Source organism: Salvia splendens, chromosome 14 (assembly GCF_004379255.2).
Source record: "Salvia splendens isolate huo1 chromosome 14, SspV2, whole genome shotgun sequence".
Taxonomy (NCBI): Eukaryota; Viridiplantae; Streptophyta; class Magnoliopsida; order Lamiales; family Lamiaceae; genus Salvia; species Salvia splendens.
The window spans coordinates 24,288,782-24,360,870 of NC_056045.1; the positions used below are offsets into that span (position 1 = coordinate 24,288,782).

At 37.6% G+C, this 72,089-nt stretch overlaps 7 protein-coding genes, 1 long non-coding RNA gene and 1 pseudogene across 9 annotated transcripts; 5 read left to right on the forward strand and 4 right to left on the reverse strand.

Annotated features, from left to right (window-relative positions):
- The first annotated feature begins 1,237 nt into the window (after window positions 1-1,237).
- On the forward strand, window positions 1,238-2,154 carry LOC121764723. The gene is made up of 2 exons (XR_006042615.1): window positions 1,238-1,508; window positions 1,581-2,154. It is a non-coding gene; the product is annotated as an uncharacterized LOC121764723 (long non-coding RNA).
- A 4,903-nt stretch (window positions 2,155-7,057) lies between these two features.
- LOC121766154 (ubiquitin-conjugating enzyme E2 variant 1C-like) lies at window positions 7,058-9,491 on the forward strand. Its single transcript, XM_042162505.1, has 4 exons — window positions 7,058-7,185; window positions 8,062-8,201; window positions 8,719-8,844; window positions 9,151-9,491. The coding sequence occupies exons 1-4, from the start codon at window positions 7,152-7,154 to the stop codon at window positions 9,289-9,291; spliced, it is 441 nt and encodes a 146-aa protein (XP_042018439.1). The 5' UTR covers window positions 7,058-7,151; the 3' UTR covers window positions 9,292-9,491.
- Window positions 9,492-11,002: 1,511 nt separating this feature from the next.
- On the forward strand, window positions 11,003-11,739 carry LOC121764859 (transcription repressor OFP15-like). The gene has a single exon (XM_042160883.1). It carries the CDS (start codon window positions 11,073-11,075, stop codon window positions 11,673-11,675), a length of 603 nt encoding a protein of 200 aa, XP_042016817.1. The 5' UTR covers window positions 11,003-11,072; the 3' UTR covers window positions 11,676-11,739.
- A 13,677-nt stretch (window positions 11,740-25,416) lies between these two features.
- LOC121764390 lies at window positions 25,417-26,888 on the reverse strand. The gene is made up of 4 exons (XM_042160422.1): window positions 26,505-26,888; window positions 26,259-26,394; window positions 26,033-26,160; window positions 25,417-25,806 (listed from the first exon to the last, which is right to left on the reverse strand). Exons 1-4 carry the CDS (start codon window positions 26,886-26,888, stop codon window positions 25,417-25,419), a joined length of 1,038 nt encoding a protein of 345 aa, XP_042016356.1.
- Window positions 26,889-27,464: 576 nt separating this feature from the next.
- Window positions 27,465-29,705, forward strand: LOC121765853. Its single transcript, XM_042162118.1, has one exon. It carries the CDS (start codon window positions 27,746-27,748, stop codon window positions 28,211-28,213), a length of 468 nt encoding a protein of 155 aa, XP_042018052.1. The 5' UTR covers window positions 27,465-27,745; the 3' UTR covers window positions 28,214-29,705.
- Window positions 29,706-36,824: 7,119 nt separating this feature from the next.
- LOC121763717 (putative HVA22-like protein g) lies at window positions 36,825-39,880 on the forward strand. Of its 2 annotated transcripts, none has more exons than XM_042159780.1 (7): window positions 36,825-36,918; window positions 37,029-37,102; window positions 37,185-37,283; window positions 37,391-37,447; window positions 37,523-37,586; window positions 37,698-37,916; window positions 38,846-39,880. In XM_042159780.1, exons 2-7 carry the CDS (start codon window positions 37,071-37,073, stop codon window positions 39,068-39,070), a joined length of 696 nt encoding a protein of 231 aa, XP_042015714.1. In that variant the 5' UTR covers window positions 36,825-36,918; window positions 37,029-37,070; the 3' UTR covers window positions 39,071-39,880. The 2 variants fall into 2 exon arrangements, with proteins under 2 accessions (XP_042015714.1, XP_042015715.1); XM_042159781.1 differs by having other exon boundaries at window positions 36,834-36,918; window positions 37,041-37,102.
- On the reverse strand, window positions 39,280-39,765 carry LOC121764391. Its single transcript, XM_042160423.1, has one exon. The coding sequence runs from the start codon at window positions 39,763-39,765 to the stop codon at window positions 39,280-39,282; it is 486 nt and encodes a 161-aa protein (XP_042016357.1).
- A 1,182-nt stretch (window positions 39,881-41,062) lies between the features above and the next one.
- LOC121763987 (E3 ubiquitin-protein ligase PUB23-like) lies at window positions 41,063-42,570 on the reverse strand. Its single transcript, XM_042160077.1, has one exon. The coding sequence runs from the start codon at window positions 42,445-42,447 to the stop codon at window positions 41,269-41,271; it is 1,179 nt and encodes a 392-aa protein (XP_042016011.1). The 5' UTR covers window positions 42,448-42,570; the 3' UTR covers window positions 41,063-41,268.
- A 3,888-nt stretch (window positions 42,571-46,458) lies between these two features.
- Window positions 46,459-68,639, reverse strand: LOC121764747 (annotated as a pseudogene).
- Between the last annotated feature and the right edge of the window lie 3,450 nt (window positions 68,640-72,089).

Below are 72,089 nucleotides of genomic sequence, written 5' to 3' on the forward strand. Positions count from 1 at the left end.
GATAAGAGATAAAGAGAAAACCATCATCGACTTGGGCCCGCTCTGATACCATATTAGGAAATATAATGCGGAAAATAAAAGATTATTGCGGAAAATAAAAGACGGGGAGAACTTTAAAGACTACATTGTGAATGACTTGAATTCTATTCTCTCCATGGTTATACAACTATATATAGACTCTAATTCTAGCTAAACATGGAAAATATATTCTAATTATACTAATATCCTTTGTATTTGATTTTTCATAATCTTCATTGATTTCCTTCTTTATTCTTGCCATATCTTCATCTCTTGCCTTCTTGTTCTCCAATTAATTAATTTTCTTATTCCAACAGAGATTCTTTGAATTGGGTCATCTCTTTTTTATTTTTGAATTTAGACATTTAATTCGAGTACATCAACTTAACTTTAAATTTTCCATTTTCTTCAATTTGGTCCGTGAATATTTATGAAATTAGGTTGTTGCCATTTAAATTCACGATTGACTCCATGTTGGTTTCGTTTCTTTTAATTGATACACTCATTTCCGAATATTTAAGTTCATATGCTGGGCAAGAATATACTAAATATTGTCACTAGTAATATAGTATAAAGAAATACGATTATCAAAGAGAAGTATTTTGTACATAGAAACATTATTAACTCCGTCCATAAAAATTAGTTCTGTTTTTTTCATTTTTAGTTGTACATATTTCTATTCATAATTAGGTAGGTGAATGTCATTTTCTACCTATAATACTTCAATTAATTTTTTCTTATTTTTCTCTTTACCATTTTTACATTAAAACTTAAGTCATTCACTATCAATATTATTTTTTGTTGAGGAAGACAATAAAAGAGAAGTAGTTTTTTGGTATCGGATGAGTCTTAGTCTTGAGCATAACGGGGATGGTTTTTGATATATTAAAGTTGGAAATGAAAGCATAGAAATCCAATTCAAAGAAATTGTTTAAAGTATATTCACTGACCATTTTCCCTATTAGTACCTACCTAATCACAAATAATCGAGTAAGAGAAATTAAGTGGTGCTTTGATGGGGATAAGAACAAAATCTCAACATTGAAGCCGTCCAACACATGCAATAACTTCAATACCAAAACTAATAATGGATTGGTGTGATTGGATTCGTTAGAAATTACGTGTTGCTTTGATGGATTTGTTACACCGTACGTATGTGTATTGTATATTCACACACCGACTCCTCAGGCAATGAATGAGAGCAGTGTGGTGTGTAATTGCAATATTTACTACAAATTTCCCATTCCTGCTCTTGGGATTTTTTCAATCAATTAATACTCCATCTCTTCTTCCACCTTTCCCCTTGCAATTCAACTCAACCACACCCTTTCTCATCTTTCTATCTCTCTTCATCCACCTCTCACCTTAATTTATTGAGCATTAAAGCAATCCCTCTCTCTCTCTCTCTCTCTATATATATATATATATATATATATATATATATATGATGCTGCTGATTCTACTCCTAAGACAACTCTTTAAGGCTTAAGGTAATCCAGTTACACACAAAGTAACTAACTCAATTCAACTATTTCATGCTCATGATTTTGTGTCTTAATTAGGTAGCTAAGCTAGCAGTTGAAAGGGAGTAGTAAAAAGGATGAATGTGAATGGAGCAAAGCTGGAGCTGAAGCTGAACTTGTCTCCACCGAGGAGTTCGCAGATGACGAGCTCATGCGCCTCGGTGAACCAGCAGGATGAGCAGCTCTGCTACTCAACTAGCCCGACAGCGAAGATGATGATGCTGGTGGGATGCCCTCGGTGTCTAATGTATGTGATGCTGTCGGAGGAGGATCCCAGGTGCCTCAAATGCAAGAGCTCTGTTTTGCTCGACATCATGCACAGCTCTGCCCCAAAAACCAACAGGAGTTGATAACTAGTGACCTTAGCACTAGTGGAGGCTTAATAGTGCTGCTTTTTTTTTTGTTTTGTTTAGTTTTCATCCATTTCCAGTAAGTCATGGCTATGCATTAAAAGAATGAGTCTAGAGCTCTCTTGTAACAAATTTAAGTAATTTCTTGCCTGCATCTTCACTCATCTTTATGTGTGTGTGTGTGTGTGTCAATTCATCTTGTAAGAAGCTGCTCTGTGTTGATGAATGGAACAGTGAGATAGTCTGGGAGGTTTTGCAGTTTACAAGTAGTAATAACAGTCGTACATAAAGAGGTTAAGTTTTGATTTTTTGAACCCAACAAAGTAAGTGCAGACTCCGGATTAAAATATCCTAAAATAATTAGAATGTTTTAACTACAAGAATGGAAGCTACAGTTAATTGTGTTCCAATCAACTAAATTTCGAAATATCATATCAACAGTACATTACAACTACAAAGTCTAGATCTTAGTTTGAAGCAGTAGTACATGGAGTATTAATTTGATACTCCAGTATACTTTTCCAGTGAAGAGAAGGGCATGAACTATTAACATCAAGTGGTTTACCAAACAACATAGTATATTAAATTAATGCATTTATTAGCTCCAACAGCTTGACTGGACAAATCAATGACAATAACTAGTTACGAAAAAAATGTGTGGACTAAGAAGCACTTATCTTAATATTATGTGCCTGGGAGTTAGCTACAAGGATTTGTAAGAGGAGGAGGTAATTAGCAAAAATAAGGATACCTGAATAAGAGATGTCAGAGGATGATACTTACTCTCTCGTCCCACAATAATTGTCACTTTTTTTCATTTCGATCCATCTCACTATCAGTGGCGTATGCATGTGGGAACAAAGGGGTACAACTGTACCCCAAAAATCATGGTATTAATAATATATTTAGTGGTAACTAACGTAAAATTTTTGTGCTCTAATGGTAACTCGCTGGTAATACCTCTCCACTACCAAGAGTTCGAACCTCCGCTGGCGCTCAAATCTCTATATTTTCATTCTCCTTCTCTCCTTTTTTTTAATTATGTTTGAATACAGTACTTTTTTATTTCTATACTCAAATGTTCATTTTTGTTATGCATTCTCCTTTTCATTGTTTTTAATTATGTTTATGTTTGAATACTTTTTTTCTTTTATGTACTAACATTTTCGTTTTTGTTATGTAGTAGTAGTAATTAGTTTTTTTAATTAAGTAAAAATTTGCACTCCTATTTTATTTTCTAGACATTAGGATTGTTTACTATGCTTTAATTATTTTGATTGTCCTATTATGTTTGTTATTTATTTTCATTGTTTTATTTATTATATTATACTTTTTTATTTTATTTTTTTTATCATTTTAAGTAATGTAACTCCGTACTTTAAATTAAAAAATTCTTAGTTTTTTTAATGCTTTTATTTTTGTAATATGAAATTATTTTTTAAACATTTTATGTAATACTCCCTCCGTCCCTCAATAAAAGTCACACTTTGTTATTTTGGTTTGTCCCACAATAAGAGTCACACTTCATTTATACCATAAATGGTAAGTGGTCTCACATTCCTCTAACCCACTTCACTCACATTTTATTATAAAATCAATATAAAAAAGCGAGTCACATATTGCACCAACTTTTTTAACCCACTATTCTTTACATTTCTTAAAACCTATGCCTACAATAAGAGTGACTCCTATTGTGAGACGGAGGGAGTATATTTTTAGTAAATTCATACTTCATATAAAAAAGTTCTTACTATTTAAATATTTTTGTAGTTAATATTATTTTATTTATATAACGATTATTTGTCGTATAATTCGTACCCCCAAATTAAAAACTCTGGATACGCCACTGCCCACTATAATTGTCACACTTCATTTTTACCATAAATGGTAAGTAGGTTTCACATTCCACTAACTCACTTCACTCACATTTTATTATAAAACCAATATAAAAAAAGTGGATCATACATTCCACTAACTTTTCCAACCAACTTTTTATTACATTTCTTAAAACTCGTGCCCATAATAAGAGTGACAATTATTGTGGGACGGGGGAGTATATTAGAGAAGACTCCATTTGGTCCAACTCAACTTCCCATTTAGACGTCACCACGGTTCGGGAACCGGCGGTTCACGATTCAAGAAAATCTTGAACCTGAACCGTCGACTTCATGCCTTCGATTCCTCCTCGCCGGCGAGTTCTACGGTCCCTGCAAGTGCTTTGGCATCCACCCGACGATCCTTGGGTGAAGCTGAACACCGACGGGGCCTTTACTAGCTCGACGGGACAGGCACGCCCCTCGTAGCTAGGTCGGCCTTCGAGGCGGAGCTCTTAGCTCTTCTTCACGGGCTGACTTTGGCTATGCAGTTCTCATCGCATGTTTGGGTCGAGATGGATGAGACAGCAGTGGTCGCGGTGTTCACTTCAGGACGCGAAGGAGCAGCGGATGTGAGACATCACATGGCTCGCATTCGCACTTTGCTCGCACAGACGCAGTTTATGTTCTCTCACATCTATCGAGAGGGCAACCGGCCAGCCGATTTTTTGGCAGGTAAGGGGGTCCAGACCCCTGCCATCACCTTCTTTGATGCGGATTCAGCGCCTCGGTATTTGAAGTGGCTCGTCAGGATGGACCAGTTGGGCTATCCGAACTTCAGATTCAGATATCGAGATGGATGACTACTTCACATGGTTCGTGGTTTTTATTTATGGTTTTTTGTTTTCCTTTGGAGTTGGCCAGCTTTTGGCCATCATCCTTGTTGTTATTTTGGTGTATAGCTTTGTTATGTTTGTTTTCTCGTTACTTAGATGGTTAGTACCCGGTTTGTGGGGATACCATAGTAGCTTTGTTAGCTCTTGTGATTTGTATCTTTCGTGCGGACCGAGTCACTTTTGGGCTTGGATGATGTATGTTCTTTTGGTGAATTTTGATATTGACAGGTTGGGGGTCCGCCTTAACCCCTCGCCGTGATGGTGTTTGAGGGAAAAAAAAACCGGCCCGTCCTAGGTTCGACGGTTCCGGTTCCTGAACCGTGAACCGGCAGTTCATCTCAACCGCCGAAACCGCCGGTTCCTATCTGGTTCAGGGCTGGTTCGACGGTTCATGGATTTTTTTATTAACATTGTAATTCAAGTAAAAAATGTAAATATACTTGCATAAATAAAATTAGAATAATGCGATGTACAAATGCAATTTTATTGATACAAATTACAACTTTAAAATTACAAATTACAACTTCAAATTTACAAATTACAACTTAAAATTTACAAATTACAACTTAAAAATTATAAATTACAAAAGATTTAAAGTCTTGATTACAATTTACAAATTACATATTCGAAACAAATGGGAGAAAAAAGAAATAAAAGAAAAGGACTTGAGCTCAACTTAAATTTAAAATTTAAGTTGAGATGCCTACGTATCCTCAATGCTCAATTGCATTTTGGAATCAAAGTCCAATAGTTCTCTTACCTTGCTTACCTATTTGGCTTGATCGGAGGAATTGGCCTACTCTTCTTCGTCGGGGAAGTAGTCTTGGTCGGGTTGTACTACTTGATTGTCTCAATCCGGTTCTTGGTCTCTAATTTCGGCGGAGCACCAATCATCAAGTAACATGGTGGCTTCCATGTTTTGCCCGGTGAGTTTACTTCTTTTGTCGTCCAAGACGTTGCCTCCAACACTAAAGCCGGGTATTTATAGGGGAAAAATGTGATTAAATAAAAAAAAATTCAAAATTTAAAATTTTCAAAATTTTGAAAATCCGCCGGTTTTTCGGCCGAAACTGCCGGTTTCGTCAACGGTTTCTGACAAAAACCGGCGGTTCCTGACCCGGTTTCTGAAAAGGCTAGGAGTAGGTCGGAAATAGGCCTGAAAATTACGGTTCGAATGAAATTGAAACCTGAACTGGCCCGGTGGAACCGGCGGTTCCGGTCACGGTTCGAACCTCCGCCGGCGGTTCCGGTTCCGGTTCCGTTTCGGAACCGCCGGTGATGATTCCGGGCCGGTTCGGTTCGGTTTGGTTTGGGGACGTCTATTCCCATTTCACAAATATGACACCTAAAGAAGACTATTCGCGAGAGTGGTCTTAGTTACACCATTTCATGACCTACGCTGGAACCACCCTCCTAAACTAAGTCATTTGGCCTCCCAAATTGAGCTAGTACTACTGCTTAAAAACTTGTGTCCATCCCTAAAATCTCTATTTCTAGACTACGAAAGTGAGGGTATTTATTAAGGATAAATGATTGATTTTGTCATATTATTTTAGACATTTATCTAAAAATCTCCCACCATTTAGGTGATCATGTTTTAGGGCCCATCGTTTAATTTTGGGAATTTAATGTCATGCAAAACATATCTATAAATCGAAATATTGACATGACAACCGGAATTACGTGACCGTTGAATAATCAATGTGTAATTTTGTAAAAAAAATACTTTTTTCTGGCATTTTATCCTCTCTTATATTTTATTCTTTGTTCATCTCTCCATTTTATTTCTTTCTTTTGAATTATTCTTTATTTATCTCTCAATTTTATAATTTCTATTTTATTCTCTCTCCTAACTTACCAAACATTATTTTCTTAAATCTTGTATCTAAAAGAATGTATCTCTTTTAATACTTTATACTCCATCAGTATTGTCCACTAAAAATAGACCAATTTCTAAATATGAAAATTTTAACTCCAAAATCCATCAACACTATTTCTATCATTAGTTCCTCTTCTTTTTTACTTTATCAATTGCATATTAAAATCCGTGTCATTTATAACTTGGTCCATTTTTTTAAAACATTACTTATAATAAAATAAACCATTTTACCCAGAGTAGTGATATAGGGTAATCACTACTTAAATGCATAACTAGAGAATATGAATTTAGTTCACTACAGGAATGAATGAACCAAAACACCTTTACAGTGAACTAAATCATTCACGAAGTAAATACTTCATGATGTCTTGGTTCACTCATTCATGTAGTAAACTTAAATCACTCTTATAGTAAACTATATCGCACATATAGTGAATTAGATCATTTTAATCTTATAGCGGGAATTTATTTTATAGTTATACACTTAATATAGTTATACTTTGATCTGTCTCATATTTTACCCATTTATCATTACTTTATTTAAAGAGGGATCGGTGTATTTAAAGAAAATAATTGTTTTAGAATTTTGACGTCGCGTTTCTTCTCAGATTCCACCTCTCATCTCGCGTTCTCTCCTTCGATCAGGAAACCCAAATTCCCAATACTACACCATGACTCTTGGCTCTGGAGAATCCAGCGTCGTGGGTAAACACCTCCTCTTCGATATTTCTTATATACTATTAATTTCATTTTTTAATTGATTTTCATGTTTCTCATAGTCAATCTGCAAATGAATGTGTGGGTTTCATGGGTTTAGGCCTTTCAATTTTCCGAAAGGAAGATTGCCTGAGTTTTTAGCTGCGGATCTACGCTAGGAAATTGCTCTTAATTTTTATTGTCCATACATATACTACAGGGGTTTTGATCCCACCGAATTTTATTTCTCAATCCGTTGATTTTTTGGGGAATCATTCATCGAATTGAATTTCCTACTTAAGTAAAAAGACATGAAAGATTTCGTAAGGCTCTGGTCACTCAATCAAATTGAATGTCAAGTGAATATGAATGTTTTTATGCGGTGCCTCTGCATTTGATATTTCAATTTTCTGATTCTCCCTGTTATCAACAGATTGAAGGCATGAACTATACCTAATTATACATGTAAAGAGTTGTATCGATAAATGTTCAGTATTGGGATAATCATGAAGTTTTGAGGTTGTGGACTGCACAGTGCTTCTACTTGCTGATTTTATTGTCTATATGTTTGACATTTCCAACCTTATAAAGACTTCTCAATTTAGTTTCTTACTCAATCGTATCCCAACTAGGGCCAGTAATTTTCACGATTCTGTTTTCTAAGTGGTGTGGCCAATTAAATGGTTAACGATTTTTTACGAAGACTGTCTTCTTATCTGATGCTGCACTTAGGTATCACAGCCTCACAGGTCAGGTGTAAATGGCTGAAAAATGGATCTCCCCTTATCATTCCTGTGCACTTTATGCTTGTTGTTGTAGTCTTGTAGGTGACTATTAACTGGATCATAAAAGGGAACTGCATTCTAATTAATCCACATTTTGCAGTTCCTAGAAATTTCAGATTGTTGGAGGAACTTGAGCGTGGAGAAAAGGGAATTGGTGATGGTACTGTAAGCTATGGAATGGATGACGGAGATGATATCTATATGCGCTCATGGACCGGCACCATTATAGGTCCCCACAATGTGAGAGCATCTCCTTTCATTGACCTTGATGGTCAGATAGGTTTATAATATGATGTCTTGTTTATATGTTCTTAAATGTGATTCGGCATGAAGGTAGCAGTTTGAAATTCTCATATGTGGATCTTCCTCATGTAATAAACAAACTTTTCCGCTAGTTTATATAGTTAGTTACTATCAATATGCATGGTTGATTTTATTTCTTGATCTACTTAAGGTGATTGTTTCCTTAGATTCCTCTTTCTTTAAATCAGAAATTTGTTTCTATCTCAACAGCCATATTTCTAAACCGAATTTATAATAGATTAGAACTATTCTGGCCATTACTTCTGCAGTAGTTCAGGTCTAGACATCAATTACAACAAGTTATGTACATTCTGGAACATTTTTCTTATCTTTATCATCTGCCATTTTGACTTTTAAAGCTGGTTCCTATGCTGCTAGTTTGTAAATTTTGATGAAAATTAATGTTGGAGGGTGCTAATTTGTTCATTTATTAATTATTATCTTTTGCTGTCAGTCTGTGCATGACGCACGCATATATCAGCTGAAGTTATTTTGTGACAAAGATTATCCAGAGAAGCCTCCCAGTGTCCGCTTCCATTCCCGGATTAACTTGACTTGTGTGAACCATGATACTGGAGTGGTACAGATACAATAAACTCAAGGCTAAGTTGACACTTAATTTTTTCTCAAGGCAGAGTAATTATAGCAGTATTTAGTTATTGAATGTATGATAACACTACCCCCCCCCCCCACACCACACACACATACACGCACCACCTACCCACCTTAATCGCCATAATTTCTGAAGGTGCATGGTAATTCAGCTTTTATCTTTTTGGTAAGGATTGTGTACATTACTTCATTTTGGGTGAATGTGAATGCGATGTATTGGATGCTTTTAACCATAAAAGGCATATGCTTATGATCTATGACATTCATGGTCCAGGTGGAACCAAAAAAGTTTGGGCTTCTAGCAAATTGGCAGAGGGAGTACACAATGGAAGACATATTGACACAGCTGAAGAAAGAGATGGCTGCTCCACACAACCGTAAGCTCGTTCAGCCTCCCGAAGGAACCTATTTCTAGTGTAAGATATGAAGGTCCTATTTGACCATATTCTAATTGATAGTTATCCCATTGTCTTAAGATGGAAGTTGTATGGGGCAATGCCTGAAAATCCATCTCACATCTACTCTCCTGGATTCGTCGAATATTTTACCCTACTTTATTCTCTTTGTGAACATGTTGAGATAGTGAGTAATGGGACTTTTTTTTCTGTGTGAAAATCGAACATCATAATATCATAATTATTGTGTTCTTGAATGCTTTCATCTGCCGCCGCTACAGATTCTAGTTTTTGAATTAACTTCAATACTTAGGCAAACTGTAGAGCTTCTATTTTATTTCATGTTAAATGCCGTATGCTTTCATTTATTTTCCCTATGATTTAATTTACCAATAATGTAGGTTGATCAATTTATGATAACGTTGTATATATGCCACATTCATAATTCATAACTGTTATAAAACCAATCTCTTATTGGCCATAAAAAAATCAAAGCTTCATCAGTTTCAAATTTGATTTCTCATGAATGTATACTATTTATACCATTTATTAGTGGCATCTAACAAATTGATACTGACAAGGCATCGAGATTACCGGAATTATAGGGGAAGAGAAGTAGAGAATAGAGTTTAGATTATTGCTATTGCGTAAAAAAGGAAAGACTCATCTATTAACAAAGTTGCTAAACCTTTGCTGTTCAACTCAATTCAGGAAAAAATCGCTAAAGAAAACCCGAAAAGTAACAACATAAAATAAAAATAACAAATATTTGCATGTTTGCGTTTCTGGTGTTGAGGTCGGCTTTGAGATGATATCTTAATCCTTATATTCTATGATTCTATCTGCATGTTCTTAGGATTAGATATAATATTCTGATCTTCTATCTGAAATTGAATGTGGTAGGATTAGATATCCTATCACAAATATTAGTGAAGTCTGAATGCCAAATAGTAGTATAATTTAAGCCGAAATTTTCAAACTGCAAAGTAAATGTATTGGTTGGAAGTGAAGGTATTAATGTATATCCAATGAAAGACCTCCTTAATTCTAAAACTTAAAACTAAATTGCCAAATTATGACCTAATTAAAACTATCGATCCTATATTCTTTAATTAACTCACAACACACTTGTTTCGTTTTGTTCTGTCTCAGTAATCTAATGGTTTTATTTTGTTTTGTTTTAATTATTCTTTAATTAACTCACAACACACTTATTTATCAGTAAACTACAAACTTTCAAATCGAAGGGACCAAAAATTATTTCCAAAATTTGAATGAATTGAACATTAATCTGACACTTCTGGACCAATTTCGTCATGAGACGATCAACAAGTAGCTATTGGACGTCCATATTCCTCAAACATTTTTTTTATTTAAGGTGAATATACACACTGAAATTCTAGCATACAACCTTGCAATAAAATATTTTTTTACCGATCTCTATGTAATCATCGACATTATTCAAATCGACAGGTGTCCCAAAGTTTGGAAATTATCCTAATTGATAAATAATCGTAGAGGAACTAATGATGAAAATCACTCACGTATAAATTAATCAACTACTAATTTCTTTGCTTCAGAATGACAATATATACTTTTAAAAATTTGAATTCAATACTAGTATACATATCCATGATATTTATTGAAAATTGAAAAAAATTAGAAAGATGACAAATAATGGGAATTTGAATGTGTAGACCCCACGAGAACTACTCCAAAATCCATCTTATTAAAGCTCATAGTCATAGACATAGTAATACACACCAAGAAACAAGGCAGCATTTCAAACTCCCCCACAAACATGAAGTTTCCATTTTCCTTCAAATCCAACGAAGTTACATCTTCGCCGCCGTCGTCATGGCCGTGGCCTAGCTGCTCCACCACCCCCAGGACAATCTCTTTCCGAGCCGACGACCAATTTGCTACCGCCACTCCACACGAATCACTTTCCCCCGACCAAGAATCCGTCATTATTAGCGGGATGAGATCGGAGCGGCTCTTCTTCGAGCCTGGCGCGATGAGTTCCATACTGGCGGAAGCAAAAACAATCGACGACGGAGAAACAGATGAATCAGAGAGCGTGGCGGTGGTGGTGATGGATTCGATGAATCCGTTTGTCGATTTCAGGGCTTCGATGGCGGAGATGGTGGAGGCCTGCGGCTGCGGGGTCAGAGATTGGGATTTTTTGGAGGAGCTGCTGGGTTGGTATCTCAGTGTTAACGATGACAGCAACCATGGCTATATAGTTGGAGCTTTTGTGGACTTGCTCATTGATGAAGACACTTCTTCTTCTTCTCTTTCTTCTTCTTCTTCTTTAGCTGCTGCCAATTATTCTTTCACTTCTCCTCTCTCGTTTACTTCGTATTCCACTGAGGAAGACATCAATATTATTGTCCACAAATAGTAGTAGTATGATTTTCTTTTTATCTTCAGTTTTTTTTTGGAAATGACAGTTAGTTATGGTTGGCCAACTCCGTCTTCTAGATTAATCTAATTTTCGGTAGTGGTTGATGAAGATGACAGTTGATTCCTTGTTTTTACTGTCTGAAAATGAGAATTACTAACTAAACTTTTATCCTTCTGGGTATTTTGCTTTTATATATATTTAATAAAAAGGAAATAGAAAATTAATATTCATATACACTGATACGAGGCTAATCACCTTGTAGAATATCATACTAATAAAATTAATAATCACCCCATCTCATAGAAATAGACTCAATTTCCTTTTTCGTCCATTCTTTAAAAATAATTCATATCCATTTGCGAAATTCTTTTTTTTTTACTTTATCATTTATGAGTCTCACCATTCACTATTATTTCAAATATTTTTTCTCATTCTCTCTGACTAGTCCAATTAAATATTAAAACTCATGGCATCTCCAAATGACATGTTTTTATAAGGCGAAGAGAGTATTATACACATTTATTACTTTCTCAATCTCTTATTCTGTCACTTATTTTGCTCTCTCTTCATTTTAACAACTAGTAATTATCATTTTTTTTAAAACGAGTGCAGAAAATGAAATGATTCAACTACTGCATAACGAAAGGAGTAACTTATTTCGATAGATTCCCCGGATTCACAAACACTACTTTTGCACATAAATCTGTTTTATTCGCGATGCCAAGGATATTATAGTAAAAGACATATTTTTTTAATATTATTTTGGCCACTTTTTAAATATACTACTTATATCGAATTACTATGGAGTAGCATTTTAATCATGTTTTCATCAATGGATTTTATCTAGTGGAAATACATAAAAGCACTCCATACCCACTTTTTGGAAACCTGCAAAGCTAAAGAATATGCATGACCTCTAACTGAGTTTATTCCTTTTTGGTAATGTAATAAACATAGGAAAATCCTATAAATAAGAGGCAGGTAGTTTTTTTGATAAAAGTTGATGCTAAAATGACATAGGTTTAGAATTCAAATTGCACAGTAACTATCATTTGACAGCAACAGTACAAGTGATGGAATCATTAGGAGGTGTCCTCTTCTCCTCTCTGCATCAATTATCTTAAACCATAGAAAATACCAAATCTCTAAAGTATCCTTCCTTGCACAAGACAAACAAGTAGAATCAATACTCCATGCTAAATGTGTATATCTTTATGTATTTACCAAAATGAAATTAAGAATAATATCCAGGGGTAATCCTAGATATTTTAAATATGAAAAAGAGAAATGGAGCAAACAAAAAAAAAAGCTACATTCCCTAATTTCCAGTCATATGCATGTGTCTGACTGTTTATGTTAGGAAGTTATGAAATGAAATGAAAAGACAGGAGCTACATATATTATGATCAAATATGTATATTTAATCAATTATTAAGGGTGAAAAGCTCCTTTTTCCTCTGCGATATCCTTTTTCCCCACATAAAAACAGAACAAGAGTTTTTGAAGGTACATTATCTTTATCAGGCTGAAGCCATTTCAGTCATTTTCTGTCTTTGAGAGATGCAAGAAAACAAGTGAAAGGAAATTATTCTGTGAGATTGTTGCTGGAATTCATTTAATTTTTGGTGGTCCATTCATTCACGGTTTAGTTTGAACCTGCATATGTTTAACTTTTTTTTTTTATCTCCATTCTGTGAAACTGAGAATGGAGTTTGATAACTCCAGCTAAATGATGTGTTCAGTGTTTGCACTTTTATATATTTTCGAGTTTTAATTTTTTTTCAGGTTGTTGGATTCATTATTATATTTTTTGTAAAAATATGTAAGTTTGACAATAAATTACTACAGTGTATATATGGCCAGCCACATAAATGAATGATGAACCATTAATTATTGTTTAATAAAGAATCTTGTATTGTGCTACATAGTTATAATTATGCATTATGCATTATCACCGTACCAATTGAAAGAAAATACTAGTAGAATGACCATTCTTAGGGGATGAGTTCTGGCAGGCGATTTCAAAAAAATACTACTCATTTTTCTAATTTTTTTAAAGCTAATAATAACTCAGGTGTCACAAGTGTTCTGTTTTTTCGGTAGAAATGGAACTGTTGGTTTTGGATTTTCTAGACTTATAAGTTTGAAAATGAGAATTTATTTATATAGTTCATTTTTTTTTCATTTTATGTTGGGAGACAGAGAGAGATTTTTCATACTTGGACTTCAAATTTGTTTTTTTTAACTGAAATGAATGTTCATCAATAAGAGCATCCACAATAACGGACGTCCGGGCGGGCAAGTAATTGGCTAGCCGCTCGTCCGTCGCGGACGTCCACTATTGGAGCCAGCGACCTCTAGACGAACGAGCGCGACGGACAAGAGGTTGTCCGTGGTGGGAGGCGCTCGTCCGTCCGCTCATCCGCTATTGTGGGCAGGCGACGGACGAGAGCATTTTTTGATTTTTTTTAAAAACTCTATATATATGGCTCGTTGAACTTCATTTCATTTTTTGAATTTTTTTTGAACTATGTATTTTTTTATTATTGAACTATGTATGTTTTTTTTATGGAATAAAATGGTTGCATTTTCTCCGTATTCGTGTCAAAATTTTAATTTCGTATTTGTGAATTTGTTATTATTGTGCTAGGCTATTGAGATGTCCTAGTGCTAGGCTATTATTGTGCAGTGGAATGTCCTAGTGATGTGGCAGTGCAGTGAGATGTCCTAGTGACGTGGCAGGAGGTGTTTTTGGGATGTCCTAATGCTAGGTTATTGGGATGTCCGTCCTACTGTGGATGTTCTAACCACATAGGATAACCAAAGTGAGTAGCAACAAAATTAGCTAATTATAACTCGGTGTGCAATTGACGACTAACGTTTATCTACTCTATTTTAGGTTTTGCAATACTATTGAAGATACTATCGGACTCAAAACTAGTCCAAAACGATTGTGAGACATTGAGAATCTCATTCATCCAGAAACTCATGCTATACCTCTAATTCTAACAAAGCATGTGTTGTAAAATGATGCCATTCAATACTCTTATAACGCCCCCATAGTTTAACCAATAGAACGAAAAGAAAACATGTTATTATCAATGTCTCTTCAAAAATACTTGTATTAGTTACTCATATTTAGGAAAGAATTTTACTATGATAAACTCACTTAAAATAGTCGGGCCCTACCTTGTTGGATTCAATGTTGGAAGGCCCATTAATATTACCATTCCATTTTGATTTACGTCACCTTGAGTTGATTTAAGGTCCACTATAAGGCCCTATTTGATGATGATAGTTAGTACGTATTATATTAAGCCATGTTAGTATTAGGTAAGAAATAGTAAGTACAAATTTTCTATCTTAAAATCAACTTTAATAAAGAGAGTAACTCATAAACTTAGATATATTGGTTCCAATTATCACTTTTACACGTGGAATTTTTTTTAGTGTATTTATCAATTTTCCAAAACTATGTAGTAGAGTACCATCATTTTCGAGAAAAAGGAATAAATCATCTTAGGCCATCCGCAATGGGCGGACGATGGCACGCCCGATGGCGCGCATCGTCCGCGCCATTCATCGTCCGCCCCCACTGTGGGTGTGCGGCATAGGCCGCGGACGATAGTCGCGGCCTCTGCTTCGGGCGCGACTTAAACCGCGGACGATAGCCATCGTCCGCGCCATCGTCCGCTCCATTGCGAACGTCGCGGACGATGGCCATCGTCCGCCCCATTGTGAAGGCCGCGGACGATGGCACGCGGTTTCGTTTTTTTATATAAATCTCGTTTCTCATTCAGTTGTGCATACGAACATATCGACTATCTCTCAACATATTCTCTCTCAACATCCAACGAAAATGAATCCCGGCGAATACACCAATAGTTCTAGTTCGTCTGATTCCGGTCGTTCGATTGACGAAGCATTAGATGCAGCCGTTGAAGAGGCCATGGCGGCATGCTATTCGCAAATGCAGTGCGAGAAGGCAGCGGCTGCAGCGGCAGCTGAGCAAGTCCATCGTCCTATTCGACATAGGACGTATGTCCGACGCAACCACGAGGAAGCTCACAGGCGTCTGGTTGAAGACTATTTTGCCGATCAACCACGTTGGGGCCCGACTGTGTTCCGCCGCCGGTTTCGAATGTCGAGGTACCTTTTTCTCTGCATTGTTCGTACATTGTGTTCACGTGAAGAATACTTCACGTTTTGGGAGGACGGCATCGGGAAACCCGGCCTTACACCATTGCAAAAGTGCACGACTGCTATTCGTCAGTTGGCATACGGCACCACGGCGGACCTTTTTGACGAGTACCTCCACTGTGGGGAGACTACAGGCCGCGAGTGCCTGAAGTACTTTTGTCGGGAGATAGTAGAGGCCTATGGCGACACATATTTGCGCAAGCCGACAGCCACTGATTGCCAGGGTCTGATGCAGATGCACGAGAGGGCGCACGGGTTTCCTGGGATGCTCGGGAGCATCGACTGTATGCACTGGCAGTGGAAGAACTGTCCGACGGCGTGGAGAGGCCAATTCACATGTGGATACAAGGGCAGCCACCCGACGATGATCCTCGAAGCCGTCGCTGACTATCGGCTTTGGATCTGGCATGCTTACTTCGGCGTAGCCGGGTCGAACAACGACATCAACGTCCTCAACTCGTCCACCCTCTTCACCGACCAATGTAACGGCAACGGCCCGGCCATAGAGTTCACTGCCAACAGACGCCAATACCATATGAGGTACTACTTGGCCGACGGCATCTACTCACGGTGGCCAGTTTTCTTAAAGACGGTCAGCTGCCCGATTGGTGAGAAGAGGGTTTTATTTGCGCAAAAGCAAGAGGCGGCGCGGAAGGATGTAGAGCGGGCATTTGGGGTGCTCCAATCACGGTGGGCAATTGTGAAAGGGCCGGCTCGTTTCTGGTACAAGGAAGTCATCGCCGATGTCATATATGCGTGCATAATCATGCACAACATGATAGTCGAGAGTGAAGGCGGAAGCATCACCGATTGGAATGACGACGACCGTGCATCTAGCTCTACCGGCACATCAACCGAGACACCCGATAGAGGGTTACCGTTAGGTTTCGATGAGGTTTTATCTAGGCAGGCCTCTATGCACAACCAACAGGAGCATGCGCAGCTCATGAGCGACATGATTGAAGAAGTGTGGGCTCGTAACCGCCGTCGCTGAGTTTGCGTTTTTTATTATTTCGCATTGTAATGTATTAATTTTTATTAAATGAATGAAATTTTTAAAATTCGTATTTTAAATGTATTTTAGTTTTTTTTTATAATTCGTATGTATTTTGTAAATATTACAAAATTGATGATGTGGCGCGCCTTAGGGCGCCCCACTGCAGGTGGAGAAGGAGGAGGATAAAAATGCTGACGTGGCGCGCCAAAGGGCGCCCCACTGCTGATGGTCTTATGTCGAGAAATGTTTGCTTAATTTAATAAATGTCGCTTCTTCTAAAGACGGTAAAGTTAAAGAAAAATGTTTTGGAGACATAATGTCTAAGACATAATGAGGTTAAAGTAGTCATTTTAGATTGTTTTATATTTTTATTTAAATAAATATTTTGTACATATACCATACTACCCTTGTGTATATAAAACATTTTTTTTATATTTAAGAATTACTTGCTTAGGAAAGTTGTGTGTATTTATATGGATGGCTTGATTTAAGCAAATTATACTCAAATTGTATGAAGTGTATTAAATACTCCAATGATTCTAAGTCACGATTTTTTTAAAAAATATAATTTTAAATAATGAATTTAAACTTTATTTAAATAATACATTATAAAATTATATTTTTTAAATTCTAAACTTATAGGTACTAAATAGATTTAACACTCAATCTTAATTTTATCATTACAAAACATTATTGAATCTATAATTTATATGTATAAAATTAATAAATCAATTTAATTGCTTGAGTTCTTAGAGCATCAAAATTAAGATTTGAAATTTATACATGTTTTAATTTATTAATGGACAAAATGTTAGGGAACAACAATTTAAATTTGTATACTAGAATTAAATTGTTAGATAGTGTCAAAATAATTTAATTAAGTAATAATTTCTATAGCTAAAATAATTTAGCTATAGAAATTTAATAGTCATATTTCACAATTAAAAATTTTCATTTTTCATGCACAACCCTTTCTTTCATGAGATCATAACAAGTAAAAAATTAAGTATCTATACATACATCTACTTACTACTAGTATTTTAAAATTTAGAATTTTAAACATTATTAATAACAAAAAAAAAATAATTGGACGTGAATGACTATTACTATTTCGTTGGACGATAACACTAAGAAACTAAGTATATATGCATGTAGTCATTTTTATGATTCAGAATTTAAATAATAATTTAATGCTAATAAAATAATTTGATGAGAATGACTATTACTATTTCGTTATACTAGTCTTTTACAATATAGAACTTTAACTATTATTTAATAACAAAATACTTGGATGCGAATGAATATTCCTATTTCGCTGGGTAATAACACTAAGAAATTTAGTATATATACACATGTAGTCGTTTTATGACTTCAAAGTTTAATAATTACTAATAAAACAATTTGATGCAAATGACTATTATCGTTTCACTAGATGATAACAAGTAGAAATTAAGTATATAACATATTTATACTACTACTACTATTTTAAAATTTAGAATTTTACACATTATTTATAGAAAAAAAATAATTATATGTGAATGACTATTATTATTTCGTTGGACGACAACACTAAGAAATTAAGTATGTATATGCATGTAATCATTTTTATGATTCAGAATTTTAATAATTATTTAATACTAATAAAATAATTTGATGAGAATGACTATTACTATTTCGATGGATGATAACAATTAGAAATTAAGTGCATATACACATGTAATTATTTTTATGACTTAGAATTTTAATAATTATTTAATACTAATAAAATAATTTGATGCGAATGACGATTACTATTTCGTTGGATGATAACACTAAGAAATTAAGTATGTATACGCATGTAGTCATTTTAATGACTTAGAATTTTAAAAATTATTTAATATTACTAATAAAATAATTTGATGAGAATGACGATTACTATTTCGTTGGACGATAACACTAACAAATTAAGTATGTATATGCATGTAGTCATTTTTATGACTTAGAATTTTAACAATTATTTAATATTACTAATAAAATAATTTGATGAGAATGACTATTACTATTTCCTTGGACGATAACACTAAGAAACTAAGTATGTATATGCATGTAGTCATTTTTATGACTTAGAATTTTAACAATTATTTAATACTAATAAAATAATTTGATGCAAATGACTATTACTACTATTTAGTTGGACGATAACACTAAGAAATTGAGTATCTATATGCATGTACTCATTTTTATAACTTTAAATTTTAATAATTATTTAATACTACTAATAACATAATTTGATGTGAATACTATTACCGTTTCATTGGATGATAACACTTAGAAATTAAGTATATATATACATGTAGCCGTTTTTATGACTTATAATTTTAATAATTTTTTAATACTAATAAATAATTTTTTAAAAAATGCAAGAATTTTTAATTTTTGAAACGTTATAAAGTTAATTTTCTAAGCATAATTTTATAGAGTCGAAGTCTAACTAGTAGTTGTCAATCAAAATATAAAAAAAATATTACATGTGATAAAAGCTAAGAAAATTAATACAAAAATACAAAAGATAACGCAAACAAATGATTCATCATAATAACTACTACTATTATTTAATCATACAATTCAAATTTGAATAAGAAATTTAACAAAAAAAATAATAAAACCGGCTGTGAAAGTATAACATAAAAAAAAGAAAATAACTCATAATTAAATTATCAACTGATTAGATAAAAATTTATTTGTAAAAATAATAATATATGAAGTTATCAAATTATTTTATTATTAAATAGTACTCCCTCCGTCCCGGGCTATTCGCCCCTTTCCTTTTCGGCACGGAGATTAAGGAATGAGTGTATAGGAAAGTCAAAAATTACGGCTGTAGGTGAAAATTTTTACTAAAAATGGAAAGAGTGCAAGTAACTTGGGACGCCCAAAAAGAAAATAAGTGCGAGTAGTGCGGGACGGAGGGAGTAATAATTTAGTATGCATTTTGATAATTAATACTATAGTAGCTAATTTATAATCTAAATTCATGATTTTTAAATAAATAATATAGTATAAAATTAACATGAAAAAATGATATGTAAACATATAAAAAGTTTCGAGGTTTATCTCTAATCATATCAATAAATATGCATTTAGATAAAGATATTTAATTTGATTTAATATTCCTTAATAGATTTGTATCCATTTAATATGATATTGGGTAAACTAGTCATAATAAAAAATATTATCTATGTCAAAATGCCATAAGGGTATTATGGCTTGGAGACATTATGTCTCTAAATCACTACCTAAAGTTAAATTAATACAGTTCCGTCTATTCTAACATAATTAAATTAAACTAGAATTAATAGAACTCAGTTAATTAAATTTAAACGATTATAATATCTAGGAAAAACTAAAAAAGAGGTAGTGTTCATTACGCTCTGCGTCAAAGTGTAACCTAGGTAACCTAGCTTAAACCAAATTAAATTAGTTCGGACCACACTAATTTAATTTGTATTTGAAATTGTTACTTTTATGATTATCCATCTTTATCACCACTACTTTTAACAACTACTATCAGTCTCATCACTTTTTCAACTGCAAGTTTTAATCGTCCAAATTGTCAATTTTATAATTGTAATAATACTCTTATTTTTATTTAACTAATCCTATCACTTTTATTCATAATACTACCAGTTACTAAGACGGTTGTCATCGGAGTATCACTTTTTACTAATTTAAACAACCTTTAATCCTAAAACATAGTTTACACTATTTAAACGCCCCCACAATTTAATCATAGTGCTTTTATTTTCATCTCTGAAACATTGATCATTCACTTAAAACGAATGTGAAACAACAAAACCATCATCAACAACAACAACAATAATAATAATAATAATAATAATAATAATAATAATAATAATAATAATAATAATTCGAAATGGTGTTAGAGTAATTATTACTGCGTGATCTTATTACCCAATTCACAATGAAACTTCATTTTCCAAATAAATGCTGTACTTTATTGTGTTTGACTTTACCTTATTTCTTACGAAAACGTACCCTTTATTTTGGTGACTAATTAATTCTTTCCGTATTACGTTTAATAATATACTAATAGGTAGGACACTTTTAGTCCCTATAATAGGTAGGACACTTTTAGTCCCTATATGGATTAGGAGTATAATTTATTACCACTCACAAATCAATATTCCTTTTCTTTTGAACTCACAAATCACCTTCAAATGGAGTATCAAATTTAATTTCGTCTTTTTCCCACTATACTGAACTTGATAATGTGTTTAGTTTATGAGATTTAATCACCTTCAAATGGAGTATCAAATGGAGTATCAAATCACCTTCAAGCAGTTTAGTTTGAAAGATTTTATATCGAGATTAAATATATAATGTGTTTAGTTTATGAGATTTAATCTCAACTATATTTTAGATTGATAATCACTTGATAATTAGTCATAAACTCCTTCAATTAAAATAATCTTACAACAAAATCCTAAACTATCTTGATCTAGCTTCTTGTGTAGCAAACCGAATACCTAGTTGATAATTCTGATAATTAGAAATGAATCATACTGACAAGAAAGAAAATCATTGCCAGTTATAGAAAAAAAAAACTACTACTAAAATACTAAATAGTTACTGCAGTTAATCTCAGAAAATACAATCATTATTTTCTTTGAATGCCCAAAAAAGAAAAATGGAAAAAAACCCTGCCAAGAACATTAACTGCTCAATAATACATTGGCAGAGATAACCCCAAAACCCCACAATTCAAGCCGTTAAAAATGGAGTAGTAATAAAGAACAATCACCAGTACAGATTGTGCAACTCAAATTATATGAGAGAGAAATTAGGTCATATATTTGTGAAATAGTAGTAAAATTTAATTCATTCAATTTCGATCCAGACAAATTTTAGATTTTCTATATCATTTTGATTCCATTAGGCCATTTTATTTTTAATGTTTGAATAACATAAAAAAATTAATTTTAGATTTTCTATACCTACTTTGAATAAGCAACCGGAACAATTAATTATTAACTTAAAAAGTAAAATTAAAAGTAATTATTTATCCTAACACACAAACTAATTGCACAGCTTATAGTATTGAAAATGTTTTCACTCAAGATTCTGAATCGTAAATCGAAAAAACTCCATAAATAAACCTCAATAAAAATGGATATGCTATTGGAAAGTGAAAATGGTAATGATTTTGAAGATACAATAGGGAGTTATTGAACTGATGAAATGATCACAGAGCACTCGATTTCCGAAGCACAAAATATATGTTGACGTGAGAGGGAATAGATTTAATAGTCTGAAATTTGGATATTGTTGTTTTTTCTCTATGATTAAATATGATGAGTAAAATAAATGAGCAACTCTTCATTTTCGTTGTTAATGCATATGTACTGAGGCAGATATACATCACATCATCTCTAATTCTAACTCTCTAGCTATTTCCTTCTCAACCATATATATAAATCTATTACTACTACTAGTATTTTGTAGTATGGTATTAAGATGATCCGGTAGATAGAAATAAGTGTGTGACAATATTAATTAAGTATTAAATTAAAAATATAAGGATAAATTTATACGTAATTTATGCGATTTGTGCATAATCAATTTATCTTTCTTAATTTATGTTTGTCATTTTCCATTGAGAATCTAAGAATCACACTTTTTCCATTGTCGTCGATTATCGTTAAAATGTTGATTATTTGTGACTATGTCCAAGAAACGAATTGTGTAATATATCATGTGCTAGTATATTATGAATAAGTTGATAGATTTAGGAATTAATTAACTACCATAAAAAGAAGATCACAATCTCACCCTTTCTAAAATAAAATAAATCGAAAATAAAATTACTCATTACATTATTTCAAGCCATTAATTAGATAAAAAAAATTCTAACGGTCTTGATTTTGTAATTGTTAATATCTAAATCATATTATTTTATTGCATCCCATTATCAATAAATATTTTTATCATGAGAATATGAGAATTATTTCCAGTTCCTAGATCGCAAAAATCTATGATGACTATGATCAGTGACCAAACTACACATTTTATGATAAGGGTCGTCTAATAATACATGTCATGGCCTATTTAACAATATTTGTTTTGAAAGCAAATATAAAATTAAAATAAACTTATAGAAAAAGAATAACAAAGATATAATTATATATTATCCATAAAATTAAAGCTTCAATACTTCATAGTAATTATCAAATGGAACTAATTAAATATATCCGAAAAGTTGAAAACCTATAATATTCATTAAAATTTCTAGGCCCCATGATCCATCCCCACCACAGTGTATGGTGAATGTTTCTTTTTTATGGACTATCCCAATTTCAAATATCAAATGCAATGGAATCTTCATACTATTAGTTAAATTATTGGCATATACAATGATTTCATGCATTTTATGTGATATTTTCACCTTCAGCTAATTTTTGACTAACATGAACTCGGGTTTTAAAACATTTATTCAAATTAAAACAATGAAATAAAATATCTGCATATATCTATACACATACTTAATTCGCGTTCATTACTTGATTTTCCAGTTAATACTAGGAGTATAATAATAATAAAAAATGGATATGCAACTACATCTATTTAAGGGCTATCAATAAATTTAGTCCCCAGATCACATGCAGTGGAACTGATAACAGTCCCAATCCAGTCGCGTTGCAATAATATAAATCTTGAATGAATTTAATTAGAAAAATCCTAAGTTTTTGTGACAGATGAGCAAGTATTACTGCGGATAGTCATACAAATATTAATTGTCTCAACTGTTGCAATTTTATTCATTCAATTATCGAGTCCCAAACATTTGCTATATGGGACGACACAATTTATTTCACATTAAAAGTTCAATTGCCTTCAAATTGTCAAAGTTTATTTGTCACATTTCACATTAAAAGTTTAATAAGCACCCAAAATAGTCATAATCTCACACTGTCTATAATGGTAAATTAGTTGAGATTGTCTTCGCTACATATACTCCCTCCGTCCCAGTTTAAGAGTCACATTTTAGAATCTTCCATATTTGGACATAAAAGTTTACCCCATTATTCATCAAAATTACACCCAAATGCCATTATTTACATAAAAATAAACCAAAAAAAAAGAGAAAAACATAACCTCCCCCACCCCCTAGGCCCTAACGCCACCCCTAATTTGACTTGCATCTCTCTCTCTCCACCTTCTCGTCTCTCCTCACTCTCATTCAGCGAAACCCTAATCGGCGCCTCCTATAATCTCCTCTCTATATTCGCCATTATTCCATCACCTTTCGATTCTCATGGCCGATGAATGGGATGCAACGCCGGATTTTGAATTGTTGCCATCTTTGGATACCGTCGTCCCTAATACACCACCGGAGGTCATTGACAGGTAGGAAATCGAATGAGCGGTCGATTGGTACCACCGATCTGGAAATCCACGACCGTTTGGGGGTGTTGACGGGTCTGAAACTCTTCCACCATCTGAGGTCGTCTACGAATAGGAAACTCTTCCACCGTCTGAGGTCTTCGACGGATCTGAAACCCAACCACCGTCTGAGGGCTTTCACGGATCTGAAAGTCAACCACCGTTCCAACCCTATGACGACTCTGAAACGCAGGCACCGTCCCAGCCCTATGACGACTCTGAAATGCAGGCACCGTCACTGCCGTTTGACGACTCTGAAACTCAGCCATCGTCCCACCCCTTTGACGACTCTGAAACTCAACCACCGTCTTCATCAAAGGTGGAGTACACCGAGAAGGAAAAAGCAATGTTGTTGATCTTGTTGCCTAGTCTCAAGGATCTCATCTAATCTGTGAGTATTTTTTCAATTCTAAGCCACCCCTGTGTAGGGTTTGGAGGTTGTTTTTAGGGAATTGATTGAGGGTTATTGCTGTCTTGGCTATGTTGGTTTGTATGCTCCTCTATGATGAAGTTTTTCTGAGAGTAAAGCATGCTAATCTATGTATTCTCTGCATTGGTTGGATTATTATGATTTTAGCCAACCTTGTGATGGTTTGGAGGCTCTGAGTTGCAATGTTTGTGGTCTTTGAATGGTTCGTTGGCTCTGATTTTATGTTATTGCTCCTCTGTGATGAAGTTTTTCTAAGAGTAAAGCATGCTAATCTATGTATTCTCTGCATTGGTTGGATTATTGGGAATTTAGCCACCCCTGTGATGGTTTGGAGGCTCTGATTTGTAATTTTTGTGCCTTTGAATGGTTTGTTGGCTCTGATTTTGGGTTATTGCTCCTCTGTGATGAAGTTTTTCTGATGATAAGCCACCCCTGTAATAGGTTTGGAGATTTAAGCCATATGATGAAGCTTTTCTGGTGGTTTTTAAACAAAAACACACACCTACATCACTTACACTTGGAATTCATACAAAATGCAGCTTATAGAGCTGTAATGCAACCTATTTACCCTAACCCAAAATGCAGGCTATAACCCAAAAAACAAGTTTACATCCTAAACACCAACCTATTTTGATGCTTATACTGTAAACCCCATGACCCAAGTGGCCTATCTAGAAACCTAAAACATTGCTTAGATGCACTATGTCATATGAGGCACCCACATCATTCTCAGGGAGTAGTAGATACTCCAAGCTTTCCCTTACTAGATTCTCTTCAACTTCAAGTGAGGTAGGAAGCCTCACTGTCTTACTCAACCTATCTTTGTTCAAGTGGGGGATTTTGTAGTTGTTGCTCCCATGGACTTCTAGGATCTTGCTGAAATAGCTTTGTAATGTTAAGAAAACATTGTTTATAGTTTGTGGTGTGAGTTCCTCAAAAGAACTCCAAACATTACCTAACAATTCATCTATATTGGTGGCTAGTTTGTCATCTTGTAGTGATTGTATAGCCCTAAAAAGCCAAGGTCCAATACATTGGTGTCTGGGGAGTTGGCTGGTTGGCTAATTAGATGGAATTGAAAATCATCTGAAGTTGCAAGAGCCTCAAATTGTAAGAGGATTTCAGGTGGGGTTTGGCATTATCTTGTTGGATATATATCTCCTTGCTTGCATTGGCTGGCCACTTAGCCTTGATTGTTGGAATAATCTGTGCATGATGTATGAATGAATGACTAAGTGATGACATTACCAATGTCTGATAGTAATGTGAAACAAAAAATGTACATACCTGATTCAAGAGACATTCTCTCATGGCTTCCTTGTTAACTGATAGGATAGGCTTTGTCTCAAGTGTCCCTCTTGGCCTATTCTTTGACTTCCTTTTGGCTGGAACTTGTTGTGTGAATGGAAATATGCCTATTTACCATCAAAGATGGTCTGGCCATCACTGCTAAATTGTGGCCTACTTACAACACACATGAACATCACTTTAGTGATGAATCTTTTTGATTTACAAGACCTGTAAGGCTCACCCTCATCCGGCAAGAGGTAGTATCTGTCTGAAGCCTTTGTCATGTAGAACCATTTCTCATCGATATGAACTGTGTTGTGCATTGCATGATAAAGAAGCTTACCTTCAGCTATAGTTGGCTGAATATGAGTAAGACACCATCTCATTCTATCAATTTTGTTTGCTTCAGTGAGTGCTGGCTTTATGGCATTTGTATGTGGTCTTATCTGGTTATCCTTCCCCCATTTACCAACTGTGGACTTGCTAACTTCCATCTTAATATCAAGTTTCTTATTGATGATCTCTCAAGCAGAGACAAGTGTCTAAACTTATCTTCATCAAGAATTACTTTTCCTTTTTTCTTACTATATCCTGATGCTTTGCCTGTCATGACAACAGGTTCCCCATTTTCAACTTGCTGCTTGGCTATCCTCCATAAGTGGCTAGCTGTCCTTGCATGCACTTTGAATTTTTTGGCTGCCTCTTGAAATGAACCATGTGGAAGTGCTCCAGCACGACATTGCTGTTGAAGGAACTGCACAATAAGGTTCTTCTCTTGGCTGCTCAAACTCAGAGAGGCCCTCGGCCCTTGCTCTTGCTCTGCCTCTTGAAAGTGCTCCTGCTCCATCTCCATTGCCCTATGATGAGAATTTTTTTAGGGTAATTTAGCTATAAATATGTTTGCTTTGTTTTTGATAGGTGAAATTGAAGTATTTGATAGTAATGGTGGAGTGAATGTATTCATAGTTGTAGTTTAGCTTTTGAATGGTTTTGGATTTTTCTCTTCATGGGATTATAATGGTTCACTCTTTAAATTTGTTTGAGATGTGATGACCGATGCACTCCTTCACATGTGTTAATCAATTTTTTTAAGGTTGGCAGCAGGTTTAATAAATTTAAGGAAGAAAGATTAATCAAATTGAAAGATGAAAAACCATAAGTTTAAATAATTTAATGAATTTGACTTACAAGTAAAAAAGAAACATCTTTTAAATTCAAAAAGTCAAAAGGAACTCACTTTTCACCAACTCACTTCATTTATTACACACTACAACAACTCACTTCATTTATTACACACTCCACCAACTTCTTAAAACCCGTGCCATAACTAATTCTAACTTCTAAACTGGGACGGAGGGAGTATTTTCTTTTCGAGATTTGTCTCATTTGAGGTACTAATAAAAAGGAAGCCATGCAACATGCATACAGTTCCAGCAAATTTAAATTAAATTAAACACATCAAGATTACAATTACATTCACATAAATTTTCAACACCTAATCAACAACAATATTACTACTAGAGTACATTTCATTTCCTGCTGCTTAGTAAGACTACACAGACCTTGTATTTTATTTCATCAGTACACACTACTTCATTATGCAATGTGCACTGATGATACAATACTAATTCAAAAAAAAAGTGAAAAAAGCATTTAAATGAAGAGGCGCATTCGAATGCACGGTGCATCCGTCTTAATTAATTAATAATAATGGGGACAGATGCACCGAACATTCAGATGGATATGCTAGAAGTAGTGAGCGGAGGGGGAGCAGAAGGCGGCGCCGCTCCAAATCTCCTTGAAAGCTCTGACGATGATGGCGTGGTAGTAAGGAGAGTTGAGCTGCAAGAAGCAGTTCAAGAGCTCTCTGAGATCATCTTTGGAGTAGAGCTCCTTTTCGAGGATCATCTGCAGCATGGAGCGTCGGAAGTCGAGATAAGGGTCTTCCGACTCTTTCTCGACCGCCACGCTCTGCCCGCCCAGCCTCCCGAAGCCCTGCACCGCGCGGAGGCTCTTGATGTCCGCCTCCGAGGAGGAGAAGCAGTAGTGCGGTGGCGTCTCGATGGCGGAGGACGAGGAGAATGTGGTCGTGGTGTTGAGGGAGCTCGAAGAGGAGGACGAGTTGCGGTGGCGGTGCCTGCGGCGGAAGAGGGCGGAGAGGGAGGACCCGCAGTCTAGTTTCACGCTCACTGTGTTGAGAATGTGTTTCTTGGCACTTGGCATTGTATTACAAAAGTATTCTTGCTTGTTTCTCTATATATGGGTGGGTTAAGTGATGAGAGGAAGTAAAAAATCAATATCCAACCAAATCTGTACATTATGGAAAGACAAAGATAGATAACTATCGTATTTACTTTTATTTATTTGGGAAAGTAGTAAATTTAGAAAGTTATATTTACCACTTTTCCATATACTATAAGGTAAATGAGAGTTATTTTTCTTTGCATTTTCATTTATATAGAGAGATAGGGTGGTCAACGGTACATTTATAAGAAGTTTTAGAACTCAGTGTTTAACATTCAAACTTTGACGAAAAAAGGTTAAATTATTTAGTATTTCTGTCATGCATCATCTGATATTAATAGTCGATAAGATGAAGAAAGGCAAATGATTTGGGGGACCCTTGTTTAAATGAGAACAACACATTTGATATTGTAATTTATCTATCAAGATCTGAATCACTAACATTTTGGCAGACAAGGGAGAACTCCCATTTGCTATAGAACCTCAGAAGCGTTATTACGCGGGCGTTGGAAGTCATTATTTTTATTTTTCCAACGCATATATAATGCAAGTAAAGTGGTAGTAAGAGCATCCACAATAGCGCCTAGCGCACCGTCTAGCCGAGCGCCGGCGCTAGGCGGTGCGCTAGGCGATCTATTGCAACCGCCTAGCGGATTTCGCGATAAAAAACCGCCTAGCGCTCGGCGGTTCCGCGGCGCTAGGCGATCCATTTGAGTGTAAAATACGAGGCATTCATTTGTTGACAGTAGGTAGGGTAATCTAGTCAGGTTGCTCATCAATACCTTCACGCTTTATCAATTATTAAGAAACATTATATATATGATACAAACAAGAATTGTTCATTATTGTTGGACTAGAGAATTATTTTGAATTATTCGATTCAATCGAGTTACGGTAGTGTTAGTTATACATTTCTATTCTGGATTAGTAGGTTTGAATCCTAAGTTGGCTACTGAGATAAATAGCTTGATGTAGAGTACCAACCCTTTGAGCAAAATATTGTAGCAAGAGATAAAAGGGAAAACCCAGAGACCGATCCCATCATTTTAGTTTTAATGTGAAAATTAAGAGATAGATAATATTATAGATCAGTAAAGAGATAATATTATGTTAGAACATCCCAAATAAGAATACTGGAATGTGGAGGGAATTAGTTTCTATGATATTCATATATTCGCTTTGTAGGCATCTTTGACTAAAGTAGAAGCTTTTGTTTAATTATTGTATAAGTTTGTTAGCTCTTGATTTTTTAATGCATAGTGCATAACATAATCATGCGTATCCATGTGCAGCTTGAACAGAAGGATTCAAACCCGACATCAACTGCTTTTAGCTCATTGTACGCGGCTCCTGATCAAATTCGAGACGTGCAGGAGAAAGCATGAGTGAGACCATCATGTTCAATGTCAAGACATGCATCGGGTACCTGTTTTTTTCCAAACGGAAGAAGAATAAGATTCAAGCAAGAGATGCTTAGTGACAGCACAAGACGAGATTTTATGCATTCATGAAGAATAGAGATTATGCAAATAAGTACTGTATGTAGTAATGCAGTGCTCAACAGGCCGGTCTCGACAACCAAAGAAAGCAAACTTAATGAAAACAAACGACCACCTCTTCATATATATGCAGAGTACCCCAGTGATCATCAAGGCCAAAAAGAAAAGCAATCTGGTTTCTCTTGCTCTTGATGGATTCCAAATCTGATTTTATTGTCAGCTATATATATATATATATATATATATATATATATAAGACTATAAGAGATATACTAGAATAAAAAACCATAAACATCAGATGATTTATTATAATATTAGTAATTTTTAAACTTATGGAATTGGGAGCCAAAAACAAAGAAAGCTTACTGTCTGAATATCAGTCATAGCCATATGGAGTACTTCACATTTTGTAACGAATGATACTAGAAAAGAAAAGTATTTTCAGCAAGCATAGAGTCACTTGTATGAACCAAGTAGGATTTAGTCAACAATTGCACCTTCAGATCATGTGTGAGTAGAGCCTCGACAGCAGAAGACAATCATGACTTCCCGATGGATAGTTTTACAAGGAATCTTGTGATATGCGATGGGAGGGCTCCAAACAAGGCCGCGATTAAGTTCATTTTCCTACTCTGTTATCATCAATTATTCAATTATTGGTAGCAGCTGTGTCAAGTTATTTAATGAACATAGATGATAATCATTCAGTGACACAATTCGCATGTAAAATTGTAAATATGTAATGCATGGATAAACATGGTTATGCACACATGCAAAAACAACTCAAAGGGATAAAGACATCGAAGAAGTCTACATCACAAGGAGGTGCTATACATTGCAAGTCTTCTAATGGATGACTGTGTTGAGGATGCAGTGTTCATGGTTACAAACCAATGCAATATATAACCTAACAGAGGATACAGAGGTCCCAAAGACAATTAAAACATGACAGAAAAAAAGGATTACCAAAAACAGGCTGAATGCATACCTTATCTTTCTTGCTACATCTCGTAAGTATGTCATGAGATATATATGAACCAATGGAATGGCCAACCGTCAGATACAAAATCAACATTAATCATCATTACTAACCCGAAAGGTCTAGCAAGTCAAGAAACAAAACTTTTAAAAGATGAACTACATATGAGTTGAACATAGGCTCTGTGAGAAGATTATAAATGTACAATTAGACTTGTTTTACTGTAAGGTGGAAATGTTACACGGTTTACCAGTATTATAGGTGCTTCAACATCTTGAAGTTCCCGGTCAATAAAGCTTATCTGGAAAAGGTGAAAAAAGAAGAGCCATTTGGAGTCGGGAATTTCACTCAATAATCAGACACGGCTTGCATAGAAGGAGAAAATGAATCATGCCATAAAAAACTAAAACATCATCTTTACAGCAAACTTAACAGTTCAATATTTGCAGCTCTTGGTTATGTTGTTTTCCTAATTATGTTTTGAGTAAACTCTTTCCAGACATATTACAGAGAAGTAAGAATTAACCTTACGATCAATTTGTTCTTCCAATGAGAACAGCCTTTGAGACTCCCAATTCTGGCAAAACAAGAAGCATGAATCCCATGTCATTTTCCAGTTAGAGTGCATTTCAATTAGAGTATTTTATAAAAGACGACAGTCATCAACTAAAAGACATAATTTTATAGAGTTAAAATAATGCGTACAAATGTTAAAGAAGCAAGGATATCTGTGAGATATCAAGCCGAAATAACACAAAATGTGAGGACGATCACATAGACTGTAAAAAGTAGGAAAAAATGGCATTTGTTCTTTTAACTAACACCATAAGACTTAGCACTGTGATTTATGTACTGAAGTGTTAATCTAGGTTCCTTCTGGAACATCCAAGTAGTGAAGGCTCGCCGCACTCCTTCCCCCGAATAAAAAAATCAAGAAAAAACATAAACTATATTTGGTACTCCTATAATTTTCCAGAAAGTGTTTAACTAAAGTGTGATCCCTCTTGAACTAGTTAAATTTAGTTCCAATCTTTAGAGTATTGCATATAAATGAGAATTATCAATATAACTTGGTAATCAAGGCAATCACCTTTTGCGAGGGGGATATGTGGCTAATACCTTCAGCAAGGAAACCAAGCAATCAATCAACAGAGATTCTATGGTCACTGAATTCCCAATTCTACAACACTATGTTTAATGCAAAGGGAAAACACATACTACTTACAAGATTATCAAAAAAAAAACTAATGTTTACTTTTTTTGATAGGCAAATGAATACTACATTTAAAGGCCACCTCACGGTGGACTCAAACCCAAGACCTTTGGTCTCAGGCATTACCACTCTACCACTAGGCCAACTCACACACACACCAATCTTTGCTTGTTAGTGACAGATGCAGTCCCTCCCAATAACTCATACAGTGACTCCAAAAATTTCATTGTAAAATGAAATAACTCATACAGTGACTTTGATCATTCCCACCTTAAAAAAAATCTACTTATTCAGTCATAACTCACATATAAGTATGAAATAATTGAATACCTGGGTTGCCTGGAATCAACAACACATGTAACCTAGGCTATAATTTCCAATGCATCTGTCTTAAATCTGATTAAAAAATGGGTGCAAAATCAAGAACATAGCATTCTCTGATGAAATACAGCAATGTTTGTACGATCAACACAGGTCTTGAAACATTAACAAGTCTATAGTTGGCACTCTTTTCTTCTCGACCAAACTCCTGATTTGACTGCCCATCTTCGAGTGGATATATTTTGCCGGAAATGGACTCCTGCAAGTAGAAGCTCTGCAGAAATGAATGGTGAGGAACATTAATCGGTTGAAAAATTCATAATGTTTTAAGCAATTAGAAGTACCTGAGTGGAAACAAGTGTTGAAATGGGAGAGAGAAGCTTCAGAAACATCGAAATCATGGATATTCAAACCGGAAACAGCGTGTTGCATCAACTTTCGGATGCAATTGCGGCACACGACATCGACAACTGCCGTTGAGTTTCCCTTCTTTTTTTTGTCTCGGGCAAAATGTTAAATGTATAAACAATGAATAATTTGCCATCAATTTAATTCGAACAAATGCAGTTAAATTAATTCTCCTTCCGTCCCATAAAAATATGAGTAATGGGTATGACACAAGAATTAAAACAAAAATAGTAAAATAAGAGAGGAGGAAAATTGTATGGTAAAGTATGAGAGAGAAGGAGAACGATAGTTAAAATAGTGTTAGTGGATAGTAGGATTTACATTATTAAATTGATATAACTTTTTAAAAATATAATCCACATATTTTTATGCTACGGACGAAAATGGAAAGTGCACATATTTTTATGGGACGGAATGAGTAATTTTTTTCAAACAAATTTGTCCTCGACCGGAATTTTCAAATTATTAATGGACTAAAATTTACCATTTATTTTTTTCAAAATTCTGGATTTAAAAATTTGCTCTGTAGCTATATTCATTGTTCGAATATTTGCATTTTAAATTAATTAAAATGTATAAATAGCGAATCATATGAAATAAGAAAGAATTAGAAAATATGATATGAGATGCGTGGATAGTTGTAAGGGTATGAAAATTTAGGGTTTATAATTAAAATTTCACTTTCACTAGATGGACGAGTTTAAAGAATTATTGGGAAAAAAAATAGTGAAAAAAGTTAGTGTATTACTATAAGGTGAATCTCACTTTCGACCAAATTTGAGCCATGCTCCTGACTATTTGAGGAAAAAAAATAGTGAGGAAACACACGTACGATCACATTCACCCTACGCTCTTGACCCTCCAAGGAATAAGAACAACAAGGAAACTTGACAGAGGTGGTTTGTAACGAAAACGAGATAAAAAAGATACTTATGGACAGAGATAGAAGGGTGAAAATGAGGCGTGAGGTGAGGTTTTAATTTACCTTAATGTACGTGTATAATTAACATTAAAGAAGTCCTAATTTATTTTTAAAATAAAAATACACTATTATTATTTGGACTCAATAACGTCTCTTAACCGTCTCATCTCTCCATTATCCATGGGTCTCACTGCACTTTTTACCTCATCTCTTAACTAAGAGACAACACATGCATCCCTCCATCTCTTAACCATCTCATCCCTTAACTATTCTTTCAATTTCATTTTTTTTATTTTTATTTCCAACTGTTGGCAATTGAAACTAAAAATATAACATATAACTGTCTCACATCGGTGTCAAGAGAAAACTGAAACTAGTATATAGGTCTCATGGGCCCCTCCTCCTATCACCAATTGGTTTTAGGATGGAACCCATTGATTTCTATCATGGTATCAGAGCGGGTCGCCGACTGTGGGTCAAATTTAACTGACCCAGCAGTATATCTGGGTCAAAATCGAAAAAATGACTGACCCAACAGTATACCTGGACTTAAAAATTTGGGCCAAGTGGTCCAACCGATCGAAAAAAAATTGGGCCGATTGTCCAATCGATTAGAAAAAAGTCCAACCCCTCCAAGGTTCACCTTGAAGGGTTTGAGGGAGGGTGTTGACAATTGAAACTAAAAATATAACATATAACTGTCCCACATCGGTGTCAAGAGAAAACTGAAACTAGTATATAAGTCTCATGTGCCCCTCCTCCTATCACCAATTGGTTTTAGGATGGAACCCATGGATTTCTATCACCAACAAATTCAATTAATAAAAACACACTTCATTAAATAAAAGAAATTTACAATTTAAAATCCTAAAAAACAAAAAAAACACATAATTGAAATCCTAAGAAAATAAAAAAAACACATAATTAAAATCCTAAAAAAATTAAAAAGTCATAATTTAAAATACTAGAAATTAAAAATTGCACTATTAAATTATAAAAACTACTCCGCCGGCGAATCATCCCCCGAAGGCGGTGGCGGTTCCCTCAAGCTAGGTGGAGGCGGAATACCAAGTTGATTTGCCAGATACTCAATGCCGGCAAGATGGACTTGATATTGAGGAGACGTCATGCGGGAAGTGTCAGCCATCATGGCGGTGAAGTACATGGACATTAGGGAGGACGACGGCCCTTGGAAGCCCGTCTGGCTTGATTCGCCCCGGCCCCTCCCCCTCCCTCTAGCCGCCTTGTTCCCTTGCGGCCGACGTCGTGTACCGGAGGAGCCCCCTGCATCGGATGTCGGGAACTCAACCTCTTGTGAGGCGTTGGCTTCCCCGCCCTCACTAGACGAGTATTGGTCACTAGCCGTATGCTTCGTGCGTTTCGAGCTCGAGCTCGTGGAGGAATCGACACCGCCAGCCCACCTATCAAGATGTTTGACCACCTCCCAAACATCGGGAAATTTGAAATCTTTGCCGGTGTCGGATTTGAAGATTCGCAAAGCCGCTCTCAGAATGTCGGATCAACAGGCTCCGCTTTGCTATTGCTTCGCTTCCCTCTTGTAGATTCCACAAAATCTTTTAACATCTCTGTCGGCTCGCTCAAAATGAGCGTGAAGCATCTTCAGGTTGCGGCGGAAGGCCCCCCCTCGGCTTATTTGCGTTGTATACGACGATGACTTTATCCCAAAAACTTTGTGGTTTTGTTGATTCCCGAGGATGGGATCGTTCGACGTACTGATCTAAGCGTCGAACAGAGCCATCGTCTCCGCTTGTGTGTATGGATGACGGCCGCCGTCGTCTCCGTCCGGCACCACCTCCGGAGTGGGTTCCTCCGGAATATCCTCCCTAATTTGGGATAATCCCTGCGTTTGCGAGCTCCTCGGACCCAAGGGAGGGGAAGGACTATAGTATGCAGGAACTGGAAAAGATGGTGTTTGGTACGCCGGCGTCGCTGAGCCTTGGGTGATCGGCGATGAACCGGAACCGGAAGCACCCAAAACATTGTACATGCCCCCCTAATCGGCAAACGCGTTCAAGTCGTAGCCGTCGGGCCAGAGTTTCCGTCACCGGACATGTTTGCAGAAATTGGAGAGGAAAGAGAGATGGTGTTTGTGAGAGTGTAGTGTTTGTGTGTGGAAAAAATGGTGGGGGAATTGTGTGTGTAGTGTTATTTATAGATGAATGTGGGAAAAAAACGGGCAGAAAAAAACGGTAAATTTTTTTATTCAGAATTTTAAAAAATTTTAAAAAATATCAAAAAATCGACGCCCACTCTCGTGCCGGCAAGTGGGCGTCATGCCTTTGCGCTAGAGCTCGCCACGTGGCGCTGGCGCGTAGCGGGTTGTCCCGCCATCCCTCACCCCCACGAGCTAAGTGACAAGACGGAGCATCTACAGCGGCGTCTCGCTGCGGGCTCGTCTCGCCTGGACGAGACCGAGCCCGCAGCGAGACGCCGCTGCGGATGCTCTAACGGATGCCAATATAACGAGGGATATTGGTCTCTAAAACCATGAACTTTGCCTAAAATTTGGTATTTGCCATGAATTTTGAAATTGGTCTATAATATCACAAACTTTGCATTTTGTTTGGTATTTTCCAAACTCACTCAAATAAGATATTTTCATCAATATCTTATTTTATGTAGACAACCGTGTTATATACCAATTTTAAAGTTCATGAGAAATACTAGAGACCAATTTCCCATTCGTTATAAATACTCCATTATGATAATTCACTTCCTATCCATCCTGTTTTTCTACATAAAAATAAATAAGAATTCGTATATTTTTAAATTAATATCCCCTTCGAGCTTAAAGTATGCTCACGTTTCATAAATATCACGCATATTTTATAATGGCATTAATCCTCAATATATCAACTCTAAATTTAAAAATATTATCAAAAGTAATTAAAGTCTATAAAAAAATAAAAATTCGGAATGAGATAATCATATTTACCATGTACTAGCAAATGAAAAATCGAACTAATCAAAATAAAAACACGGCATTCGAAAAGACAAAAATGCCCTTACCAGAACATAACTGCCAAACGGTAAACCCGTTCAATGGAGCGATCCCAACAGTTCCACCATTTCCCTTCATCCAACTTTCAATCTTCTCCACTCTTTAATTATTAAACCCAATTTTCTCTCTCCAAACACACACCTATATATACACACACGCCATAATTCTAACACCGATGCACGTTCATTCAAATTAATAGCCTTCCTCTTTCTCTCTCCCTGCCGTCTGGTTTCTGAGATTTCATTACATTTCTCAGGAACCCATTCTCGCATTAGGTCAATTCAATTCCCCCTTCATTTTTCCTTCAACGATCGAATCCATTGATCAATTTGTTTTCGATCATTTCCTTAATTTTAATGTTTTCTTGTTTGTGATTTATGGTCAGAGATATTAACAGGCGGGGAGATATTAATAAGCATCTGCAAATATGATTGAGGAATTAATTACCAGGAGCTTGATGTGGGGATTTTTTTTTGAATGTCAATTTAATGTTTTTTCCATTTACAGAGTATTTTTTAATTCTTTTTTTTTTTGGGTACAGCTTGGTGTTTGGATATGCATATCCTGCATTCCAATGTTTCAAAACTTTGGACAAAAGCAAGGTTACGGTTCCAGAACTCAGGTTTTGGTGCCAATACTGGTGAGGAATTTTCTCATATTCGAACAATGACACATATGTATGTGTCTAGTTGATGTAAAAAGATTAAAAACTATATGTAAAGGATGTTTATTTAATCTCATTTGCAGGGTAATTGTTGCGCTGATATCAATTATTGAAAAAGTCCTTGATATATTTGTTTCATGGTAAGTCATAATCAAAACACATGTTATACATTATGTTAGTATCATGTCACACTAACGATTCAATTTTATTTGAAGGGTCCCCTTTTACCGAGCGATAAAGCTACTAATGTACATATACTTGTGGCATCCCGGTACTAAGGTAAAAAAAATGTCTATCAATCCAGTAGGCTGATACATATTTATAGTTTTTTGATGTTTTGGGTTCAAATTATCGAAACTCATCCTAAGCTTGAATCGATTACATTAATAGGGGAGTACCTACATGTACGACACGGTTGTTCAACCGTATGTGTCGAAGCATGAACCAACAATAGATCGAGGTATATCCGAATTGAAGGAGAGAGCATGGAATTTGGCTCTTAGTTATTGGTACAAAAGCGCAGATATGAGCTCCAAAAAAGTTCTTGAATGCCTTCAATTATTGATGGCTCAAGCCATGAACGCTGCATTATCGCGCCCCCAATCACAGGTTCCTCATTTCTATTTTCTTCATTTTCACCGCAAATTTTCTTCTCTTTTGTTTTGTTAATCTCATAAGTAGTAGTACTATATCTTTTTCCTTTCCAAGTTTTAGGTTTAGAAAGAGAGAGAGAGATAAAAGAGGGAATGACGCAACTTACAATTCTAAGTGTAAATAATTTGTGTCTAACAAAAATATAGAAACTTTAAATGATTATGTGACAATTAGTAGATAATTACGTTTTTAAAATATAGTAGAAGCTTATATCCAACATATTTATTTAGGGTTCTAATGAATATAAGACCATGTATGTCAAGAGATTATATTATGTATAGCATACATGTTGTGTAGCTATCATTTCCAAGCATTCGAGTTTACTCCTCTTTTTAGCAAATGCGTGATTGCATATATACCTTGTTATAGAATCGATATCATTGAAATTGTTGTTTTAACTTGAAATATCATTAAACTCCTCTCATGGTGACTTAGTGTCTAAAAATTCGTGATACATACATACAAGTTGATGAATACTACTATTAAACAAAGTTCACTTATAATTCACGTGAATATGTTTACTCTACTAAGATATTGAATAATTGAAGTAATATTCTCCACTTGTATTATATCAATGTCCAACAATTCTCCTGTCCCTTAGTAATCCAAACATTATTCTCCACTTTGTTTATAATAATGTTCAAAACTTTCCACTTTCGCTTTTTACATGGTGGAGTGCACAAATTTACACTTCAAATATAAATAAAATGTTGATATATGCAATCGACATAATCCCCATTTAAAAGTTGTACATTTCCACATAAGTAGATAGTAGTAAAAAGATTCTTAATTTTTGTTATAGAGAGAGCACTAAACAAAAGTGTAACTATACTCTAAAAAACTGATTTCGGTTATTTGTTAAAATAAATTGAATTTGGTGACAGGAGGGTAAATCCAAGTCCAACGACGGTGTAACGCCAACGCCGCCGAGCACGCCTTCTGGAGTCCTCAACCGAAACACTTCCGAGAAGTGGCGGCCGCCTGTTGGTCAGGCGGGAAGCGTGGACAGCCCTACCCCCAATTCGGCTAAGCAACATAAATCAGATAACGATCAGGATTTCCTTGCTGCCAGGGTCAGGCTCAGGAGCGTCAACAACAAAGAAAACTAAATAATTGAATCCAATAGTTTAGGAATTAGTAGGATTTTTTTTTTGATTCAGTGTGTTTTGCTTCTTGTAATTTCAATTCCTTTTTGCTGAATTCCAAATTGCGATTGAAGCACCGTAAAAAAATGGAAATTGTACATTTTTTTGTGTGTGTGAATTGTGAAATGTAAATGTGAAAACCGCACCGCCAAACACATTGTGGAAAACCGTCGCTATCTGGAGCAGCGGATCCACACAAATTGAAGCGTCCAATTGATTGCCCGAGCGACGCTGCGGCGTGCCTGGTCAAACAGGGCGGCGAGGCGCGGAAACATAAGGCGGAGGAAGCCGCCGTCGGCGGAGCCGGAGGCGGTGGACATCGGCTGGAGGTACGCCCACGCCGCCTGCTTGACGAGGCGGTTCCGGATGCAGATGTCGGATCCGGCCTGCGCGGAGCTCGGCCGCGGCGAGTTCACCGCCGTCGTCGGGAGGAGATCCTTCAGCGAGGTGTAGCTCCTCGGATTAGGCTTGATTGACAGCAGCTCGAGATCGTCGGAAGACGAAGACGTTGTGGCGGAGGTCGTCGTCGACGAGCTGTGGTGGTGGTGGAGATTGAGCTTCGGCGGCGCTACTACGATCGAGGAGGGGATTGAACTCCGGCGGCGGAGGAGCGGATGATCGCGAGGCTGCTGCGGTAGTGAAACGGCGACGTCTGCCATGGCGGGTTTTCTTTTGTTTTGTGCGTTTAGTGGTTTGGAAAAATGTGTATTTCCTTATATGGTGGGGAGAGTTTCTGTCCCATTTATTATTTAATTTTATTTTGAATTTTCGTAATTGGAAAATGGAGTCACGCAAATTATTGGCTTTTGTATTTGTTAAGAAAAAGAATGATTGGCTTATGTATGTATGTATGTATGTATGTGGTCACTGTCTTAGGATGTGGTCTACTCCTTTTTGTTATTCAACTCCTATTATTATAATTTAATTGCTTATATTCCGTGTCCAGTTGGTTTGTTGTTATTATTTTATTTAGTTTTTGTATTAGTTGAGTTCCCAAATTGGAGGCTATCTGTCAATAATCAAACACTCTTACAATATTTTATAAAATGAGGTTAAATTTAACTAGGCTATTTTGACCTTGGAATATTAAAAGTTGGCCATCATTTCAACTTAAAAAATATAAGTTGATTTTTATTTATTTTTTTCACAAAATTCTCTGTCAATAAATTTAGCAATCAAATTTTCTTTTTTATTATTATGGGCCCAATTTTTTTTTCTCCTCAGACCCTAGCTTCTACTTTGGGCCACCACTGGCGACCCAGGAATTTCGAATTTACGAACATTATTTTGTCCAGTGTTATCCATTCAAGAATTTGGACTATATAACTTCTGTTTGGGCCCAGTTTAATGAATTAGTGCTAATGGTGTTGGTCTTTTGAAAATGACTTCGAACTTTCTTCAGAAGAGACAACAATATTTGACTTATTCAATTCCGCTCGATTATTTGGAAAAATATTGTTTCAGGTATTTATGAATTTGCTTATGTTAGGGTACTTGTGAGGTAGTACTATAATTTAAAATCATAAATACCTTAAAAAGAAAAAAAATTGAAGAAAGATTCTTATTCATGCATCTAGCCAGCCAGAGCTTTGTTGTATTGTACCTACCAAGAACTGCAGCTCTGCCACAAGGCGGCGCAACCACACATTCCCTTCGTCCAAGCCTCCTCACGCAACTTTATCTCAAAATGTTAGAAGTGAATAAATTTTGTATGTTTTAATGTACTAGTATTATTTTTATTTCTTGGTGTTTTTAGAGTGGGGCATGCAAGGCTCTTTCTACAGCACTGCAATTGAACTCAGAAATATACTGTGTACCATTAGTATTTTGTGATATTTCAGTTATCCATGGCTTTGCTTTTCATTTTGAGTTGTGGTGAGATTATATATTGTTTTGTTGACGTTTATGTTTACACGATCCATGATCACTCAATGCATTCAAGTACTAAAGTCTAAATATTTGAATTCATCATATGTGTATTCGATTATTATTTGCAACGCAATGTTTTGGAAAACAAAACAAATGATCGATGATAACTTGAGTATCATATGTATCTTTCAACAAATGTATCCTGAAATGGGCAGTTCCTGCCCTTTATCAACTAGGAGTATTAACAAAATGAAAAACCTAAATTTGTATGGAATAATGGAATGCATATTTCTTCAAGAAATGAGATTGTTAGGTATGCAAGAGGCAGTCCTCCAAGCTCTAGCATGCGCCTTTAGAATCTCCCTCGCTCTCTCTTTCGTCTTCGCCCCGCAGTCCACCTGCATCACCAGCCACAGCTTGGCCACCGCCCCGCTCTGCACCATCTCCACCAGCACCGCCGCCGTCGCCGAGTACCTCGACACCGAGTGCAGTATCCTGACCCCCCTCTCAGTCGCCGCCCCCGACACCCTCAGTATCTTCTTGGCCACCACGGCCAGCCCCGCCGCATGCCCCAGCAGCTCCGACCTCCCGTCCGCGCACTGGCACACCATCTCCAGCACCATCATCATCATCTCGCACTCCCTCTTGTCAACCACGTCGAGGAGGAGATCGACCACCGCCGCCGCCACTCCCGCCTCCGCCGCCTTCATCCTGTTCCGCCCCCACGGGCACGCCGCGATAAGCACTTTCATCGCCGACTTCATTTCTTTTCTCGATATGTCTTTATCCTTTAGCATGTTATCGATTTCGGAGAAGAGCTCTGGTTTTAGTGAAATGAGGAGGGATGGTTCGGCGATTTCTGTGATTGATCTGAGGAGGTTGATGGCGAATACGCGTGGTTGGTAGGTGCCAAGCTGGAGAACTAGGGTTAGGGATTGGACGAAGGCGGGGGTGGAGAGGGGTTTGAGGGCGGATTCGGGGAGGTGGAGGGAGTGGAGGATGGAGAGGGCGTCGTCGGAGAAGGAGGATTTGGCGATGATGAGGGAGGCGAGGAAGGCGGGGGCGGGGGAGGAGGCGATGCAGCGGCGGTTGGTGAGGCTGTCGGAGGCGAGGGATTTGAGGGTTTGGAGGGATTTGGATTGGAGGTGGGGGAGGGAGGCTTGGGAGAGGATCCGGAGGAGGTGGGGTAGGGTGAGGGGTGGTTTGGGCGAGGGGAGGCGCTGGACGGCGTGGAGGGTGCACCATGACTGGATGAGGCGGCGGAGGGTGGTGTTCGGGGTGAGGTCGAGGTTGGGGAGGGGCTGTTTGGTGGCGGGGCAGGTTGTGTTTTGTTGAGTGAAGAGCCATTGCTCGATGCTCTCTCTGTCGTAGGTGATTCCGGTGGAGAGTGTAACGGGATCTCTCATGATGTCGAGCGTGATGGGGCAGAGGAAGTATGGTGGGATCTCGATCTCAATTTCAACTTCTCCCATTGATTCAATGGAGTTGAGTTTAAGTTAAGCAGAGAGAATAAAGTAGTAAAACGGTTTTGATATGTGAGTAAAAGAGGGATTGAAGAAGGTGAAGATATTTATTGCTATTTGGATTTGGATTTGGATTTGGTTTTGGTTTTGGTTTGGGATGGGCTATATATATATATATATGTGTGTGGAAAGAGAGAGGGGAGAGAGAGATTCAACTTTTGTCGAAGATAGAACACGGAAAAATTGTGTGGAGCATGCGTGTAGCTGGAAAAAGAGAGGGAGATGTGTGTTTGCATGTTTATTAAAGAGTATTTTGGGGGATTGGGATACGACTTTTCAAAGGTCAAATCTCCTAGTGGCATGTGTGTGACAGATTATTAGTATGACTTTCTATGAAGATGATAAAGGGAGCACGTGATGCTTCATTTGTTGCTCGTGCTTAATTTTATTTATTTACAGTTATGATATTGATGTAAGTGGATAGACTTGGCCAGCTTCCACGCCCAATCCCAATCCCAATCCCAATTCCATCCACTATTTACAGTGTGGATTATGGAATTTACGAAATCAAGATGGGTATTTTGCGATTCATACTTGGTTTTTCTGTTGCATGTGCATGCATCCTTTCCTGTCCATGATTAAAGTGCTTTCAAATTATACACATGTTCATTAATATCAATGACAATAATACGCTAATATATATACTAAATTATTAGTACAAAATTATTTACATCCTGACAGCTCAATTAATAAATGTGGCTAAAGTTATGTACCTTTAAATGCGTAGTTTATTCACTTTAATTAAATTTAGCAGGATTGATCAATTATTAATTAAAATTATTATTATTTACTTAAAATGAACTCCCTCCATCCTGCTAAAAGTGTGTTTCTTTGAGGTAGGAAATATATATCAAGAGTTAAATGACCCTATTAATATGGAACGTATCAAAATGACAAAATAACTCTTTTACTATGGAACGGATGAAGTAAGAGAGTATTTGTGATTTATTTTGTCATAAAGGGAAATTACTCATTTTTGGTAGGATGTTCCAAAAAGGAATGTGAATACTTATGGTGAGAGGAAGGAAATAATAGTAATATTACTCGAGAATTTAATTAGTTCATTCTAATTATATTTAGTCATGATTTGTTAACTTTCAATTACTCCGTATTTACTATTATATTTACTAAAATATATTAATCACGGTTAGAATTTAATTGGAACCGATGTCTCAATATTCTTGTGTGATTCGACTCTAATTAATAAATGGAATTATCGACATTATGAGATACTAGAAGGTATTCTATCTAGAATTGAAACTTAAATAAAGAGGTTCGATTTAAGTGTATTTATTAGTGTGGCAACTACCCAAGTATATAAAAATAGTAACATGTGAGAATCACCAATATACACATGCTAATATAGAATGTGCAATAATGTGAAAATGAGACACCTAAACAAAGATGTGATGAAACAGAATTAAAGTTTTTAAGTTTTACATTCGGCATGACGACGACGATGCATGTATTTGGTTGCCGACAAGGATTGGTGGGTACAGTTAGAAAATGAGAAATTAATACTAACAAAAAAGGTTGGAAATGATTTCATATTTGGCTGTCTCCACCGTGCTGGGGGGTTCAATTGACCACGCCCACCACCTCGAATCGACTCCCATGCCGGTTGCAACTTCAGTTTTTCTATTTTTGTCAACTCAATTTTAAACCTTGACTTTCTATTATAATCTTAATTAATTTTTTTTAATATAAAGTCAAAGTGGGGATTGCAGGAAGTAAAAGCTAATAAATTAATAATAATAATAATAATAATAATCGTAAATTCCTGTACTTCAAATAATTGTAAGACGGAGTATGTCTAGTTGAAGTATACAGCTATTTGTAATTAGCTCAAATAAAAACCTCTAACAACTCAAATACAGTTATACAGATAGTTTAGTTTGAAGATTTCAACAATTTATTTGAACTGGATATAGAGCTTAATGTAGCAAGACTTAGCAAATTAATTAATGGAGCTTAGACTAATTAAGGTTCCAAACTTAGAATTGTGCTTTAGAGGCAAAGTAAACGCCGGTGGCCATAAACGTATTGCGTGGGATCTTTATGACTAATTCCTTTTATTTTTCTTGTTTGTATAATAGCTTAATAAATTACGGCGCACATAGCTTTTTTTTATGTTGGAATCACATGTTTCACGTCATATTTTGGACAAGAATTAATCTATGGGCCTACCTGTTATTAAAGCATGATTAGTACACGCAAGCAATTACGATGTGGACAGTTCTAATCTCCATATTTATTCAAATGAGAATATTATCTGAATAGTATAGTAGAAGTATTTGTTTTGTGTGCTATAATTTGAAGTATCGAAAACACATGAAATCGTCTAGTATTAAAAATTATTTACCCCCTCTTTCAACCCACTGTCATGATCTCAATATTGGCGGTCTTAAAATATGACCCCAAACGTGAACCCAGATCTAGATACACGTAGTACATATTAACAATAACAATAACAATAACAATAACAATAACAATAATAATAATAGTTATTATTATTATTATTATTATCCAATTTTATCCATGTGTTTTTATTATATCAGTTCAATAATTTTGTATATTCATTTTGTATTCATGTCGGATATTTTATACTTTTATTTTTTTTATTTCCGTAGAAGTTGAACTCCGTATCATTCATATTGTATCGTGCTAACATAAATAAAATCATACTATCACTTTTGTATTTATAATATTGTACTTTATGCCAACACGACAATGTGACACTAGCGAACATATCGGAAATGCATGCTACATGGATATATTATTACTGTAGTATGTGATTACAAAATGCACAAAAATAATTTAAACGAAGATTAAACACTATTAGCAATGTTCGGATTGTTGACTGCAACAGACATACAGACGTTTGATTTTGTCCGCTTTGGGTCAAGTCCACGGATTTGTTTTTGGGTTACCCCAAAAGGCCTCAAATTGATAGGGGTTGGACAATAATTATATACACCTTTCAACTAACCTCAGACTCTTGACGTGGGATGAGTATTGAACCATTTAATCGAAATTTGAACTTGTTCAAAACATATTAAATCCAATACTTACGGTTTATGGAAGAAGCGTTCAATTCATTTATTTATTTATGAAAACCCACAGGGCAGATTATTTCCTATAGAAATTAAGTTGACGGATGAGATTTATTCCTACGACAGACCAGGTAAATATATTTCTTCTAAATCTTGACCAAGTGGATTACCAACTTTCAATAAATAAATATGGTACGTGTTTCCAACTAAATGAAGATCGAGTAAATACAAATCAGATCTGGAAGCTTTATCATATGAAAAAATCGCTGAGTAAACAACATTAAGAATGAGTGTCTCGTGTATATTATTCCAAACAAAAATGTGAAGTGATTACTATAGATCGAGTAAATACAAATTGACTCGCATTTACGATAAATTTTCCCTATCAATAAAGATATATTCAAATACACACTTAAGTATAAAATAAAACCATACCTAACTTGGGTTTGCTTGACATCTTGGGATCCATATTTCTTGAAGATTAACTACGAAGTATATGTGAATTTCCAATTGTATTTGATATTTGAGAATCCTACTCCAATCTTGAATTTACCTTAAACAATTTGAAACAATGAAAGTACAACTGATATCTAAATCAACACAATTATAACAATTTCACCTAATGAATAAACTAGTCATTTTCACAAACTATTTTGCACAAGTGCACAATTTGCCCACTGCTTTGCTAGAGTATGAGAGTTGCCCTTGTTAAAAAGGGAAAAAAAATCATTGGAGAAACTACTAATTTGAAGACCACCTAAATAACTAGCAACACAGAAAACGTGACTGGTGTTAATAAGCATGGAATTTTACATAACAAATTGATCATTGGCATAATGGAATCGTTCCATGCGTCTTTTCTTCACACAAGCACACGATGGTTCAACACCAGAAACATACCGTTATTCATCAAAGTACTACAGAATCTGCAACCAAAGGCAGGACTTTTACAATGCTGCGTGGTAGATTTAGCGACTTTGAAAATATGACTGTGCCAACGAAAAGCACTTCTCCTCCTGCTTTTTGTGTTCATTGTAGCGCAGGAAGAAGTAACTCAGATAATCAAAATTGATAGGAGACATTTTTGCCTGTCAAAAAACAAGGCTAAAACATCATACAAATAAATATACTCATTCCAATAGAGAGCGCATATGAGATTATCAGTACCTGGATTAAAGCCCAAATTGCCTAGTATAGGTGTGAAGCTAGCATGTAAATATTTGTTTCTGCGTAAAGAGCCTCAAGTGCCTCCTCGGAAACCTGATGTTTTTTTGCACATTTTTTATAAGATTTATGAACTTGGAAAGTCATGCATAATCATCATGCTTATACTGAGCTCATTGTCCCAATAAGCAAGGTTAATTAAGTACAAATCAAGTGCAAATTCACTCAAGGTGTGATGTTCATTCCAGAGAAGGCAGAGAGAAAAATCTGAAAAAAATGGAGATGATCCAAGCTCCATGATGTTCTTGTTCTACATAGTATGAATATGATGGATCACTTTTGATGTACCTCATGCGGTGTATCAGGTTTTAGATAGTGCCTGAAGAAGTTGAACTGTTCGTCTTGACTTGGGTATCTGAGGCAGCAACAAGTCCAACAATAAAACTTGGCATCTTCTTATCAGCCTAAAAGAGAAAAAAAAACTCTTAACATGTAGTAGTTTAGTGAGGACAGAGACATACAAATTGTAATCACAGTCGTAGAGCCAGCATATTCATTGAAGTGATTTCCAAGGTCAAAACCTCTGTAACTGTAAGATCCATACTCAAAGTCGATGAAGTAGAGCTTCCCTGAAAATTTCAAGGATACATGGGAGATCAGAAGAATGAATAGTATCAATGGATATGATCAAAGCAGCTGATAATAGCTAATAATCTGCCCAATAAATTTTCTCAAAAAATGAGCTGTTCATTCCGTGAGTTTTCACTGCTTCACTGCGGAATGGAATTACCATATGGTCACAACATATTAGCAGTCTTATTTTATATTTCAATCTCAAGATCTTCATCGTCATTTATGGAATATAATTCTGGAAATGTTTAGCATCATTAGATTATTAATGTATAAACAAACCAATGATCTTACAAGCAAAAATGACTAAAGTTGTAGTACAAAATATTCTTTTGTTTATTGCACCACAGTACTCACCCAGATAATATGTGCAATAAAATAGGTTTAAATATAAAAAGATAAGGAGTATAAAAGTAGGAGTATAAAACACAGACCAAAGATTTTCCAAGCACATCCCATATGCAGAAAGCGAGTGAGCCAGCACATGAGAGGGTAACAGATTTTATAAAGTTATGCATGGTACGTTACCTTCATTTTCATTAAGCATCAAATTACCAGAAAGCAGATCATTGTGACAATATACAACAGGAGCATTAAAACGATCTGCCATTGCCTGTAGTGTACGAAAAACATATTTAATTTCTGAATAAAACCTTAGACTACAGTGAAATTTAAACTATAAATGTATATCAGGATTTTCCAAAACAACATGCCTTCCCTGCCTTTAGCTACTACTGGTTTTGAAAGTAGAAAATGGAGAAACTGCTAGCATACAAGAAGCTTCATCACATTCCTTTTATTCTTTTATTCGCAATGATGCAAGACGATTTCCACAAACTTGTCAAATAAATAAAGTTACTGTTAGGATTCGCACACACAAGGCTTTCACACACTCAATAAGATCACACACACACTCACTGTTGTATGAGATCACACAATGCAGAAGACACACACACTCACACTTTGAGTATTGAAGATGATAAACTTGGAGAGAAAACTGGAAAACTCTTTATTGATTAAACTCTTCTCTAAACTACATACACGGTGAGCTATTTAAAGCTCTATAATCAAGTAGCAACTGCTACTAACTAACTACAAGAAGAATCAAGAAAGCAAGAAGAATAACCGCTACATCTCAGCTAACTAACTGCTGCTCCAACGGCTAGTTCGGCTAGGTTGCTTCTACCTTCTCGGTTCAAGACCGAACTCCTTCCTCGGTTCAAGACCGAACTCCTTCCTCGGCTTACAACCGAACTCCTTCTCGGCTTACAACCGAACTCTTCCTTCTCGGCTCGGCTTACAACCGAACTCTTCCTTCTCGGCTCGGCTTACAACCGAACTCTTCCTTCTCGGCTCATTCCAGCTCAACGCCGAGCTTCCTTACCGAGCTTCCTTACCGCTGAGCTTACCGACTTCTGCCTTCTTCTTCTCGGCTAGTTCCAGGCTAGTTCCAGCTCGGTAAGCCGAGCTTACCGAACTCCTTTCTAGCCGAGCTTCTTCCAACTGAAATGAGCACTCCATTATTACAATTCTCCACCTGAGGGCTCATCTCAGTTCTTGCACAAACATTGATCAATTTCTTGCAATGATCAAACTTGTCTCTACCTAGAGACTTTGTTAGCATGTCAGCCGGATTGTGCAAGGTGTTAATCTTAATCACCTTCACTCTCCCCTTTTCATCTGTATTCAGCTTGGATTTGTCCACCAAAATCCATGTTTTGTTCTTGAGTAAAGACTCTATTTCCTCATTCATGGCTTCAATCCATCTTTCTCTATCTTTACTCTGCATAGCTTCTTTATATGTGAGTGGATCTGCACCATCAATACCTTCAGCTGCACACAGAGCATAATACACAACATCAGAGAACTTTGTTGGTGGCCTTGTTTCTCTTCTAACTCTGTCCCTTGCAAGCTGATAGTCTCTGATAGAGTCTGATATAGACTCACCAGCCTGGTTGCCCTGAGTTGGAGCCTCTTCTTTATCTGAATCAGACTCACTCCCTGAGTCAATAACTCCACCTGCTCCTAGGCCAACCCCCACAGGCTCCACCTTGAAGAAATCACCCTCATCTTCACTGGAGTCCAGCTTATCTTTCAGGTATGGCATCTGATCCTCCAAGAACACCACATCCCTACTCACCAAGACCTTCTGCTTACCGGGCTCAATACACCAGAGCCTATACCCCTTAACACCCCTCTGATACCCCAGCAAGATACATTTCAGAGCCCTAGCTTCAAGCTTACTTTGCCTAGCATGAGCATAGGCCACACACCCAAACACCTTGTATTTTGAGTAGTCACTATGAGCTCCATACCACATGTAATCAGGAGTTTCAGATTTCAGGGCAGTAGATGGGCATTTATTGATGAGATAGGCTGCTGTATACACAGCCTCACCCCAGAATCTGCTGCTCAAACCAGACCCAAGAAGTAGGCACCTCACCCTCTCTAGGATTGTCCTATTCATCCTTTCCACAACACCATTTTGCTGAGGATTACCAGGAACAGTCCGGTGCCTCTTCATACCCTTCTCTTTACAAAACAGATCAAACTCAGCAGACAAGAACTCTAGGCCATTGTCTGTCCTTAAGCATTTAACACTTCTACCCTTCTCTAGCTCAACCTCCTTACACCATATCTTGAACTTTGTGAGTGTTTCAGATTTTTCTTTAAGAATATATACCCACAACTTTCTTGTATAGTCATCAATGATAGCTAGATAATACTTTCCTCCACCAATTGAACACACCGGTGAAGGCCCCCAAAGATCACTATGTATGTAGTCTAAAGGGGCTGTAGAAGAGTGAATACCTGTAGGATAGGGTGCCTTCTTAGCCTTTCCAAGTATACATTGCTCACAGGGGTCCATCTTGTTGAAATCTCCAGAGATCAGACCCTTCTTGATGAGTTCTTTCAAGCTTCCTTCGGCTGGGTGGCCCAATCTCTTGTGCCATAGCATTATGGAATCATCTGACACTGCATTGCTTTCTCCATCAACAGCCTTAGCCTTCAGATAATAGAGAATATGCTCTCTGTCAGCCTCCATCATCACTGCATCTCCAGATTTCACAAACAATTTTCCTTGACTCATCAATATGGTGAACCCTTTCTGTTCCAGCATTCCCAATGAGATGAGGTTCCTCTTTACTTCTGGAATATACCTCACCCCAGTTAGGATCTTTATAGAGCCATCTTGTAGGCTTAGCTTTACCTTCCCTATTCCTTTGATCTGACAAATGTGATTATTACCAAGAACAACCGTACCCGATGCTTCTTGAAGATCATGAAACCAGCTTCTATTTGGGCACATATGGAAGCTGCACCCCGAGTCCATTATCCACCTATGACTGACCCCACTATCACTGATATTCATGAGTTGAGCCGGGGGATCAGCACTCTCCACACAATCAGATTGATTGTGTCCCTCAGAGGCCATCTTTCTCTTCCATGCATGACAATCTTTCTTCAAATGTCCAGGTTTCTTGCACCAATAGCAAGCTCTGGTTTCCTTCTGAGCATCAGAACTTGAGGGTTTAGGGCCCTCAAACTTCTTCTTGAAGTTCTGCTTCTTGAACTTCTTCACATTCAAGGCCTCTGCAGCTTGAACATTGGAGCTTGCAGAGCCTCTGTTGGCTGTCTTCTGGAGTTCTTTGGCCATCAAGGCTGAATAGACTTCTGCATAGGTGATAGGTTTATCTCTTCCATAGATAATTGCATCACTTAGCTGGTCATACGAGCTAGGCAAGGCATTCAATGTGAGAATGGCCTTATCCTCATCTGAGATCTTGACATCAACAGATCCCAGGTCATCAATGATCTTGTTGAACTCCTCTAGCTGCTCAATGATGGACCTATCTCCAGAAAAACTATAGGCATACAGCCTCTTCTTGAGATACAGCCGGTTAGCCAAGGATTTGGCCAAGTAAACTTCATCTAACTTGTCCAAGATCTCCACCGCAGTCTTGGCTTCTTGAACTTCCCTCAAGACCTTATCTCCAAGGCACAGAATCACTGCAGAATGTGCCTTGAGCTGCATTTCCTCCATCTTTGCCTGAGCTTTTTCATCAAGCACTGGAGCCTTTCCTTTCTCCTCTGGTTTTGCAAGAACTGCCGCCAAGCCTTGTTGAATTAAAACCGCCTTCATCTTCATCTTCCACAGGCCATAATCATTCTTGCCTGTGAACTTTTCTGCATCAAGCCTTGCTGCCATCTCTGAAACCGTTTGATCCTCTGCAAATCAGCTTCAATATCCCTTTCCCACAGACGGCGCCACTTGTTAGGATTCGCACACACAAGGCTTTCACACACTCAATAAGATCACACACACACTCACTGTTGTATGAGATCACACAATACAGAAGACACACACACTCACACTTTGAGTATTGAAGATGATAAACTTGGAGAGAAAACTGGAAAACTCTTTATTGATTAAACTCTTCTCTAAACTACATACACGGTGAGCTATTTAAAGCTCTATAATCAAGTAGCAACTGCTACTAACTAACTACAAGAAGAATCAAGAAAGCAAGAAGAATAACCGCTACATCTCAGCTAACTAACTGCTGCTCCAACGGCTAGTTCGGCTAGGTTGCTTCTACCTTCTCGGTTCAAGACCGAACTCCTTCCTCGGTTCAAGACCGAACTCCTTCCTCGGCTTACAACCGAACTCCTTCTCGGCTTACAACCGAACTCTTCCTTCTCGGCTCGGCTTACAACCGAACTCTTCCTTCTCGGCTCATTCCAGCTCAACGCCGAGCTTCCTTACCGAGCTTCCTTACCGAGCTTCCTTACCGCTGAGCTTACCGACTTCTGCCTTCTTCTTCTCGGCTAGTTCCAGGCTAGTTCCAGCTCGGTAAGCCGAGCTTACCGAACTCCTTTCTAGCCGAGCTTCTTCCAACTGAAATGAGCACTCCATTATTACAGTTACAAACCTATTTGGAAGTTAAAATTTTCAACTACTAGAAAGACAATAGACATGCAAAAGACACTTGTCATTCAATTCGAGGTTTCAAGCAATAGACTTCTAACATGAAATCAAGTAGCTATCCATTTTCTTTTAAAAAAAGGTAATACTCCCTCCGGTCTCACAAAATAGTGCACACTAGGTTTTGGCACAGGTTTTACTGAAAATATTAGGTAGAGTGTATTGTTGAAAGGACCTAGGGAGTACTTTATTTGGTAGAGCGTGATACAAGTGGATAAATTGTGGTCTGAGTGTAACAACATGAGAATAAAGATAGCAGCTAGCACGATATTTTGAGCAAAAGGGACAAATTTTCAGCAAGCATATCTCATGCAGGACGGTGTCAGAAGACCACCTTGAGGCCATTGATTTCTTTATTGATTTCTTCGAACGAAACCATCTCATACTTCTTTTGTTTTTCACTATCATCAAACTTGAGGGTCAATGCTGCATGCAAGATGAGATTAAGAAGAATCTAAAATCAAGTAATGGGAATCTAGAACTACATTTACTGGAAAGATTATCAGAGGACACCTCTAGAGAAGAATTTGGATATGTCATTCCACAGTTGGGGTTCTCTAGAACCAGGAATTTCCACCTCATGGAATCGTCGCAGCTGTTTAGCGATTTCTGCCATAAGCTTTGGTTTTCGCATGTCTGAGAAGAGGTCAGTGTTAACCTAGAGTGAAAACAAACTAACAAACAAGATGGTATTAAGCTGAGTTCATATAATGAATAGTTTTATCAGAACTCATTAAAAAACAAATCAAAATCAAAGTCGCAAACCAGGCCACTAAAGCAGTAGCACTATTGTTGGTTCAATAATAAGAATGTGTTGCCGAGTCCTAGATAATTCAACAACAAAGTAGATATAAAAGATACTCCCTCCTTCTAACTAGAACCTGCACTCTTTCCTTTTTAGTCTGTCTCACAAGAATATGCACTTTCAATTTTGGAAACTTTTTCTCTCTAATGAGGTGAGATCCATTCCCCACTACCAATACTTTAATTACTTTTTCTCTCTACCTCTCTCTTACTTTACCAACTTTGCATTAAAACTTGTGCCGATCCCAAAGTGCATATTTTTTGGGGACGGAGGGAGTAATTTTTTTTTACTTTATGTTGTATATTCTTCTCTCAAAACATCTACATAATATTTTGTAATATGTGGTTACTATGAGATGAATGGAGAAGTAATCTATCCCATGCACATTGGTATAGTTTACAAATATATTAAGATTAAGAAGTTGATAGTGATGGCAATAATAGTTAATGTAATTGGAAAATTGGTACATAAATTAGGTATGTAGATGAAAATTGAAATTTTGTCTGAGATAAAATAGCAGAAAGTTGAGAAGAGAAAATGAGCATTTCTAATGGAGACAGATAACGGCTCCGATATGTCCAGAGCCTTTGTCCTAGCGGCACGGAGCTTAGACATTATTGTATAAGGTGCCGAGTTTGAGCCCTCTTGACATCAGTTGTAATTTTATTTAGAGGGAACATCTTTTTTGGTCCACGAACTTTGCCAAAGTATCATTTTAGGTCCGTGAACTTTGAAAATATCATTTAAGGTCCACCAACTATAGATTAATATCATTTGAAGTACTTTTTACTATTTCCAAGTTTTTTTGGACGAAAATACCCTCAATACCTTAAAGTGTATATATTTTTAATAAATTTATCATATATTCATATTTTTTTTATAAATATCTTTACAATATATTTTTGATAAACTTTCTAAATATAATTTGACCTTAAATATTATCACTTAATTTTGTGACATGCAAGTAAAATTGTTTCTTCAATTTTTTAAATTAATTTTTTTAAAAATTGAATAAGGAACTTTTCTTTAATAATAAAAAATTGAATAAAGATCTTTTCTTGCATGTCACAAAATTAAATGATAATATTGAAGGTCAAATTATATTTAGAAAATTTGTCAAAAATATATTATAAAGATATTTATAAAAAAATATGAGTATATGATAAATTTATTAAAAATATACACCCTTTAAGGTATTGAGAGTATTTTCGTCCAAAAAAACTTGGAAATAGTAAAAAGTACTTCAAATGATATTAACTCATAGTTGGTGGACCTTAAATGATATTTTCAAAGTTCACGGACCTAAAATGATACTTTGATAAAGTTCGTGAACCAAAAAAGATGTGTCCTCTTTTATTTATTATAAAAAACAGTTGTAATTTCCTCCTTGTTTATTTATTATAAAAAACAGTTGTAATTTTATTTATTATAAAAAACAGTTGTAATTTTCTCCTTATTATAAAAAACAGTTGTAATTTCCTCCTTTCTATAGGAGTTTATTTGTAATTTCCTCTTTCATATATGAGTTTATTTATTATAAAAAAAAAAGATAACGGCTCCGATATCAAGAAGTGTCTAAAACACGAAAAATGGCTCTAAAAATGGAACCATAGTATTCATGAAAGATTTGCAAAGTAAAAGGATAAAAAACAAATCCAGTTTCAAATCCAGTTTCTGACCCCAGTTTTGAACCATATGTCCATACCTCTTCAGATATCACCATAATTCATATACATATATACACAGAAACAAGTTACTCTTGTATCAAAAACATGATGTAGTCTGCATATCCATTTCAAGATTTATTATCGAACTCACAACTATTGTACATCCCAAAACCATCATAACCCAAATCCGCACCATAACATGAATGGAAAAGAAAATAGAAAAATCAAAAGGATGATTTTAAAGTGGGGATGATAAGGTTGTCTATGAAGAAACATATAGAATGACCTTGCTACTTAATTAAGTAATAGTATTCTTCAAAATTTTTGTCATATTAATAAACATCAAATAAAGGAATTCAAGTAGAATATAAGCTACCTGATTGAGGACTTTTCAAATTAATCAGACAACATCATACAAAATACTCATACATGCCTAAAATCTTGAAAGAACACTATCATGAGGAGAAGATTCATCATGAAGAGGTAATGTCCATTCCTGATAGATGGTTTGTTCAAGGTGCTTACCTGATGGAGTAAGTGTACGGGCATCAATAAATGATTGCACCATTCCATTCCCAAAAACACCGAGCAACTTGGCACCAAATCCTGCTGCCGAGAGGTGTGGGATAGCCTAAAGACAGTATGAGGATTCATATATGATTGTAATAAAATAAAAGAGGAGTGGAATTATACACAATATGTTTGAAGTATAGAAGCATGATAATGTGTGGCTTCACTCATTCTAGTCAAAGCAAGTTTAGTGAAGCATTCAACAAATAAATCTTTCTCAGAAAGACCATAATGTACCTGCAGTTCCCTTTGACGATCAATCACATATTCAGTATTTGGACCATATAATCTGACTGTCGTACTAACAGCACTTCCATCTTTTTCTCTGACAGACACCTTGAGAACTGTTGATAAAGAAGAAAATGCAAGATTTTTTTTAACTATAATACACAGAAAACCACATTTTCTGAAAGAAATAGCTTGATGAGATTTCTTCATACTCAGATGTAATAGAGATAATATCTAACTTTTCAAGCTTCCAGCCACTAAGAAGCATAAACATTGTTATTGGAAGAGAAAGAGATACGCACACAGATTTGTGATGCCACCAGACACTGTCTCATGGGAGAAATCTGATTCATCCAAATTTGACCATTGTTCGAATAAATCTTTGAAAAGCTCCCTATCAAGAACTCAAGACTCATTTACTCGAAAGGGAAAATAAAATGAATCACAACCAGATAAAAGCAGCATCCTCCAACAATATATTACCAGAATCCAACTTTTATTACTCAAGAAGCTAAATCCAGATAACAGGTAAAACAAATTGAGAGCTCACAACCTTTTACTTCAGGTAATACAGGTTACATAGAATACAGCAGCTATATAGATATTTTGAATTTTGGACTAGTGATAATATAAAAAAAATTATTCTAGAAGACATTGACAACATGAATTTTGGAAATGTATTTGTACCCCCACAAAGAAAGTTCCTTTTGAAGACATTTCATGACTATTTTATCCACACGGCTCCAAGTCCAGACCAGCACCTAGAACCTTAAGGCCACAAAACACATTCCTATATGCACATGAAATAGCCCATGCAATGATCCTTAGAAATTTAAGATATGTAAATCAGTGGAATATTATTTTCTTACTAACACTCTGATGTCTTGGTTGAAGATTTGTACATGTTTGTTCTCATCGGTAAACAACCATCTTAGAATAAGACACCTAAATAGATGATTCATAAAATGAGAGCTTAAAATAAGTAAGTTTCTATTCAACCAGCCACATCTTCCCCTTCTGTTCCACTTACTAAAAATTTAATCACCCGGTAATCTCAGAGATTCACTACGTTACCCCGGTTGAGACAAACATAGTTTGTCCACCGACTAAGAGCAGCTGCCGAAGTTATGCATAACCAAAGGAGGAAACATAAGATGAATATATATGTACATATATCTAACCATAAACTAGCACCTCTCTGCAGCCCAATACCGCAATCCTTCAACAACATGAACAAACCAACAATATTTCTCAAGCTTGAGCGACAGATACATGAACTTAAAGCAGCATACCGGGTTATACATCTAACAGATACAGCAAAACCTCCGCCGTTCATCGGGAAACAGAAAACGTGCAAATTAATTCAGCTCAATCCAAAATGAATGCAACAAATAAAACGTTCTGTCACGCCCGCATTTCCTAAGGATAGGAAGTACGGTGGACCGCGACTAGGGGGGGAATAAAGAAGCGGGGAAGAAAGGGGGGGGTAACAAGAATATTTGACCCAAAACATTTAATAAAAGGAAATTCAATTCAAAACAAAGTACTGTGACGACATTCTTGAGTTAAAGTATTCAGAGTTTTAAATGAAAACATCGTGACGGTTTACAAGCAGCGGAAAAGACCCAAAGACAGATGATGCCGGGTATGACGACACGACACCATCCAAAAGATAAAAACACACTTTGGCTTTAACTGCTCAACATCCGTCCTCCCCATCGCCGCTCAACCTGCACATTAAGAAAACAACATGCAGGGCTGAGTACTTAATGCACTCAGTGGACACACGCCAAAAACAAAGTTTGTCATGCCATAACAGTGTAACATTGGGGTTTTGAGTATAATGAAAATAACCCAAGTACACAAAACACATTTCATAAATTCGACTGCGCAGTCATTTTCCGATATTGCCACCCTTATTCCCTCAATCATACACTATCTGATCCAAACCATGACAAGGGGCGTGGCCACACCCCAGGTCATCTAGACCGGGCAACTTGCTCTCAGATGGCACCCAGTCTCGTGTACACTAGCCTGAGGGTTCGCAGCCCAACAGACCCGAATTCGATTAAACATATGTGGTAAACCACTTCAGATAGGTTTCAAAACAAAATAATTGGCAAGACAAACAGTTCACCTCCATAAACATTTCCGGAACAAAGTCCGTATTTAAAGATAACCCACATAAAAGTAGGGTAGAAAAGCCCACCTCGATTGCTTAGCTTTTAAAACAGTTCCCTTCAACCACACTTTCCTCGAAAAAGATCACCCTTTTGAAAGATAAATAATATCATGATTAGAGTCAGAAGAGACGAGACTTTAAACGACAATGCATGATTCCTACGTGGACGACTTCAACATCTAGCACGTTACACGTACATACACTTAACAACATATTACATAACAAACACACAAAGCCACACGTTCAAAACACACCCCGCACGCAAACGACGTACCCAAAACGCGCACACGACACACGAACACAGCACTCCAAGCCCTGGCATACCCTTACTGTGCAACGGCTCACTTGGCTCGGAAAAGGTTCGGAAAAAGCTCGGAAAAAGGATCGGCGTCTCGGCCTGGCTCGGTGTCTCGGCCGCCTGGCTCGGCACCTCGGCCGACCGTCTCGGCCGCCTGGCTCGGCACCTCGGCCGACCATCTCGGCCGCCTGGCTCGGCACCTCGGCCGCCTGGCTCGGCACCTCGGCCGACCGTCTCGGCCGCCTGGCTCGGCACCTCGGCCGACCGTCTCGGCCGCCTGGCTCGGCACCTCGGCCGCCTGTCTCGGCACAGCTCGGCACCTGTCTCGGCACAGCTCGGCACTTGTCTCGGCATAGCTCGGCACCTATCTCGGCACAGCTCGGCACCTGTCTCGGCACAGCTCGGCACCTCGGCCGACCATCTCGGCCGTCCGGCTCGGCACCTCGGCCGACCGTCTCGGCCGCCTGTTCGGCACCTCGGCCGACCATCTCGGCCGTCCGGCTCGGCACCTCGACCGACCGTCTCGGCCGCCTGCTCGGCACCTCGGCATCTTATGCTCGGCACCTCGGCCGTCTGTTCGGCACCTCGGCCATCTGTTCGGCACCTCGGCCGCTGGTTCCGTGTACACTCACTTTCCTTCAACTTCCGATTCTCAAACCCTATACGACATTCCCACCACGCATTCTACGTCCCAGAACACACCCAAACACCTGGGATCATCCCTTCAAAACTTCCCACCAGCCTGCCCTAGGCCGGACCCTAGATCTCTCGGCCAACCCACACAAAACCCTTGAGCCAAACACAGATTTTCCCGAGCCATCTCTTGGCCAAACACACCCACATTCCTCACAAAAACATATCACTCAGAATCACGCCAAAAGCACATGAAAACATCTCCCAAAACATACAACACGCAGAACTGCGCAGTTTACTTGCAAAAATCATAATAAATTCATACGACATCCAAAGAGGCTGAAAATTACACACCACACAGAAGACACACCAAAGTTTATACAGTTAAAAAAATCGTACCAAAAGGAGGTCGTTTGCTCAGTCAAAAAGGGGTCGGAACCCACTGTCAGTTATCACCGAAAACATGTTCAACACAAGCACATAGCCACAAATCCTACTCAACATCTAACCCATCCAAAAACGTCCTATATGCATGAGTTTTCGAATTAAACAAGGGTTAGGGGTTACCTTCCCCGGATGGTTCAAACGAAACGCAAAAGCTTTACTTCCTTTTCCGACTCCGATTCACGACGAAGGAGGGTATCACCTTGAGGAATTCAAGACGATGATGAGAGGGAGTGAATGAAAAAGATGAGAACCGAGAGGGAGAAGGAGAGAGGGAGCTTACCGGTGTTGAGAGCAATTGCAAGAGAGAAAGGAGAGAAAACGATGTGGGGAGAGATTGGAAAGGGAAAGATGTATCGGTTAAGAGGGAGTGGGGGAGGTTGAGAAATTAGTGGGGAGGGGGTGAGAAATCGAGAGAGAGAGAGAGAGAGAGAGAGAGATTTAATTTTAATTAGGATTTTTAAAAACATGGCTTAATTAATTATTTAATTACATTTAATTTGCCTAGGTAGAAAAATACCACATCCACAACAATCAAATAAACACAAAATATTTTCCACACCAAAATTTTAAACACAAAAACATAGAAAAGAATTTCATCCTTAATTAAAAGAATAAAATTCCACAAATTTTCGGGTATTACATTCCTCCCACCTTAACAAAAAATTTCGTCCCGAAATTTGTTAGATTACTCAAACAGTTCTGGAAACTTCTCTCTCATCTTATCTTCTGATTCCCATGTTGCCTCCTCGACTCCATGATTCCTCCACCGTACCTTCACCGAAACAACTGACTTATTCCTCAATTCTTGCACTCTTCGATCCACAATGGCCTCGGGCTTCTCCTCATAGCTTAGATCGGGATTTAGGACCATCATTTCTTCTTGGTGAACGATGTGTGTGGGGTCATACACATACTTCCTCAATTGTGACACATGGAAAACGTTGTGCACATTTCCGAAGCTTGGTGGTAGGGCCAATCTGTATGCTACCACGCCGACTCTATCCAAAATCTCGTATGGACCAATAAATCGGGGTCTCAGCTTTCCCTTCACTCCAAAACGAGTTATTCCCTTAGAAGGGGAAACTTTCAAAAAGACCTTTTCCCCGACCTCGAACTGTAAGTCGGTCCTTCGAACATCCGCATAAGATTTCTGTCGATCTTGTGCCTCCTTGATCCTCCCACGGATTTGTCGGACAATCTCTATCATCTCTTCTACAGAGTCTGGTCCGAGAATTCTTCTCTCACCCACTTCATCCCAATAAAGTGGCGATCTACACTTCTTTCCATACAAGGCCTCATATGGAGCCATCTTGATAGTCGCCTGGTAACTATTATTGTAAGCGAACTCTACCAAGGGCAACACTTCTTCCCAACCTACGCCTCGATCTAGCACCACGGCTCGTAGCATGTCCTCCAATGCTTGTATCGTTCTCTCCGACTGCCCGTCGGTTTGCGGGTGGAACGCTGTACTGAAATTCAACTTAGTCCCCAACTCGCGCTGCAGGCTTGTCCAAAATCTAGAAGTGAATTTAGCATCACGATCAGATGTGATTGTCGCTGGAACTCCATGCAAGCGTATAATTTCCCGTACATATACCTTAGCCAACTGATCGGATCCATAAGTGGCACGAACCGGCACAAAATGGGCAGATTTGGTGAGGCGATCTATAATCACCCAAATCACCGTGTTCCCTCGCTGGGATTTTGGCAGTCCTACCACAAAGTCCATTGCAATATGTTCCCACTTCCATTCCGGAATCTCGAGGGGTTGCAATTTCCCATAGGGCCGTTGGTGTAGCGCCTTTACTTGTTGACATGCTAGGCATCTCTCCACAAATACCGCAACATGCTTTTTCATACCGTTCCACCAAAACTGTCTTTTCAAATCTTGATACATTTTGGTGCTCCCTGGATGAGCAGCGTATGGGGTTTCATGTGCTTCTCTCATAATTTCCATCCTCAGGCCTTCATCCTTAGGCACACACAACCTTCCCTTGTAGGTGAGACCGTTATCCGCTGCCTCACGGAAACTTCCGGGTTCACCCGTCCTCACTTCTGAGCGAAACTTTTCTAGTAACGTATCTCGCCGTTGAGCTTCCACAATTCTGGCTCTTAAGTCGGGTTCCATCACCAACGTGGCTACTATCCCTTCCACAGTCTCGGGCATTCTCACTACTTCCAACCGCATCTTACTGAACTCTTGGATTAAACTCTCCTCGATAGTAAGAAAGGTGGCCAGCTGAAATTGAGACTTCCTACTAAGAGCATCGGCCACTACGTTTGCTTTTCCCGGATGGTAATTTATACCACAATCGTAGTCCTTCACCAACTCGAGCCACCTACGTTGGCGCATGTTCAACTCCTTTTGCTCAAAGAAGTACTTTAGACTCTTATGGTCCGTGTATATCTCACAACGGACTCCATAAAGATGATGTCTCCAGATCTTCAAAGCATGTACCACAGCTGCCAGTTCCAAGTCATGCGTCGGATAGTTCAGTTCATGGGGCTTCAATTGTCTCGATGCATATGCAATCACTTTCCCCTTCTGCATAAGCACACATCCCAGTCCCACCTTCGACGCATCCGTATATACCGCATAGTCAGTCTCTGGCTCCGGCACAGCTAGGATTGGTGCGGTGGTCAATTTCTCCTTCAACAACTGAAAGCTCGCCTCACATTCTGGCGTCCAAATCATCTTGACTCCCTTTTTCAGTTGTTGCGTCATTGGCCTTGCTATCTTCGAGAATCCCTCGATGAATCTTCGATAATAGCCCGCCAGTCCTAAAAAGCTTCGGATTTCGTTTTGTGTAGAAGGTGACTTCCACTCCTGCACCGCTTCTACCTTGGCCGGATCTACACGAATTCCATCTGAAGTTACTACATGTCCAAGAAAATTTACTTCCTTGAGCCAAAACTCGCATTTACTGAACTTGGCATATAGTTTCTCGTCCCTTAGAGTTGCTAGGACGGTTCTCAAGTGCTCTTTGTGCTCCTCCTCGTTCTTTGAGTAAACAAGCACGTCATCGATGAAAACCAGGACAAACCGATCCAGAAATGGATGGAACACGCGGTTCATAAGGTCCATGAACACTGCCGGGGCGTTCGTCAGTCCAAAAGGCATTACAACGAACTCATAATGACCATATCTTGTTCGAAAAGCTGTCTTGGGTACATCTTCTCGCCGAACCCTCAGCTGATGGTACCCAGACCTCAAATCCATCTTAGAGAAGACTCCTGCCCCTCGAAGTTGGTCAAACAAGTCGTCTATCCTTGGTAGTGGATACTTGTTCTTCAGCGTTAGTTTGTTTAGCTCCCGGTAGTCGATGCACATCCTCATCGTTCCATCCTTCTTCTTTACGAACAACACTGGTGCTCCCCATGGTGACACGCTAGGTCTAATGAATCCCAATTCCAGTAGCTCTTGCAGTTGCACCTTAAGCTCCTCCAACTCTTTTGGCGCCATTCTATAAGGTGCTTTGGATATTGGTGCCGATCCGGGCTCCAGATCGATCGTGAATTCTACCTGTCTGTCGGGTGGGGGTCCTGGCAACGCATCGGGGAAGACGTCGGGATATTCACTCACTATCGCCACATCTTCTATCTTCCTGTCTTTCTTCTCCTCCCCATTCAAATAAACAAGGTACGCTGGACATCCCTTCCTCATCATTGTAGTGGCTTGCAGCGCAGAGATAGTGGACTTGCGTCGGCTCATTGGGACTCCGTGAAACCTCATCGGCTCTTTTCCGGGGGTTTCAAACGAAATTTTCCTTTCTCTACAATGAAGGGTAACGTGGTTCTCCGCTAACCAATCCATACCCAAGATTATGTCTACGCTACCCATCGTCATTACTTGCAAATTATAAGCCACTAAACTGAGTTCACCTATTCCAAAGTTCACACATGCACAAGATCGGGATATATCTATAGCCCCGCCTACCGGTGAGGTCACACTCATAGTGGGTTCGGTCTTAACAGTAGGTAATTCCAAAGTATCCACACAAGACGTTGATATAAAGGAATGCGACGCACCCGTATCAAACAAGACAACTATAGGCATATTGAGAAGTGTGCCCATACCTGCCAAGTTTCCTTGCTCAAAGGTTTCTTTCCCGTTTGCCGGCTGTTTCCCCTTCAAGGCGTAGGCCCTTGCTTGCGATGGTAATCCTTGGCGGCGTTGTTGCGGTGGAGGTGCAGGTAGTGCCTGGGATTGTGGACGGAAACCTAGCTGGTTCTGTCTCGTTCCCGTTCCCATGTGCTTGTTTGGGCAATTTCGGATGTAGTGGCCACTCCCACCACAGTTGAAGCACCTAGGGTCTCGACACTCCCCGGCGTGATACTTGAAGCACCTCCCACATTGAGGGTTCCTCGGCGGAAAGTTTGCCCTCGGTTGGAAAGTATTCTGTCTCCCGCCATTGTAGGGTGGGTTCCTCATGTGTTGTGGCCTCTTACCACCGTACTGAGCCTGGTCACCATCCCACCTCCTCTTCTCTTGGTGGCCCGGCTGAGCTTGTAGAGGTGTCGCGTTTGTTGTTGCCACAACTCTTGGCTTAGGGAGTGCATCTTCCACGTCCAGTGCACAAGTCAAGATCTCCGAGTAGGAGAGTTCTCCTCGACAGGCCAATGCGGCCTTTATCTCGTCTCTGAGCCCGGCCCGGAACTTCACCGCCCATTTCTCATCGGTGTCCATCAACTCGGGCGCATATCGTGCCATCTGCGCGAGGGCTCGGTCATACTCGGTTACAGTCATTCGGCCTTGGCTTAGTGTGTGGAACTCTACCACCTTGGCCCGTCTGTACGTCTTTGGAACATACTTGTTATCGATCTCTACTTTAAACTCCTCCCATGTTAGCGCTTCCAGGCGTGCAGGATTCATAGTTCTCTGCCGAGTCTCCCACCAGTAATCGGCAGCACCTAACAGTTGAAAGGTAGCACCAGCAATGCGCTCCCTATCTGTGCACTCCATGACCCTGAAGATACGCTCGAGGCCGCGTATCCACTCTTCCGCTTTGGATGGGTCTCCCTGTCCGTCAAATTTCGGGGGATTCTGCCTTGAGAACGTAACTATGAATCTTTCTTGTTGAGGCGGGGGTGGAGGTGGTGGTGGCGGTGGTGGTGGAGGTGGTGCCTCCACGTGGGGTTCTTGTCGTGGTTGGCGTGCACGTCTTGGCGGCATTCTGATTCAATATCCAAAAAGTGTTACTACAATTCTCATCCAAAATTACCACTTTCTCAAAATTTTCTTATAAAACCTTCATGTAGTATAAGATGCAACACATAGGATATAAATCAAAATCAAAATTCTCATTAAAAGAAAGAAGGCCAACATTGTTCCCAAGAGCAGATCGTACAGAAAGCAAAAACTGAAAAGACAACGAACTATTCTAATTCTAGACTACGACTCTATCATCCTCATCCATAGGCCCTTCCTCCGGGTCTTCGTCGTCGTCCTCCTCGGAGTTCCCTGGCAGAGCCTCCTCATAAACATCTTCATACCCTTGTTCACCCTCGTACATGCTCACATACTTATCCTGATACACGACCCTCTCTTCCACCTCCTGTGGGGGCTGCTCCTCTCGAGAGTCCACCAGTGCACAATACACGGCTTTCCGAAAGCCAGCCATGTCACCCACCATGTCATCGGTAGCGGGCTCATGCCACGTGTACCTCCTCGCCGTTCTTTCGGCCCACTCCTTCCAGTTATCGGGAAGCAAATCTATTAGCTTCTCAATGCCGTCATGCTCTGTCACTCCGAACTCCTGAGCTGCCCTCCAGAGGGTGTCGAAGTGTGCCACGAACTCGATCAACGGTACGTGATCCTTCTTCCGGTACACTCTATAATCTCTGAGCACCCTCTGTGCCCTAAGTCTATCGCGATCACTCCGTCGCGGGGTTCGGAACATACGCGCCATCTACAGAAACAACCGCCTCGCGTATAAAAACAGAGTACATAACCGAAGAAGAGAGAGAGAGAGTGTGTATGCACGTATCGCTGTTCTAACCCAAACCCGCTGGTGTTCAAAGGCCAAAAGCTCTTATCTATCATAGGTCCAAGAAGCACTAGTGAAAATCTATCACGTCTAAGTTCAAACATTCAAAAGGCCAACACATTCTCACATAAAAGCTCACATCAACATTCACGTCATCATAACATCACACATCAGCCACATGCTTCCATATAAGTTCATCATACATCAACAGTTCATAACACCATAACAGTTCATAACTCAAATAATTTCCAACTTTTCCACATCACGTTGTACCCTTCCACATGTCTCAACATTTACTTAAACTTTACATAAAACATTTTCAACACCAAAATCACAATTTCCTCCACTTCCATATACTTTCCAAAATTTCGAAATTTTCATTACCTCATTTCTGGTTGAGTGCGATGAGTCGGATGTTGAGCCAATGACACTTTTGAAAACTTACCCCAGTCAGAAAAAGATTTTTTTTTTTTTTGGGTCCAGAGCAGAAAGAGAAAACCTAGGCTCTGATACCACTCTGTCACGCCCGCATTTCCTAAGGATAGGAAGTACGGTGGACCGCGACTAGGGGGGAATAAAGAAGCGGGGAAGAAAGGGGGGGGGGTAACAAGAATATTTGACCCAAAACATTTAATAAAAGGAAATTCAATTCAAAACAAAGTACTGTGACGACATTCTTGAGTTAAAGTATTCAGAGTTTTAAATGAAAACATCGTGACGGTTTACAAGCAGCGGAAAAGACCCAAAGACAGATGATGCCGGGTATGACGACACGACACCATCCAAAAGATAAAAACACACTTTGGCTTTAACTGCTCAACATCCGTCCTCCCCATCGCCGCTCAACCTGCACATTAAGAAAACAACATGCAGGGCTGAGTACTTAATGCACTCAGTGGACACACGCCAAAAACAAAGTTTGTCATGCCATAACAGTGTAACATTGGGGTTTTGAGTATAATGAAAATAACCCAAGTACACAAAACACATTTCATAAATTCGACTGCGCAGTCATTTTCCGATATTGCCACCCTTATTCCCTCAATCATACACTATCTGATCCAAACCATGACAAGGGGCGTGGCCACACCCCAGGTCATCTAGACCGGCCAACTTGCTCTCAGATGGCACCCAGTCTCGTGTACACTAGCCTGAGGGTTCGCAGCCCAACAGACCCGAATTCGATTAAACATATGTGGTAAACCACTTCAGATAGGTTTCAAAACAAAATAATTGGCAAGACAAACAGTTCACCTCCATAAACATTTCCGGAACAAAGTCCGTATTTAAAGATAACCCACATAAAAGTAGGGTAGAAAAGCCCACCTCGATTGCTTAGCTTTTAAAACAGTTCCCTTCAACCACACTTTCCTCGAAAAAGATCACCCTTTTGAAAGATAAATAATATCATGATTAGAGTCAGAAGAGACGAGACTTTAAACGACAATGCATGATTCCTACGTGGACGACTTCAACATCTAGCACGTTACACGTACATACACTTAACAACATATTACATAACAAACACACAAAGCCACACGTTCAAAACACACCCCGCACGCAAACGACGTACCCAAAACGCGCACACGACACACGAACACAGCACTCCAAGCCCTGGCATACCCTTACTGTGCAACGGCTCACTTGGCTCGGAAAAGGTTCGGAAAAAGCTCGGAAAAAGGATCGGCGTCTCGGCCTGGCTCGGTGTCTCGGCCGCCTGGCTCGGCACCTCGGCCGACCGTCTCGGCCGCCTGGCTCGGCACCTCGGCCGACCATCTCGGCCGCCTGGCTCGGCACCTCGGCCGCCTGGCTCGGCACCTCGGCCGACCGTCTCGGCCGCCTGGCTCGGCACCTCGGCCGACCGTCTCGGCCGCCTGGCTCGGCACCTCGGCCGCCTGTCTCGGCACAGCTCGGCACCTGTCTCGGCACAGCTCGGCACTTGTCTCGGCATAGCTCGGCACCTATCTCGGCACAGCTCGGCACCTGTCTCGGCACAGCTCGGCACCTCGGCCGACCATCTCGGCCGTCCGGCTCGGCACCTCGGCCGACCGTCTCGGCCGCCTGTTCGGCACCTCGGCCGACCATCTCGGCCGTCCGGCTCGGCACCTCGACCGACCGTCTCGGCCGCCTGCTCGGCACCTCGGCATCTTATGCTCGGCACCTCGGCCGTCTGTTCGGCACCTCGGCCATCTGTTCGGCACCTCGGCCGCTGGTTCCGTGTACACTCACTTTCCTTCAACTTCCGATTCTCAAACCCTATACGACATTCCCACCACGCATTCTACGTCCCAGAACACACCCAAACACCTGGGATCATCCCTTCAAAACTTCCCACCAGCCTGCCCTAGGCCGGACCCTAGATCTCTCGGCCAACCCACACAAAACCCTTGAGCCAAACACAGATTTTCCCGAGCCATCTCTTGGCCAAACACACCCACATTCATCACAAAAACATATCACTCAGAATCACGCCAAAAGCACATGAAAACATCTCCCAAAACATACAACACGCAGAACTGCGCAGTTTACTTGCAAAAATCATAATAAATTCATACGACATCCAAAGAGGCTGAAAATTACACACCACACAGAAGACACACCAAAGTTTATACAGTTAAAAAAATCGTACCAAAAGGAGGTCGTTTGCTCAGTCAAAAAGGGGTCGGAACCCACTGTCAGTTATCACCGAAAACATGTTCAACACAAGCACATAGCCACAAATCCTACTCAACATCTAACCCATCCAAAAACGTCCTATATGCATGAGTTTTCGAATTAAACAAGGGTTAGGGGTTACCTTCCCCGGATGGTTCAAACGAAACGCAAAAGCTTTACTTCCTTTTCCGACTCCGATTCACGACGAAGGAGGGTATCACCTTGAGGAATTCAAGACGATGATGAGAGGGAGTGAATGAAAAAGATGAGAACCGAGAGGGAGAAGGAGAGAGGGAGCTTACCGGTGTTGAGAGCAATTGCAAGAGAGAAAGGAGAGAAAACGATGTGGGGAGAGATTGGAAAGGGAAAGATGTATCGGTTAAGAGGGAGTGGGGGAGGTTGAGAAATTAGTGGGGAGGGGGTGAGAAATCGAGAGAGAGAGAGAGAGAGAGAGAGAGATTTAATTTTAATTAGGATTTTTAAAAACATGGCTTAATTAATTATTTAATTACATTTAATTTGCCTAGGTAGAAAAATACCACATCCACAACAATCAAATAAACACAAAATATTTTCCACACCAAAATTTTAAACACAAAAACATAGAAAAGAATTTCATCCTTAATTAAAAGAATAAAATTTCACAAATTTTCGGGTATTACACGTTCAAGCTGATCAGCAGAAATGCAAGGAAGAACCAAAATACTGACACAATGCGGGGCCTCATATCCGGTAGAGAGAGAGAGTGATCGATGGTGTGAGAGGACGACGGAATCTCGGAGCTATGCGTCTCCGCCACTTCCGTCGCGTTCCATATCTTCTCCGCTGCCCCCATTGATGAAGAAGAATCGCAAATCAAACAAGTAACGACGCACGTGGATTCAGCTAGCAGAACTCGACGACGAAACATGATTTTGAATACTTTCCAAAGAATTCCTCGATTTCTTCCAAAAAACAACCACAAGAATGGCAACCCGGGAATACCAAATTGTTTTTTTTTTGTTTTTTTTTTCTTTTTTTCGTTTCAATTTTTTTATAATATCTGCATCCGTAGTCCGACCCGACCCTAATGTTTTAGGAATTGACTTGTATGCCCTCGATTTCTTGCACGCATTAACCATGGCGCATCACCAATTTGACTTTTGACTTTGATAACCCTTTTTTAATGATTCCTTAAATCTATCACATCTATACATATATAAAAGTTGAGTTGTGGGGGCATTTTGGGAATTAAAAATTTTGGTCCATAATAGTGTTTATTAAATTTTTTATACTTATTTCATGCTCCTGATGGCTCAGTTATCCGGCACGGAATGAGCAGAAGAGGAGTCGGGTGAAAAAAACAAGAGGTTATCCAGCATTGAATAGAATTGTGGCCATCCAGCATTGAATATGACACTAAATATTTTTCTACCGGTGGTTGTTTCACTAATTAAAATGAAATGATTAAATTGAAATAGTCAACTATCTTAATTGTATTTAATGTACAATTGAGGTCATCCAGCATTGAATGTGACACTAAATATTTTTCTACCGGTGGCTGTTTCACTAATTAAAATGAAATGATTAAATTGAAACATTCAATTATCTTAATTGTATTTGATGTACATAACGTATCGGGACTTTGACGATTTGATTCCAGCAGATTAATGAAAAGTTAGAGAATATACGGATTAAACCAATCGTAGTATCCGTATCTAATCCATATGCAAATATAACAACTTGCTATTAATTATGAAAAAATTCGGGATGATCAATGTTTCAAAATTATATTGTGTGTTAGTTTACTTACTAATTATAAGGAGTTGATGGATTACATAAAGCTTTTATGTGTGTATTTAATGTACATAATAACGTTTATTAAAGTATTAATTTATTTACCGTATGTTGTATTGGGTGGAATATTTATATGATAAATTGAAAGAAAAACAATGATAATAACATATTTAATAGATTAATTTAGGTAAATTAATTATATATAGATGATAATATTATTAATAGATTTTACTAAAACTGTACAATTTATTAATTAAATTGTATACAATTTTGGCATACTTTTTCTTTTATCTATCCTTATTTTTGCATGTTCTTTATTTATTTATTTTGTGTATTTTAAGCAAAATAAGAATCTATTACTATATAATTAAAAATTATTTATAAACTTGAATGTGTTTACAAGTTCAAGAATGATTAAAAAAATTAAAAATAATAAAATGTAATACAAAGTTTATTAAATAAGCAATCTTTGAAATAATATTTCACTCAAATAAAAAGAAACTAACGGGTACTGATAAATTTTTGGAACACTTTTTAAAAGTCTTGGTTGAGTTTTTAACAACACTATATAGTTTTTATATTTTTATTTATTCATGAATTAATTCGAACAAAATCAATTTTGTTAGTATTGCCATGTGATAGCTAAATGTATTCTTCAAAAATATCATTATTTCATACTCCAATTTACAAAACTGCCATTTAAGATTTAAAAGTATATAATTTTGATAAAATCTATACATATATAAAAGTTGAGTTTTGGGGGCATTTTAGGAATTAAAAATTTTGGTTTGAGATTATAATGTGTTATTATACATATTTAAATGAAATTATAATGTGTACGGTTTTTATTGTTGTTATAATAAATTAATAATTTAGGGGAGTGGAAGTGGAAAAGTTTTAGCCTTAATTGTAAATATATATAAGTTTTGGATTATATTGTAAACGTTAGATATTTTTGTTGGTCCATAAAAAATTAATTCAATTATTTAATATAGCTGTTACAATTCACCAATCATAATCATCATTTGAATCAATTCATCTCAATCTTACACTAATAATATTTCGTCCATAACAATAGAATAGGCGGTTACACTAATTAGAGTGATAAATGTGGCATGCAATTTCTTCATAGAGGTTTAAAAAATTTTGGCAGTTGCAAATTTTTAATAATTATGATTTAATTTCAAAATTTCAATAATAAGCACCACATATCAATCCGCCATGGAATTGGGGTTACACGAACTAGAGATTAACTTTATAACAGCCACATTATTACACATTATTAGTAATTGTGTTAATAATAATTTAATGAAAATTATAACACACTATAAACTCCCTATATTTTTTGTCTATATATTTGTGTCATTGCTAGCTTATTGTCCACTTTCATATTACCCTCACCTATAATCTATTGCATCACTAAATTTTCTACAAAAAATAATATTTCGGTATGGTTCTTCCTCTTTGTCAACAATATCTTTTTATCTTTAACCACTTTATGCATTATTTTTGTGTGATTATTATGTTACTAATATTTGTTGTTGTGTTCTTACCAAAGAGGATGGTTGAAACTATGGAAATGGAACTAATCTCTTTTAGTGATCTACAAACCACAACTTTATCAATCAAATGTTGAAATCATGGAAGCATTCCCCTTGCCAAATTTGGTATTGAAATTGGTAAGTAATCTATAAAATTTTATAGTACAAAACGCAAAGTTGTATTTGCATTGTTCATGAATGAAATATTTATCGAATTGTAATATGGGGTATTTAGTTGACTTTTGTTTGAAGTTCTCATCTACATATGAGAGCATACTAGCCTGATGGAGAAGATGGTGTCGACGCATGACGATAAAAGTGTTGGAGACGATGAGTGGAAAAGATGAAAGCTATTGGAGATAGATGGAGGCTGATGGGCGGTGGGCAAGAGCTGCATGAGCATAAATGATTCTGAACTCTAATATTTTTTATCGATTTCTTCATTTTTTGGTTGCATTCTGATATAGATCTTATTAATGAAGTTGATTGATTTTTTTTATTGTCAATCGATTTTTTTCTATTAGTGAAATTATTGAATGTTAATAATTAAACGGATTGATGAACAATGTAATTAAATCAAACATAAGTATAAGATTAGAATTTCAACATTGTTAATAACATAATTAAGATTGCTTCGTAATTAATGTCATTGGTTTTTATTGACAAGATAATTAGTTTACGTGAATATTTTGAAAGATTCAATGGCCAATCAACATTTTTGAACAGTTATACACTAATTAAATTTATTTAATTCAGACAACCATTAAAAAGGAAGTCATTAATAAAAAGTGTAACGATTATACAATAATTAAAAATTGTTTAATTTAGGATACGCCCTAAAATAGGGGGCGGTTGAAATTATGAGAACAAAATTAGAGAATTTAAATGGGAATCAAATAACGAAACTGAGAATTTAAATGGGAAAATAATGATACGCCCTAAAATAGGGGGCGGTTGAAATTATGAGA

What these genes read in the sequence shown, in the direction of transcription:
- LOC121764859 (XM_042160883.1), top strand. Translation starts at nt 11,073, where the DNA reads ATGAAGTTTCCATTTTCCTTCAAATCCAACGAAGTTACATCTTCGCCG.
- LOC121763717 (XM_042159780.1), top strand. Translation starts at nt 37,071, where the DNA reads ATGATTGAGGAATTAATTACCAGGAGCTTGAT. An exon ending in TTAATTACCAGGAGCTTGAT is followed by an intron (nt 37,103 to 37,184) that starts GTGGGGATTTTT and finishes TTTTGGGTACAG; the next exon opens with CTTGGTGTTTGGATATGCAT. An exon ending in TGTGGCATCCCGGTACTAAG is followed by an intron (nt 37,587 to 37,697) that starts GTAAAAAAAATG and finishes TTACATTAATAG; the next exon opens with GGGAGTACCTACATGTACGA.
- LOC121763987 (XM_042160077.1), bottom strand. Translation starts at nt 42,447, where the DNA reads ATGGGAGAAGTTGAAATTGAGATCGAGATCCCACCATACTTCCTCTGC.
- LOC121764391 (XM_042160423.1), bottom strand. Translation starts at nt 39,765, where the DNA reads ATGGCAGACGTCGCCGTTTCACTACCGCAGCAGCCTCGCGATCATCCG.
- LOC121764390 (XM_042160422.1), bottom strand. Translation starts at nt 26,888, where the DNA reads ATGGAGATGGAGCAGGAGCACTTTCAAGAGGCAGAGCAAGAGCAAGGG. An exon ending in AGTTAGCAAGTCCACAGTTG is followed by an intron (nt 26,395 to 26,504) that starts GTAAATGGGGGA and finishes ACTCATATTCAG; the next exon opens with CCAACTATAGCTGAAGGTAA. An exon ending in GGGTGAGCCTTACAGGTCTT is followed by an intron (nt 26,161 to 26,258) that starts GTAAATCAAAAA and finishes GATGGTAAATAG; the next exon opens with GCATATTTCCATTCACACAA.
- LOC121766154 (XM_042162505.1), top strand. Translation starts at nt 7,152, where the DNA reads ATGACTCTTGGCTCTGGAGAATCCAGCGTCGTGG. An exon ending in TGGAGAATCCAGCGTCGTGG is followed by an intron (nt 7,186 to 8,061) that starts GTAAACACCTCC and finishes CACATTTTGCAG; the next exon opens with TTCCTAGAAATTTCAGATTG. An exon ending in CCATTATAGGTCCCCACAAT is followed by an intron (nt 8,202 to 8,718) that starts GTGAGAGCATCT and finishes TTTTGCTGTCAG; the next exon opens with TCTGTGCATGACGCACGCAT.
- LOC121765853 (XM_042162118.1), top strand. Translation starts at nt 27,746, where the DNA reads ATGGGGACAGATGCACCGAACATTCAGATGGATATGCTAGAAGTAGTG.